Here is a 50,602-nt window from a genome sequence, read left to right as displayed (position 1 = left end):
AGTATCACAACACACGCATTATAGTAATCAAAGTACAAACAACCATTGTATTTAAAAAGTATAAATATTTACATGTGTTTTAACATTGTATACTGAAACTAAATAGTTGTACAAAAGAAGAAGATAAGACATAAATAGCTCCATATTCTCAAAAGCTCGGGGTATACCTGTCTACTGGTTCCCTGAGAATACAAGTAATTTGAAAAGAGAGTATCAACATAAGTTGAGTGAGTGCATAAGTATTTATGTTTTGAAAGAATGTCTTCTGTTTTCTTGAATATGTAAACTGATTCCAGAAAATCCTATATTTTCTGTTGTATATGAAAAGTAATTGTATTTGCATAAAATTGTTCTATTTGTAAACCAATGTTCTGTATTTGTAATTCTTTTGTAAACGAGTATCTGAGAGTATATCTGAATTCATCAATTGTTATTGTAAACTGTAATGTAATACTGTAAACTGTATCTTGTAAACTAGTACTTTGAAATAGTACATAAGTTTAATTAATTATACACTAACGTATTGTTAATATCTTTTAATGAGTTATTATAACCATACTGACTAGATGGCCTGACCCAATGTTATGAGTGCACTGAAAACATGTTGATAACAATGTGTCACTCACAGGCGTGTACGCCTGACTGTAGCTAGCAGTCCGAGTGCGGGGTTGTCAATCCCAATATAGATCTATACACACATTGTTTCGATCCCCGACTGGAGATTCTGGTTATAATGTCAGGACTTTACTATATTGTTTAAATGAATTAAACAACCTGTACTACTTGACTCATAAAAGCATATAAACATTACTTGTATAATAATTATGAAAACTCAATCATTCAGAAATAAATGATTGATAGTATGCTCTTGAATTAGTATTCTTAGTATAAATCTGAAAGGATGTATACCCTTGAATAGTTTTTGAATCAAACCTTTGTTCTTGTAAAATAATGTACTTTAGTATATTTGAATCATGAATTTATGTTCTGTGAATCATAAATTATACCTATTATAATTTATATGTACTTTTTGTATTGATAACGAGTATTTATGAATGTAACCCCTTGCTCAACATGTTACAAAGGGTAATTGTAACTAAATGAACAAACTTTTATACTTGCATACATATACAAATATATATAAGTAAAATTTAAATGACACTCGGACAAATAACTGATACTTGAAATCCCACATCCAAACAAGGAAAAGGAATCAAAGTGGGTTATCAGTCCTAAGCCTTTTAAATCTTATTTATATAAATATATGTATACTAGTATGATTTTTGGGGAAAAATATAAGTTTATAAAAATATTTAAAAGAAGTTTGATATTTTGAAATTCATTGAAAATCATTTGATTTGATGATAACTGAAATCCATTTTTATAAAATATTGAAACCACTTGTTTATAACACAAAAACTTTGTGTTAGACTTGTATCCCCCCCCCCCCTTAAAACAGTAAAAACTATGAAAATGTGGGGGTATGAACTCACCTGATGTGACATCCCCTAATTTCTCGGCCAGAAAAGACCGATTTAATTTATGTTTTTTAAAATAAAATCAGAGAAATTTTTTCAAAAGATATTGCGGAATAGGTCCCCAATATAAAACATGATAATGTTTATCAAAACCTTTCTTTAAGAAATATATAATTTCCTTTTATATTAAAACCTCGGGATGTCATGTTCCGATACAGATCAAAAGCATAAACAAGACATTATAAGCCTTACAACAGTTATTTATAACTACTGGCCTATAATCCATAAATCACTCATCATCATCATCCGACTATGCTCGGGGTCGACTACCTGTAATCATAAAAAGCTGAGTGGGTCAGGCTTGGAAGCCTGGTGAGCATATAGGGTTTTCAACCCACAATAAATAAATTTATTGTACTTAAACATCAATCAATCAACCAAATTACCCCAAACCCATTATCTTATTAATTTCTTAAGGGTTTACCCTAAGATTCAACTATCACTCCTTCCTAAGGATTCATCCTAAGGAATAGGCACAAGGCCACACCATCACCAGGGTTTATACAACAGGGGCTAAATTCATAGCTCTTATTTATTGACAGTATTCACCCCTGTCATACATGTCAATGGGTTTTTAGAGTACTCCAAATGAACATATAGTTCATTACACCTACGGGTTGCGGGCCTGCTAGTGTTCCATAGACCATCTAGAATAGTCCATGGTTGTCATCCCTACTCTTCTGAATGACGGGGGGAAACATTTTGGGTAAGTGATTCTCTCAGATTTCACCACTCACCCTCAACTCATGATCAATATTACTGATCATCTCCTTTATCCAACTCACCTATCATCACACACCCATTATTTCATCTACCCATGTTTTACCCAACATTTTTGTAGATAAAAATACATATACAGTTTGAATTATTTAAAAACATGTATAAATCACACCTTCAACATCCAACTCAAATAAACAAACAATAAATATTCACACAGCACGTATTTTATGTAAAATACTTCATATCTATGTGTAAGGTGAAAGTAACTACACACTCACCTGATTTAATGAAAATCGGGCAGCAATTCGTTTCCTAAAACGATCGTTTCTAATAAAACCGAGAGTTTTATTGAGAAACCGGGCTCTGCGAAGGGTCGGGCTTCGAAACCGAAAAGATAAATTTTCCGGGCTTCTCGGGCACTTCGTGGCGTATTCCGGGGGTTATAATTGATACCGGGGCTTCGAGGGAAGTTGAAATGAAAGAAATATTGAAAAAAGGGCTAAAAATGACAAGTTTTCAAAGTTTACCCGGGAGGTCTCGCACCCTCCTATTTATAGGGCCGAGCCTCCTGATCCAACGGCTGAGAAGAAGCCACGCATCGCAGATCCGAGGGCTCGTAGGGAAGGCTCGCACGTGGGCTCGCACATGGCTGCGCATGCGAGGGCCTCGCTGGAGGCTTTTGATTGGACCGCTTCGGACAGCTGGTGCGACACGCGTCGGGGCGAGGTAAGGCGGCTTCGGATGGAGGAGTCACCTGGCACGCGTCGGACTCTCGGCTGCACACGCGTCACTACTCGGATGCTTCCACGACTTCGGTGACTCATCAGAATTACGGACACGTGGCACCTGCGAGGCGAGGACACGTGGCCGAAGTCCACCTATGCGAAATTCCTCGGTTTTGGGGATTTTTTCTCGTTTTTCGTGCCAAAACTTCTAAAATCCATAACTTTCGCATACGAGCTCCGTTTTTTACGTTCTTTATATGCACGCGTAGGTAAAATTACGCTCTACAACTTCCGTTTAGACTTCGTCGGCTAATTTTGACTTTAATTTTTATATTATAATTTTTAACAGACCGGGACAGGAAATCCGTTAAAAATTCATAACTTCTTCATCCGACGTCCGTTTTCGTCAGACTTTTTACCGTTGTGCTACTAATGACGAGACCTTCGATTCTCGTTTAGGTCGTGTCGGCTAAAAATCACTCGATCTAAAATTCGAGTTTTTTAGCTGTCTACTGCTAAGCTGAAACTTCGAAAAATCATAACTTCCTCATACGAAGTCAGATTTGGGCGTTCTTTTTATCGAACTTCTCGGTTTAACGAATACTACGAGTTTTGTTTAGAGTACTAAGGCTAAAAAGTAGTTTATCAAAAACTCACTTTTTACGACATTCGGCACCGTGCCGGTTTGTTGCGAAACTTCGACAGGTCATAACTTCTTCGTTATAACTCGGATTTCGGCATTCTTTATATATCCGTAATCCTTGTCACGCCCACCACAAGTTTCTTAATAGATATCGGCTTTATCTAAAAATTAATTTTTGACGCTCATTTTTATTCTTAATTATTTAAACCCTAATAATTAAGCATAAAACACATAAAACACATAATATTCACATAATTCCTTTTCATTTCTCCAAAATGAGTCACAAAGGTTAACCTAGACCATTATGTCAATATTAATGCCTAGCCTAGAAACACGGGCGTTACACCTGATGTAAGTTTTTTTTATCAAATGTATAATCGGTGTAGGATGCTAAGTGTCAAGTGAAGTCTTGAACACAACGGATCCTGTTAAACATATAATGATACATATATGGATATAATTAGTGTATATAACAACTAATTATATAAGAAACCACTTTAGGGACTAGGAAACACTTGAATTTAAGTGTTACAATCACATGTGATTGCTCTAAAGGTGTTTACGGCCATGGAGTTTACGGCCAATGATGTTTACGGTCTAAGAAGATCTTGAGTTTACGGCCAAGGGAGATGCTCATGGCCGTAAACTCTTATGTTATTAGGAAATTGGTTGATTTCAAAGGTGTATGTTATGAGCTTCTATAGAATAACTAGTATTAGGATGTATACTTACGTTTTGAAGCTTGAATGAGGTGTTCATGGCCTAAAGAACTAGTATGTGTTCTTGGTGTTCTTGAAGATCTAGTCAAAAGAGATGATTTCATGGATGAAATCATAAGGTTTTACCAGATTAAGCATGGTATCAACAAATGAATGGAAGGAATCACTTACAAAGTTGATGAGAATTAGAAGTGTTTTTTATGATACTTGAGAGAATTTGAGAGTTCTTGACTGGAGGATATGAGAAATGAAGGAAAAATGAAGAATATATATATATATATATATATATATATATATATATATATATATATATATATATATATATATATATATATATGCGAGGGTTTACGGCCGAGGAGTTTGCGGTCCGAAGTCGGCGATGCGTTTACGGCCGAAGCCTCGTTTACGGCCTGCGAGGAGTTTACGGTCCGAAGGGTTTACGGTCGTAAACTCTTTGCGGCCCGAAGTGTTTGCAGTCCGAGGCAGGGAATAGTATGCGAAGTTTCTTGGTTTTTCAAACATTTTCCTTCCAATTTCAACTATGGATATTATAAGGATTTTAGCAATTAAAGGTATTTCATAACCTTAATTTAAAAACCCAAATAATAAAAAGGACTTTAGTTGACCTTTGTTTGACTTTGGTTGACCAGAATTGACTTTACAAACAGAAAATAACGGGATGTTTCATTCAATCACAATCCGCCATGCAACATCTTCTGGAACATTCTTGAGCATTATCATCTTCTAGGCATACTTGGATCAGCATGGCACAACAAAGGAATCAATATGGCGCATCATGTACCAAGATGGCCCATGATGGCGCAATAGCTTCTTCATGGCGCAACATCAAACCTAGTTGGCGCAACATGGGATCAAAATGGCGCAAGAGCATCAAGTATGGCGCACAACATCAATCTTGGAGCAACAGCATCACCATGAGCAATAGGCACATGCATGGCTCAACAAGAAAACAAGATGGATCAAGAGGAGAACAAGATGGCACAAGAGCATCCCTCTTGACCCATCTCTTCATCATGTGGCGCAACAAGGACCCCTTGTTGCTCCATATCCCTTCCAAGTGCTCTAAACCTCTTCCAAGTGATCCAAACTCCTTCTAGGTGCTCCAAACCCCCTTGTACACGATTCGTTCCTTTGGAACTTGATCAGTTCCTTTGTCTAATGATCCATTCCTCACTTAGAAGATCCGTTCCTTTGTCATATGTTGCATGAACCCCAAGTGCCCCATTGAGGTCCAAGTGCTCCAAATGATTCATGAACATGCTCCAAATGCTCCAAATGCTCGAGTCACATTTAACAATCTCCAACTTGACTTGAGCATCCTCTAAACTCCACCTCGAACAAGAACTTCCTCTCCCTTCATGTCATTCGTCCCCGAAGGGACCTACCTCCTGCGAACATCAACCATGTCCAAGCAAAGCTTGAACTTCTCTGTGGGCAACGACTTTGTCAACATATCTGCTAGGTTGACTTTGGTATCAATCTTCAGTCTTGAAAACTTGTCTCCTTCCAAAATATCCCGAATAAAATTCAGTCTGACATCAATGTGCTTCGTCTTCTCATGATACACAGGATTCTTTGCAAGACTCATAGCACTTTGATTGTTACAATACAAGACAGGTTTCTCCACCTTCAGACCAACACTCTGAATAAGCCATTGCAACCATATCTCCTCTTTATTCCTTCCGTTATGGACAAGTACTCTGATTCAGTTGTAGACAAAGCAACGGTATCTTGTAACGTTAACTTCCAACTGATGGCACATCCAAATAAAGTGAATATGTAGAACGTTTGCGACCTACGCTTCAACAAGTCACCACCATAATCAAAGTCAGCATATCCCACCAAGTCACTCTTCATATTTGCTTCATACACCAGGCAAACATCCGTCGTTCCCTTCAAGTATCGCAAGATCCACTTTACAGCTTCCCAATGAGTCTTCCCTGGATTACGCATAAACCTGCTAACCACACTAACTGCATGAGCCAAATCAGGGTTGGTACAAACCATAGCATACACGAGACTTCTAACAGCACTAGAGTATGGAACCGTGCTCATGTACTTCCTTTCTTCATTAGTAGTGGGTATAGTGCTTGGACCAAGTTTAAAGTGAGCCACCAAAGGAGTTCCAACTGGCTTGGACTGATAACAGTTGAAGGATTGCAGAACTTTCTCAATGTACTTCTGTTGAGAAATACACAACCTCCCTGCTTTTCTATGCCTTTGTATCTCCATCCCCAATATCTTCTTTGTTGATCCCAAATCATTCATCTCAAAATCATTCTTCAGGGTTGCCTTCAAGTCATTTATTCCAGCCATGTCTTTGGTTGTTGTATATGTATATTTTATATCTTGAGATCTATGATGGATGAAAGATTTAAACTTTTTTTTCAGATCTAAAATGTATATATATGTATTTTATATCTTGAGATCTATGATGGATGAAAGATTTAAACTTTTTTTTTCAGATCTAAATTGTATATGTATTTTATATCTTGAGATCTATGTTGGATGAAAGATTTAAATTTTTTTTTTCAGATCTAAACTGTATATGTATTTTATATCTTGAGATCTATGTTGGATGAAAGATTTAAACTTTTGTTTTTCAGGTCTAGACTGTATATGTATTTTATATCTTGAGATCTATGCTGGATGAAAGATTTAAACTTTTTTTTTTCAGATCTAAGCTAATATATGTATTTTATATCTCGAGATATATGCTGGATGAAAGATTTAAACTTTTTTTTTCAGATATAAACTGTATATGTATTTTATATCTACCAATATGTTGGGTAAGACATGGATAGATGAAATAGTTGATGTGTGATAAAATGATGAGAGGCCTCGATGTTGAAGATGATCCAATCATATATCGGAGTATGGATGACGACCACAGACTTTTCTAGACAGCCCAGTGGAACGCTAATAGGCTCGCAACCTGTAGTTGTTTATTTGAACTACGTGTTCACCAGGTGTACTTCATCCCCTTCATGGTTGCCTTAATTGACATGTATTTCTGAGGAATCCCCTAAGCAGTGTTGTCACCCCAATGAAAAATCCTTAGGCTAGGTCCCTTATAATAGATGTTTTAGGGACGTAAAGTGAGGATAACGGGAACGGGTAATCGGGTTGAATGATTGTTGAAAATAATAAACTTATTTATTGTGGGTTGAAAATCCTATGTGCTCACCAGACTCCCAAGCCTGACCCACTCAGTTTCTTGTATTACAGGTAGTGACACAAAAGTATAGATGCGAAGGTCTGATGAGAGATTATGGATTATAGGCCAGTAGAAATAAATAGAATATTTATAATGCCTATGTTGTTTTTGTTTATGCTTTTGATATGTATTGACAATGACATCCAGAGGTTTGTAATTTAATGAAAATACATCTCTTCGAAAATGCTTAAATAAATTCTTTATCATATTTTTGGGAACAAATTCCGCAACATATTTCTTTAAAGGTATATTCTTATTTTCGAATAAAGCATAAACAGATCGGTCTTTTATGGCCGTGAAATTTGGGGATGTCATAGTTGGTATCAGAGCATTAGTTTAAGCGAACTAGGAATTTGTAGAATTTCTAGACTTAAACTTAGAATGCTAAGCGATGATTGTGAGATGAGTGTCTACTATATTTTAGACACGATCACTAGCTTACTTTAGGAAAGATGCCTAAAATGCTTTTATGTGCTAAATGATTTAAGTTATAGCTATAAAGATGCCTTATATGCTATTATCTGATCGGATCTATGGTCTGTTGCCGGCCGGATATGGAAACCTTATGTGTTCAGGATTCTAAACGTTTGACTACGATATTAGAACTAGCATGTAACATTTCGAAGTGATAAGAAGAATTTAAACATCTATCGTAAACGAAGATCTAAATTCACCTACCTTGGTGTATAGATTGAAATGGCAATAACCCGAAGTGGAGTCGGAAACGCAAATGGAAACAGGAATTAGCAGCTTCACCAAGGGATTGAGCAAGTGTCGATAGTAGAAGTTGCATCTGAGCCAGTCACCATGGCTGGAGTACAAGCCATGATGGCCGAACAGGTGGAAGAGATGAGGAAAATGTTGCTGAATAATAGGGATGAACCTTCGGTGCCTGTTAAACAACCAGAACTGAATGACAGAAAGTCAGAAGAAGGAAGTTACAGTAGGACCGTTGGTCAAGCTGAACCGCCAGTGGTTAGGAGGAACAACCAGGATGAAGGTGTCGATAGGAACGAATGCAAGTATAAGGACTTCACAACTTCCAAGCCATTTAATTTCACTGGGAAAGAAGATCCAATTGGAGTTATTGACTGGATCTTGGAGATGAAGTTGACCTTCATAACATGTGGTTCCAAGGGCAAGCTACGAACCACATATGCAGTACGTCAGTTCATAGGTGGCGTTGTTCATTGGTGGAACACTCTAGGGAAGACCATAAGCCCCAACGAGCCAATAAAGCTGACATTGGCTGAGTTTTTGGTGCACTTTAAGCGCAAGTACTGCTCGACCCAAAATCTGCTTGAGTTGGAGAACCAATTCCTGACATTGAAGAAGGGAAGCATGTCCATTGATGAATACACCAATGCCTTCATAGAAAAAATGGAGTTTGCTTTGTATATCGTCCCAGACGAGCTGACAAAAATCGACAAGTACGCAAAGGGACTTCCATGGGAGTATGCAGTGTCGGTACGTCAGGCACCTACTCTGGAGGTAGCTATCTCGGCTGCCAAGTCTGTTGAAGAGATGATCAAGGGAAGAGCTGTGACATCCCCATTTTCACGGCCAGAAAAGACCGATTTTTTTGTTTATGATTTATAAAAATCAGAGTACCTCTTTTAATAAAAATGTTGTGGAATTTGTTCCCAGTAAAACATGATAAATACGTTATCAAAGCATTTCCTAAGAAAAGTATTTTTATTCATTTTAAAACATTTGGGATGTCATCGTCAATACAGAAACATAAGCATAAACAGAACTTACATTCATTTACACTAGTGATCTACATCTCTTTTAAATCTCTCAGTGTAAAGTAGCTTTATATCGACAACTGTCATACAAATAAGCTTGAGTGGGTCAGGTTGGGAAACCTGGTGAGTACATAGGGTTTTCAACCCACAGTAATATAATTATTATGTTTAATCATCAAACAATTAATCAACCCAATTACCTATTCACGTTATCTTCTTTACTCTTAAGGATTTACCCTAAGAATCATCTATTTCTCTTTCATTTATTCCTAAGGATCATCCTAAGGAATCGGCACGAAGTCCATCGTTACCATGGTTTACTCAATAGGCACTAAGTCTTATAGTCGCCAGGGTTATTCTCTTTTATCGACAGTATCGATTCCGAGACTCCTCTCACAACACATGTCAAGGGGTTTAGGCACTACGTTGCATAGTCGTCAGGGTTAATCTCGTCTATCGACAGTGTCGTTTTCAAGACTCCTCTCACAACACATGTCAAGGGGTTTTTAGAGTACAACTGGTGAGCACACAGTTCAAAACACCTACAGGTTGCGAGCCTGCTAGTGTCCACTGGACTGTTTAGAATAGTCCGTGGTTGTCATCCATACTCTGCTGAATGACGGGGCCAACACATGGGTAAAAGGCTTCTCTCATGGTTTACCTATCACCCTTATCTCACGGTTTATATCACCTCTCATTTCATCATCCAACTCATATTTCATCTACCTATGTTTTACCCAACATATTTTGTAGATAAAAAAATACATATACAGTTTAAATCATTTAAAACTTGTATAAAATCGTTCATCCAGCATAGATAGCAAGTATACAGATAATATGCACACATAGCACGTAGTTTATATAAAATACTTCATATCTATGTGTAAGATGAAAGTAACTATGCACTCACCTGATAAGGTGGTGACTCGGTACTCGGACAACACTTCGTTTACTTAAAACAACTTCCTTGGACAAAACCTAGTATCATTACCACTAGAGTTTAGTCTAATGTTAACCGAGACTAATTAATAGTCTTGCTATTATTACTATTATATAAGCGTTAAAACAATACTCTTCACCCACTATGTACAGACAGGGGCCAGACATGGAACACCGGAGGGCATGACCATTTTGGCATATAGCACTTCTGAAATCCAGCAACCCAAGCGGCCCTCCAAATCAGATTCCCCGTACCGCGAGTGGTTAAAAAGATATTATAACGACACTTATATAACTCATAATAATAGCCCAACTATTTATTATAAGGTCCTAATAACATTACTATATTGAAACCTAAGCTATACTAAAGATATATTAGGCGTAGCTCACTTACATCGGGTTTTTCTCAAAACTGGGCTCCACTGGAGCAGCGTTCCCGAGCCGAAAGGCTCTTCTTCTCCGAGCCGCCGGGCGCTCCGGGGCTTCCGCCTCGTGCTATGGAGGTTCCGTAGGCTTTTCGGGGGGGGGGGGGGGGGGGTTCGGGGATAGAGAGAAGTTCTAGAGAGAGAGGGAAGTTATGGGAGGTGTGAGGAAGAATGGAGGCTTCACCTCTTATTTATAGGGGACTGGAGGGTCACTCACGTCGTGAGTTTTATGATGCTCACATCGTGAGCCAACTTGGGCTCCGAGTCTGAGCCTGGTGCTGACACGTGGCATCGCACACAATGTGGAAATCAGTCGATTTTCAAAAATTCATAACTTTCGCATACGAGCTCCGTTTTTGACGTTCTTTATATCCACGCGTAGGAAAAAATAAGATCTACAACTTCATTTTGACTCCGTCGGCTAATTCTCGACCGATCTTAAATTTAACAGTAGGAGGAGATTAGACTGTTAAATGACCGCGGAGAATTCGTAACTCCTTCATACAGACTCCGTTTTCGTCTGTCTTTTTATCGTTGAGTTCCTATTAATGAGATATTCAACTCTCATTTAGGTCGCGTAGGCCAAAAACCGCTCGATCTAAAATTCGAGTTTCGGGATGTGCACTGCTATGCCAAATCTTAGAAAATTCAAGTCAGATTTTGGCGTTCTTTTTTTGTATGTTCTCGGTTTAATGTATACCACAACTTTTGTTTAGATTTCTAAGGCTAAAAAGTCCTCCATCATAAATTCACTATTTACGTCTCCCGGTGCAGTGCCGGTTTTGCCGAAAAACTTCGATGGGTCATAACTTCTTCGTTATAACTCGGATTTCAACGTTCTTTATATGTACGGAACCCTTGTAACATATGCTACAACTTGGTTAATATTAATCCTTATAAATAATCTTTCATCAAAAACTCATTTTTGATGCTCATTGTGTCTAAGTTGACCAGCTCGGATCTATGGGCGTTACAAGAGCCGCCGACAAGGTTGAGGTTGGTGAAAAGAGGAAGTTTGAGGGATCTGGAAGGTCCAACAAGAAGAGCAAGTCTGGTTCAAGGAAATTTGAATGAGAAGGAGGCGAAGCTAAATGGTGTGAGAAGTGTAGAAAGAAACACTTCGGGAAATGTAGCGAGGAGGTGACTTGCTACAAGTGTGGAATGACTGGGCATTACGCCAATGAGTGCACATCCAACAAGAGGGAGTGCCATGGATGTAACGAAGAAGGGTACATTTCGAAAGACTTCCCGAATAAGAAGGAGGCACAAAGGCCTAACGTTCCACCAAAGCCAAAGGAAAGAGCATTCCACATGATCCTCGACGAAGCAGGTGACAATGCAAGAGATTGGGAGTGAGGATCTATATATCCATAGACCGGGATATAGAGTAGCCATATAGATAGTATCACGTGGTATAGCCTATTATAAGAGGCCTAGTTTAGAGTGAATTTAAACACCTATGTAATCGTTTCAAGAAATAATATAAAGCTTGGTTATGTTATCCGATGTGTTAAATAACTATGTGAAATTCTTGTATGATGACTTGGAAAACTACGAGACAATACTTGGGATGAATATGAGTAGGTGTGAATGGTAGTAGAGGCCTACCGTAAGCACATGACTCGCACTTGGATCAGGGAAAGTCACAAGGTTACCAAGAAGCTAGTAACTGATTCCGTTTTGTTCAAGTATGTCATTACCATCGTTTCGGTAATGACTAAGAAGATGATTGTTATTCCGACCTTAGAGGTCATATCATATCGAGCCCGACTAGGATGAGTATGTTACGTGGTTCAGGGAACCAATATCGATGTAGCATATGACTTAAACCAGACGATTGAAGTAAGAGATAATCGAAACGATCAATAGAAGTATCGTGATCGTTGTTAAAGTAAGAAGCTTGTAGCTAGAAGTGTTGCATGCTAGAATGTGATTATATCATATTAGAACATGAAGGAAGGTATATTCTATTCTGGAATTTGACTCTAAGAGTGTAACGCCCCGTTCTAAAAGTAACTATTTATGGATCCCCGAGATCAATAGTAAGGGCATTTCGGTCTTTATGGGTAGTGGGTTTTATTCGAGAAGGTTTCAGGTCGGGGTGTGTTGCTAGAAGCGTAGGGCTTCTCGCCACCTTTTCGTGGATATAAAGTCCGTCGGAAACGGACTTAGAATAAAGGAGTTATGACACTTTGAAGATATTGACACTTATGGCACTTAATGGAAAAGTTGTCAAGGAAAGGCCATGCATGCGTTTGGGACACGCGTCGGTACGCCCAACGTAGGCTGGGTTACGCCCAGCGTAGTAGAATGAATGACCGCGGGTGCAAGGACGCGTACGCCCAACGTACGCTCAGAGTCTTAAAACCCTAATTTTAGGGCCAGCCACTATTTAAAGAACATAAGGGATCAACCCTAGCCTCCATATTTGTTCCCTTATCCTCAGAAAACCCTAGATAGCCATTTCATCTCCATTGTTGGGTGTGTTGGCCTTGTGGAGCTTAGTTTGGCAAAGAAAAGCTTAGAAGGAGAAAGAAGAGGTTGGCAAAGAAGGAAACTTGGTGGCTGGAGCTTGTAGATCCGTGATAGCATCACCCTTTGCAACCACTTGAAGGTATAAAGCTTCTTGCTTGACATCTATTTTGTGTAGATCTAAGTGTGGTGGAGTTTTGACACCATTTCTTGTCCCAAAAGCCCCATCTTGATGCATGATGTGTTTTGGTTAAGATGAGCTGTCCTTTCAGACCATTGGAGAGGTCTTGAGTAAGAAAAATGAGGTCCCAATGGCTTTGGTTGTCCCATGTATGAAGTAGGAAGGTCTTAATGGGTTAAGACCTTGAGTTAAGAGCTTTATGGTCGTCCAAAAGGATAAAGATTGAGACTTTATGAGTCCTAGGCCCTTTTTGTCACTGGATCTAGCATATGGGCTTAAGTGCTTAAGCCATTAAGCACATGGAAGGATCTTTGGTGCAGACGAGCGTACGCCCCGCGTACCAGAGGAGTACGCCCAGTGTACGCCCTCTGTTGGGTTTTCAATTTTGGGCCTTGAGTAGTTGGGTTGTTTATGGGCTAGCTGGGCTTGGGCCGTGACTGAACAGTAGGGATGGAGTAAATTGGACCCAATAATTATTATGGACCTTGGATCTAGGCCCGTTTGGAAAGGTGGGCCCAATTTAGTAAATTGGGCCAATATTGGGCTTTGCATGAGGATTTGGTTTTGGGTCTTGGCCCAATAAGAGGATAATGGACTTAATGAGTGTGGTGGGCACTTGGACTAGAAAGACATGATGGATTCTAATGTGATGATTTGCATGTGATAGTTGGGATTTCCGGTGAGTCAGCAGTCAGAGATTTGCAGGATTTCGGCAGTTGCAAGGTGAGTTATCCTCACTGTACTCAAGGGTCTAAGGCACCAAGGTCGGCCCTTTAAATTGTTGTTTAGAGCTTGTTATGTTATGTGATGATATGCTTGCTAGTATCCTGGTAGACAGGATAGTGATATGAGGATATGCCTTGTTAGCTTAGTATCCTAGAGAAATGGATAGTTGTGTGATGGCTAGTTCTGTTGGATCAGCGCCCTGGTAGTTGGGTAGTGGTTATTTATAGACATGTAGTTGGTCTTGCCTTATGTACGCTGGTAGGAGGTTACCTGCGGGTTATGTATGTTGAGCAGTAGCAGAGGGTATTCCATCCCGGTAGGATGATAGGGCCCTAGTATATTGGTTTTGTAGAGTGTTATGTGGTTGCCTGTTATGTGTGCCTGTTTGCTAGTATAGATTGGCAATCCAACCCGATGGTTGTGGGCCAGGAGTATTCCATCCAGATAGGATGATTGGACTCATAGTAGTTTGGCATTCCAACCCGATGGTTGAGGGGCCTGGGGTATTCCATCCCGAGGGATGATTGGACCCATAGTGGTAGTAGTAGTTACTGTACGTATAGGAGGTGGGGCATTCCAACCCAATGGTTGTGGGCCAGGAGTATTCCATCCCGGTAGGATGATTGGACTCATAGTACGTTGGTATTCCAACCCGATGGTTGAGGGGCCTGGGGTATTCCATCCCGAGGGATGATTGGACCCATAGTAGTTATTGTTGTATGGATAGGTGTATGGGCATTCCAACCCGATGGTTGTGGGCCGAGAGTATTCCATCCCGGTAGGATGATTGGGCTCGTAGTACGTAGGCATTCCAACCCGATGGTTGAGGGCCAGGGGTATTCCAATCGGAAGGTTGATTGGACCCATAGTATGTTGTTCTTTGTTGTATGCGTATGTTTATGTGTGTATGGGTACTTTGGGGGAACTCACTAAGCTTTCGGGCTTACAGTTGTGGTTTATTGTTTCAGGTGTTTCAGGAGATCGTGCAAGGCGAAGGCGTGATCGTACCGCTCCTCATGTCTTATGATTTATGTGATATGGTTCTAGGGGATACTCTGATATTTAAACTATTTTGAAAACAAGATGTATGAGTGTAATGGTTTTTGAATGAAATAAAATGTTTTAAATTGGTTGAAATTTTTGGTCGTTACAAAGAGATTTGAGTCTAAGCATTGCATCATACGATGAGAGGTTATCAGAATATGACCCATCGGTCTATTATGGTAATCGAAGGAAATAACTTATCTTAAGTTTGTTAAAAAGAAGAAGGAGTCTCCAATAGGGATCGAGATTGTCACTAAAAAGGTCATGATTGAAAGTCTAACATGAGATAGAGAGCGGGTGCAAGATCGAGCACCGCCTGCAGTCAAGAAGTCCAAGAGTTAGATACTCATTCGAAGGAACATAGAAGTTACTGTTATTACCTAAGATGAAGATATAACGTATGGAGTCATTTTGCAAGACCTGTTTTGTTGATGATTACGGGACATAATCATCCTAAGGGGGAGAGAATTGTAACACCCATGTTTCTAGGCTAAGCATTAGTATGACGATTTAATAGTTAGGGTCAACAAATGTAACTTATTTTGAAGTAATAAAGAGGAATTACTTGAATATTATGTGAATTATGTGATTTTATGTGCATTATACTTATTTATAAGATATAACAAATTAAGAAGGAAATAAGCATCAAAAACAAAAATATAGATAAACCCGATACTTATGAATAAAGTTGTAGTGGTCGTGACAAGGATTCTGGAGATATAAAGAACATCGAAATCCGAGTTACAAAGAAGAAGTTATGACCTGTCGAATTTTTATGGCTAAACCGGCACGGCACCACGTAACGTAAAAAGTGGATTTTTGAAAAATTACTTTTTTAGCCTTAGCGATCTAAACAAAAGTTGTAGTATACGTATTTTCAAAGATTTGGTATAGCAGTGTGCAGCCCGAAGTTCGAATTTTAGATCGAGCGATTTTTAGCCGACACAACCTAAACGAGAATCGAAGATCCGTCAATAGGAGCTCAACGATAAAAAGACAGACGGAAACAAAGTCTGTATGTAGAAGTTATGAATTTTACATGGTCGTTTAACAGTGTAATCTTCTCATACTGTTAAATTAAAATCAGTCGAGAATTAGCCGATGGAGTCAAAAGAAGAGTTGTAGATCTTGTCAATACCTACGCGTGAATATAAAGAACGTCGAAAACGAAGTTTGTATGCGAAAGTTACGGGGTTTAGAAGTCGGCAGGGTGCTGCTGCAAAAAGGGTGACGTGGCACAATATAGGCCACTACTTGTCCTCCACCGAAATGGTGACACTTGGCATCTACTCGACGAGTTGGAGTCCCAAAACTCGTCGAGTTGAGCCAAAATTCATCTATAAGTAGAGGTGTGAAGCTTGTTTCATTCTTTTTCTCTCTAAACTTCCCAAACACCCCCAAGCCTAGGAAACTTCCCTAGAACTAGAAGAAAGCCCCGGAGCGCCCGAAGGCTTCGAGAAAAAGAGTTTTTCGGCTCGGAACTCTGCCCCCGCAGAGCCCAGTTTTCAAGCAAACCTCCCGGTTTCGTCGAAGCGAAACACTGTCCAAGTTGGAATCACCACCTTATCAAGTGAGTGCATAGTTACTTTCATCTTACACATAGATATGAAATATTTTATATAAATTACGTGCTATGTGTGCATATTATCTGTTTATCTTGAGATCTATGTTGGATGAAAGATTTAAACTCTTTTTTTTTCAGATCTAAATTGTATATGTATTTTATATCTTGAGATCTATGCTAGATGAAAGATTTAAACTTTTTTTTTCAGATATAAACTGTATATGTATTTTATATCTTGAGATCTATGCTGGATGAAAGATTAATTTTTTTTTAGATCTAAACTGTATATGTATTTTATATCTTGAGATCTATGTTGGATGAAAGATTTAAACTTTTTTTTTCAGATCTAAACTGTATATATATTTTATATCTTGAGATCTATGATGGATGAAAGATTTAATTTTTTTTTCAGATCTAGATTGTATATATATTTTATATATTGAGATCTATGTTGGATGAAAGATTTTAATTTTTTTTTCAGATCTAAACTGTATATGTATTTTATATCTTGAGATCTATGTTGGATGAAAGATTTAAACTTTTTTTTCAGATCTAAACTGTATATGTATTTTATATCTACCAATATGTTAGGTAAAACATGGATAGATGAAATAGTTTATGTGTGATAAAATGATGAGAAACCTCGATGTTGACGATGATCCAGTCATCTAGCGGAGTGTGGATGACGACCACAGACTTTTCTAGACAGTCCAGTGGAACGCTAGCAGGCTCACAACCTGTAGGTGTTTATTTGAATTACGTGTTCACCAGGTATACTCCATCCCCCTCATGGTTGAACAAAGTTGTTATGCAGGTCCATTCATAACCTACCAAGCAATGCGGGGGGGGGGGGGGGGGGGCAGTGGTGTCACACCCTCCTTAATGATAAGCTAACATCGTGTTACAACCAACACCCCTCTTGTCGTCCATGTCGTGGAGAATTGGAACCAGGTACTGCATTAAAAGAGGTTTCTACATTGGACGACATTTATGAATATGGGTGTTCGTTTCGTATAGATGATATGGGTGTTCGTTTCATATAGATTAAACATCTATTTATAATAATAAAAAAAAGAGTTAACAAGGACTTGACAAGTGTAGTGGAATCTCTGTCTACTATAGTGAGTTATCATGTCAAATAATCATTTATGTGTAGTCATTTCCAAGTTTGACTACGATTTGCAGGTTACTACAAGGACTTGTCATGTCAAACAATCATCTATGAATTCCAACTCTGATTACGAAATGGTTGCCTTTGGAATATGATTTGCAGATTACTAGGATGTATAAATACGACATATACAATTGTTTTCTTATTAAAAATACTATATATAATCTCAACTTTATTATGAGTTCATCCTCAAAGTTCGAAATTTGCTCATGCGATGTGCTCCATTGTCAGACGCCCTTACAGAACAATAGTTTCTCGTGTGTCCTGCTTGACCGCATGTAGAACACTCTTTTTTAATTAGACCCTCGCCTTGGGATGGAATGTGTTCTGTGTTTCTTGGCCTGCCTGCCTGGCGTTTATCCATTATAGGAGGCCTAAAAATCACCAAATCATCGGGGATATCCCATTCGGATGACTTTGGCAAAGGGTAAATTGATTCCTTATATGTTTTCCTTAATGTTTCGTTATGGTAAGCATTTAATGCATACATCGAGTAGTCTTGGTAATTGTTGACTGTTAGCGCTCTTATGACATGAGCATAAGGTATGCCGTCAAGTTGCCAATGCCTACATGTACATGTCATTTGTTGGAAATCAACAATGACGTTTTGTGTCCCCTTTTTGACCTCACATTTCTTACTTGAGATCTTGCGAACATCCCAATTATTAAAAGTATTTTTATTTTGTTTTACAATATCATCGGCCCAATGGATGAGTGTTGTTGTTACATCCGCTAAAAAATAGAGAAAATTACACAGTTAAGATCAATAAAATTTAACACAAACATTAATATTACAACTTACTACCTGCAAAGTTATGTCTTTGAAACCACCACTGTTGCATTGTTACATGAAAAAAGTCGATCAACATCAGTACCGACGCCTTACGTGCAACATCCCAAAATCGAGACCCAAAAAAAAATTTGTTTTAAAGTGTATTACGTGTAAAAATAGTTAACGGAAAACAACATTGAATTTCTTTCAAACATAAAGTCACAAATCACAAGTCTCAAAACCATATTAGCAAATAGTATAATATCAGAGTACAATCCCAAGTTTCTCAAATGCGGAATATCATGTGTGAATGTGTGATGCGCTGCTACCCCGCCTGCCCACCGGTCTATCTCACCCGAGTCAGGTCATTCTGGGGTGCCTGCCTGCCCACCGGTCTATCTCACCCGGTCACGGGGACTATTTCACCCCTACTACTATCACAGATAACATATCATAATCATGCTGTGACCTACCCTTCGGTCCTAACGACCGAATCGGGGGACTATTCCCCTCCTACTACCACTAACACACATAACATATCATACTGGCACATAGGACACATCAGATAGTAGCAAACCATACAATTACCACAAAGACAATCATCTCAACTATAATTAACTACTAGTGGGTCGGCCTTGGTGCCTTAGACCCACTTCTACTGGAAGGTAACTCACCTCGATGTCGTGCAGTGTCTGAACTGTCCTCGGTACGAGAATCAACTCGTCTCAACTCCTGAATTCCTTCACAACAATCTTTCTTGATTACTATCTCATGTTCATAACCCTCTTATAAAGGTCAACTCAAGTCCAAGTCAAAGTCAACATCTGATTGACTCGACTCGCCGAGTTGGTCCACCAACTTGCCGAGTCCCCATGTCCACCTACTGCCATAATCCGTCCTTACTTGTCGAGTCTAGCAAGAGCTCGACGAGTTTGCCTTCAACAATACATCTGACTATCTTCAACCGACTTTCCGAGTTCGTCCTTGAACTCGTCAAGTTCATCTTCATCCATATGAAGATGTTCAATCTATGACTCCTTGAACTCGTCGAGTCCATCTTCATGTGGTTGGGACATTGCCTTGAACTCGCCGAGTCTGCTCACCCACTCGCCGAGTCCTATGATTTCCAGGTCCATAACAACCCCTAACAAGTTGAGTGTTCCTTCCACTCAGCCAAAGACCATTTCCAGAAGACGTTTGGGGGAAAATGCAACCCGACTCGCCGAGTCACCCAAGCGACTTGTCGAGTCCCTCCTTGTCCAAAACTATACAGTCGATTATAATGGGTCTTAATGCACCAAAACCATAGATCTGGCCTCCTAGGGTCCATTTTATACGTAAAGCTACAAACTTGATGTCCATGCATGGGGCCTTTGGCTCAAAAAGCCATAAAAAGGGGTCTACAAGATACATGGGGTGCTTATGGCAACAAAGTTGACACCTTTATGCCATAAGGACCCCTAATAGTTCCAGATCTGAAGTGCAACCCCAAGCACACCCATAAAATCTGATTTTAGCTTCACTATGCTCATAAAAAGGGGTAGAAATAGCCCCAAATCAAAATCTAAGAGATAGATGGTCAAGGTTCCAGCTTTTTACCTTGAATGAGCTGAGAATTGAGTAAAACCTCTGGATCTTCTTGCTTCTACTTGAACTCCCAAGCTTCCTTCCTCCTTTCCAACTTCAAAAACACACAAAGGGTACCAACAAACTCAAGAACACACAATAATGGCTAGGGTTTCGAGTTAGGGTTTTCTCTGGGTTGGGAGGGACAATGGAGGCTAGTTTGTGGTGTTATAAGTTGTTTAAATAGGGTGCAAACCCAAATATTAGGGTTTCATCCAGACAGTCCTACTCGCCGAGTCAGTCTTCCGACTCATCGAGTAGGTCACTTAACCCCTCGATCAAAAGTCGAGTCTACTCGACGAGTTGGACCTCCAACTCGCCGAGTCCCAGAGCAAAACATGGAGTTACTTGAATTTAAATACGTACCAGGAACCGGGTGTTACATTACGTGCATGCCTAGATAATGCATTTATAGACTCCGCACCGTTGGACGAAATAATATTGTATCGGTTGCCTCTAAAATGTACCCTAGACCAAGTTCCAGGATTTATACTTTGTAAGTATTCCGATACTGGTTCTTTTATCTTTTTCATAAGATCCATGGCAACATTAAAACCATCAACTGTATAGGCTCTACAAGCCTCCAAAAAAATCCTTTAACCGTCTTACTCTTCCGGTATCTAGCTACTATGTTGAAATACAAATGGACACCACATGTTTCGTGATGAGCGTGAGGAAAAATGTTGGCAACATATATCGCTATAGATGGAGACCTATCAGATATAACTGTAAGCTCCTCCATATTGCCTATGCAATCACGTAGTTTTTGAAAAAACCATGTCCAAGAATATGCACACGCATTTTTGCATATACTATATGCAACCGATAATATTTGGTTTTGTCCATCCTTAGTAATTGCAAGTAACATGGTACCTTTGAACTCGCCCTTTAGGTGGACTCCATCTGCTACAAGGGTCGACTTACAACAATTGACAAAAACGTGTACATACAATACATTGTATATTTATTTAAATACACTGATTATAGTTAGGTACACCAAAATAAAAAAAATAATAAAATATAGTAATACTAACCGAGCAACCAAGTGCGAAATACAAGAACTCAAACCGATCATCACCATCTGTTTGAATATGTGTCACCGTGGCCGAATTATGTTTGACCAAATTGTGAAAATAAGTCGGAAGTTTGGTAAAAGAATCCTCTTCCGTACCCCTTAACAACAACAGTGCATATTGCTTCGCATGCCAAACCTAATAGTATGAGATATTGATTTTCAATTGAGCATCATATCATTACTAATATCTTGTCCCCGATATACTCTACTATAATCTTCAGCCAAAACATCAGCAAGATATTCACCCAAAACATGTTTGTTTGTCTATCGGTGATTAGGTTGCAACTCTGTTGAAGAACATGTGTGTACGTCAACAAATTTATTCACTTGAAAAAGTCTGCCATAATTTTTAATTCCTTTTGCTCTTAGTAACCAAGAACAACTTTTCCCAACACACACAACCTCATACCTTGATTTGGTCGATCTACTTGTCCCCGTTTGAAAACAATCCTAAAGACATTTTTTCCCAATTGCCCGTTTTAGAAGGTCTTTGTTCTTAAATATACAGAGACATTCAATCTTTTGATGATTGATGTCTACCATCTATGATGGGATATCTTTATTAACATCAATTGGACATGTTGGTAGAGGGGCATACTGTGAAAAAAATTATCGGGAAACTTAGCTTTACGTTCATCACCCAACTCATCTCCATTAGAATTGCTTTCTAAGTCGGTTATATCTAAAGCTGCATCAACAACATCAACAAAATCCCCGTAACCATGTACATTTTCATATTTCTTAACCATAACTTTTTTTTCTTTTTACTATTATTTAGTACACCCCTATTCATGACTTTAACTTCTTGTTGGGGAGCATTAACATAACGATTACCCACGTCATCTGCAATTTTAGTCAGAGATGGGGGTATTTATACATAAAAAATAAAAAAATCTAAAAAAAACCACCTGCGAACGTATAAGTCGCTAAAGCACAGACGTGTTTTAGCGACTTGTACATTCGCAGATGGAATGCTAAAATCGCAAATGGGTTTAATCCATACGCGATTTTCATGGCTATATTTGTAATTTGGGTTCTTTTTGGCTATTTTCCATAAAGTAACGGATTAGCCTATATTTGTAATTTTTTTCTCTAAATTTAATAGTTTAAAAACTTAATTAGTATGATTAAAATTTGAGAAATTAAATATCATCTTACTTTTTGTTCCTACAAATCCTTATATCTATTTGAATGATGACATGTATCACATTAATATATTAAAATATCATTAAATTTTATTAAATGAATATTAAATATTACACATGTTATCATTTAATTGGTTAGGAAGATATATAGAACAAAAATTAGAAAATCTAAAAATTTTGGTGGCTAAAGTGTACAAAATACTTTTACCGTAAGAAAACAAAATGAATACTCCTTTAAACTATCGGGAAGAGTATAGACCCGTTTCAAGAAAACCCGTAAGATATATTCGGATCCATACTCTTTCTTCCCCCTTTTAATCTTCTGCTAATTCTTCCCCCACACGCATCCTCCATAGCCGTCTCAGTTCTCCATTAGAAACACAGGTATCTAAACTCTCATACATTAATGCACGACAAGCCTCTATATTTTGACTAATAATCTCTTTATTTTTACTTATAATATGTTAAGATTGATTTAAAAAAAAAAGTTCTATACAGATTTGCCGTATGTAAGCACAAAGACAGTAATCGCATCTAATTTGCGTTGTATGTATAAATAGGTTGCCCTAATTATCTAAATCTTACTACGCCATACTGAAGCTGGATTAATTCAATTAAGTTCAAATAGAAATCAATAATCTTGTTTCTAGGGTTTGTGTCCTTCATGTAACAATGTAATTTTGACGCGATTAAGGTCAGGTATCGTGGAAATTGTGTAATTAGTGGTTTGGCTTTATTTATGAAGTGGTAAATAGTAAACAACTTTTCGTTTAGCTTGTTTTTGCAGTTAAACGTAGAGTTGCATCTGGTAACTTTGTTTGCTTCTATTTATATGCTCCATGAGTTTTACAGTCTTTGTTACTTTTATTGGGCATACACATAACAATCAGAAGTAGAACTATAAGAAACTTTGATGCTATATCAGCTACTTAAACAAGTTAATTGATGATTTGTGTTTTCTGTAGCAGCAGATTCTATTTGACATCATGTCTTGGTGCACCATTGAGTCTGATCCTGGTATGTTGTTCTTTTGGATTCTTGTTCTCCATATAAACAAGGCATGTGCCTTTCAAGGTTAATGCAGGCTGTTTAATAGAATTGTTGTCACTAATCCTTGAAAACCTAGAGACATGTTTGAACCATATTAATCTAAACATTTTGCAAATAATGGACTGAACTTGTTTCATACTCAAAATTACGTATCTGTTCCATTAATTTAAGCTTTGAAATTTAGTTAGTTGTAATCGAAACCATCATCTTCTTTTATAGGTGTTTTTACCGAACTAATACAACAAATGCAAGTAAAAGGCGTGCAGGTAATATTTGCAGTTATAAATGTCTATAAATAAAAAAACACAAACCGAATTAAATGGATTGTGCATGCAGGTTGAAGAGTTATATTCTTTAGATCTTGATTCTCTAAACAGTCTTAGGTACATCTTTCAAATTCATCCTAGTTTTATTCTTTGAATCATATTCTTCAAAAATCTCATATTTCTATCATTTCTTGAATTCACAGGCCGGTTTACGGGTTGATATTCCTATTTAAATGGCGTGCTGGTGAAAAAGATGAACGCCTCGTCATCAAAGATCCAAACCCTAATTTGTTTTTTGCTAGCCAGGTCAATACCAACATACCTACATTTTACTTACACATAATAGCAAGATCCTTTCAATTTCTATTATTGATAAAAGAAATATAATAACAACATTTTCCAGGTCATCAACAACGCATGCGCCACGCAAGCCATCCTTTCAATTCTGATGAACTGTCCAGATGTCGACATCGGGCCCGAATTATCCGCATTAAAAGACTTTTCAAAAAACTTTCCTCCGGAGCTCAAAGGGCTCGCGATCAACAACAGCGACGCCATCCGAACCGCTCACAACAGTTTCGCGAGGCCCGAACCGTTTATCCCGGACGAACAAAAATCCGCAGGAAAAGACGATGACGTGTACCATTTCATCAGCTACATTCCCGTGGACGGGGTTCTATACGAGCTTGATGGGCTGAAAGAAGGCCCAATAAGTTTGGGCCAGTGTTCGGGTGGCCAAGGTGACATGGACTGGCTGAAACTGGTGCAGCCCGTGATCCAGGAAAGGATTGAGAGGTATTCTCAGAGTGAGATACGGTTTAATTTGATGGCGATTATTAAGAACAGGAAGGAGATGTATACGGTTGAGTTGAAGGAGTTGCAGAGGAGGAGGGAGCGGTTGTTGCAGCAGCTGGCGGCGTTGCAGGCGGAGAGGGTGGTGGATGGTGGTAATGTGGAGGCGTTGAATAAGTCGTTGTTGGAAGTGAATGTTGGGATTGAAAGTGCGACTGAGAAGATTTTGGTGGAGGAGGAGAAGTTTAAGAAATGGAGGACAGAGAATATAAGGAGGAAGCATAATTATATTCCGTTTTTGTTTAATTTTTTGAAGATTCTCGCGGAGAAGAAGCAGTTGAGACCTTTGATTGAAAAAGCCAAACAGAAAACCAGTGGGCCCAGGTAAGTTTTTTAATGTTTTGGTAATTGTGTTTGAAAAAGGATGTTTTAATTTTAGGGAACAAGTGCTGTTTGGATTATGGTATGGAGTTTGAGGATGATGTTGAATTATTAGTGGTTTATTTAACTTTTTTGTTTCATTTTGTTTTGCTATAATTGGATGTTTGTTTAGTTTGCATATTATCTAAAACGTGAAACGTGGAAACGCAAGTAGAAAATGTATGGAAGGGGCCACGAGTGCAAATTGTTAATAATGTTCTTTACGGGGCCAAAGTTGTTTATTTTAGATAAAATTTAACGATTGTCTTTGTGGTTTGTAAAATTTACCACGCTGGTCATCATGGTTTCATTTTTTGTTGCATGATTGGTACGTGTGTATGGTGCTTTTGATCTGCTATTTGGTATTTGGAAAAGTTAAAAAACTTCAAAAAACACAATAGAAAAGAAACTTGTATTTACTTATAAACTTGAGATCCTTTATATCTTCGGATAGAAAATATAGACATTATAAACTTACATAGGACAAATTACATACTATCGTTCTGCATTATACGACTATATACATTATACATTGAACGACTATATTATTGGTTGACAGACTACTATTCATACACTATATCACAAATACTCATTTTAACAACCTACTCACATCATCATACACTTTTAATGACATGTTTTACAAATGACTTGACATTTGATTGGCAAGATGTTTTTATTCGTTCCCTTTGGATTATCTACAACAAAATTGAAGGTCTTCTAGCCAGCACAACCTTCTTCTCCATCCTCCCACCTAGCCTTGGTCTTCATGAAATCACCGGCGAAGATGGAGATGAAGAAAAGGACAAAGATCTAACTTAACGTAAATCTAACATATTTTTAAAATTTGGGATCGATCTAGCAGTTTTGTTTGGGAAATGTCCGGTGGTTTTAGAAAAAGGTCTAACAAAAATGCTTTTGGATCAATAAATGGTCAAAGGATTAATTTAACAAAAGATCCATAACAAGAATGGTAAAAGTATCTTTTTACATACACTTAAGAGCTTAATAGTAACGGTGTTAAACAAAACGATCAACCATGCAATAAAATTAAACCATGAGAACCAACCATATATCATATTTAATAGTTGTCCTCAAAGTGATATCGTTCACAAACATGTACTAATCGTGAAATTGTCTTTATGTTATGACCTTACTAAGAACCCAACCTATCATGTATTTTTAAGTTTTGGCATCTTATTAAACACGTGTTATCTAACTCCTCTATTATTGTTGCATAAAGTTATTAACTTGATAAGATACTCATAAAGAAAATTCAATGTTGAACTTTGATGCTAAATATAGTGATCAAATATTGGAAAATTCAAAGATTTCTGTGTTATGTCCTATTATTATTATTATTATTATCATTATTATTATTATTATTAGAATTAGCATTTATTGTAAAATAAGCTAGAAAGGTTGATGTTTAACTTGTAAATATTTTGTAGGAAAAAAACTAAAGGGATATCATTGATGTGATGGGCCTCCATATTGAAAGGCCGAAAGGGTAAAGAAAAGGAGAGAAGGAAATTTTGAAAGGAATTTTTGCATCGGGGAGCAAGTGGGTAAAGACAACAAGGAAAGCATTTACATTATACACAAGTTTTTGGAAAGATTGGAGATTGAAAGATAAAAAGCAAAGAGGAAGATTCTCCGACAACTAGTTTAATTTCATCTCCCTTTTTGTTCTTTTTATCACTTCAATAATCATGTATTGGAATATTTTATGGATTAGGTGTCTTTCAAAAGATCATGAGTTAATTTTATATTGTTAAAATATTTTGAACTTTAAAAATAGTAGGTGAAGTTGTTATGAATATATGATGCATTTTGTATTGAATTATATGTTAGAAATAGAGTATATTAAAAAGAAAATTCAGAAACCAAATAAAAAAGGACGTGATGAAATCATTATCCTTAAAGAATATTAGCTCCCACTAGTTAGTTGATGGGCTTATAAATTGTAGGTGATGATCCTACACATTCTTCTCGTTTATATGGTTTTGAACATTTATGTGACAATATGAAGAATATAGAACTTTTTTCTCAAGTGAAATGAAGACAAGCATCATGTATTTTAGCATTAAATACCAAACAATTGCAACTTTTCATGAATAGACAATGATTAGAGAATAACCAACATAACTGCGAGTTCAATTTTCCTTTTAAAAATAACTGAATTAAGTGTTAACAATTAATTGTTAACAAGTTAGGAGAAAAGTTGTTGATGAACCGATGACTAAATTTCATTATAGAAAATAATTCATGAGCATCTTTAAAAAGTTATATTCTCTCCTAAAAGTAAAAATTAGAATTAAACTAAAAAAAAAAAATCAAAAGATATGCCACATAAAACTCTATAATCACATAAACTATTTTGAATCGAAATTCATATTTACAATAATTTGAAGTGAACGTTAAATAATACTAAACAATTTAATAAGAACTAAATAAAGAAAACAATATGGAAAAGAAATGAAAAAGTCATAAAATATTAAATACTTTTATCCAACCGCGGGTTTAGATGTCTTCCGGGCCACCACTTGATTTTTTGTCATAGTATAATTTTTTTTTTCTATGAAGGTGTATCCACTAAAAAAAATATACACCTACTAGTGTAAAGCGTTTTTTGTTTTTTTAAACAAAAATTTATGAAGTCTGTGGACCATCTCTGCAACCCTCTGCAGCAGAAGAGGTGGACCAAATAACTGCACACTGTAATAAGAAGCGTGTTTGTTTTTTTAACATCTGCATGCTGCTGTAAATATTTAAAAAATAAAATAAACTGATTTATATAACAAAAATAGTTTTTTAATACCAAAAAGTTAATAATGTATGACATTTCAGCAAGAATTTATGATATTTCAACAAAAAAATAATGTTATTTCAACAAAAAAAATAATGATATTTCAACAAGAAATTATCATTATTCAATATAAAAAAACGAAAAAGATCATTTAGCAAGAATAAACAAAAAAAAAGCAGAAACGAAAAAAAAGAAGGTAAAACATGAATTCAATAAGATTTCAACAACATATAATCAAGGTTTATCAAGATTTCAGCAAGAAAAAAAGAAAAAGAGGTTGGAAGAGACAATACAAGTGTTGCCCAAACAGAACCCGTACAAATGTTTTTTACTCCTAAGATGCAACTACAACAAAAATTCATGTGTCCGACCACACCTTTTACCAATACAAACTAAAAAAATCATATTTATACAATGACTCATAGTCATATACAATTATAATAACTTATAATCATATATAATTCAATTTATATCAATAATACACATAAAATATAGACGCTTTATAACTAAACTTTTAACATTAGATTTGGGGGGTTTAACATGATATTTTAATTATATGATATAATATTCTTTTAAATAGTTGATTTATTATATACTATTTAATAAAATATAGACTTATTTTATACAATAAAATACATCCAACACCCTCAAATTTTATATAGTCAAATAATTTGTTATCCACTAATAATCATTTTCTAGAACAAACATAAAACACGAAACTTTATTTTGAAACAAGCATGCAAAAAGAAGTTATAAAGCAAAAATTGAAAAGATACACATATCATGTTATCAGTTTTATTGATGTAAGAAAAGTTTGAATGTAATATAAGTCTAAAATCATATTATTAAAAACAATATAAATATTTCAATACTATATAAATATATAATTAAGTATTATAAATACAAAACCTCTTGAGTTGTAAGACCATCTCCAACCCACTTTCATTTTTTCTCCAAAAAATGAAATAAAAAATAGGGTAAATAGTTTTTCATCTCAAACCATACTCAATTTTTTACCCTTTTTTTACCCACAAAAAAAATATTCTATTCTTCCAACTTATATAAATTGTCAAACACACTCCTTCTATTTATTTGCTTTTAACAAATATATAATCTATATTTTTTCATTACAATAATATTAAATAAATAAGATTATATTTATAACATTTAATTATAAGCTTTTGTAAAATACGTTATCATGTTTTAAAATTTCAATATGTACTTAAAATTTAATATGAATTTGATAAACAAAAAAACAAACTTTATATTTATAATTAATTAATATAATTTAATATATAACACAATATTATAAGTATTAAATATTACACTTTACAAAACACGTGCGTCAGAAGAGCTGAAAAATGTGTGAGCTACGGTAGGAGGGATCTCAACGGTAGTAAATGGAGGGGTGAGTGTGTTTTTGCCGAGGATAAAAAGAGAAGACTGTGTTTTGTAATATTTTATTTTATTTTTTTAAAAAATGAACAAGTGAAATGGTGTTTTCTTTCTTTCTTTGGAATTATAGTGATCGGAAAAGATGACCAAAAATTTGATATTGGCTGGAAAAATGATCGGAAGGTTGTTTTTTAAACAACAAATGTTAGTTTAATAGTATTTCTTAAACAGGTAAACCGGCTAGACCTACAATAACAACAATTAAAATTATGTTAACAAATATAAGTTTAATAGTAAGTTGTCATAAAAAAAAAGTAACTAAATGTGTAATAGTAATAGAAAACCTTTGTTTTTCAAAATAAAACATAAAAGTAAAGATAAAAATGGTTGAAGCATCCAAAAGTTTTGTTATTATCAAGTCTCTCGAGCAACATAACATCGTCGATAACAGTACAAGAACCATAGAAAAAACGTTTTAAAAATATCTACAGACTCCTAAGATGTTATTAAAAAACACACACAAAAGGTGCAACCATCTGATCTGGTCAACTCCAGCAGCTTTTCTTATAAATGATGATATGCATTTTCTTTCTTAGTAGCCACCCTGTATGAATGCATTCAGACGGTTGAGCTCCTCCCTGTGTTCACTCACCACAGCACGCACCACATCCCCAATCGACACCATCCCCAGCATCTCCTTCTCACTAATCACCGGAATGTGTCTGATACGATTATCTGCCAAATACCCAAAACAAAAATCAATTAATTTTTCTTGACTTAATACATACACACATAACAGATATACCTGTCATTAGCTGCATTGCTTTCAGAACTTTGGTATCTGGAGTTACTGTGATAAGTTTGTTCTGCAACCATAAACATGTTTTAGTAAATCTGGATGAACCGATTAATTGGATATGTAGTGTGAAAAATAATTACTATCTACATATACCTCTTCAGTCATGATATCTCCGACCTTGGTTGACTTTGAAGATCTTCCCTGAACAATGATTTTCCTCAGATAATCTGAAAATAAAACCTGTTATTATTAAAACAAGAAAGAGATAATAAAGTTGTGAGCATAGTATTAATTGGGGTCACCTCTTTCTGTAATAATTCCAGCAATGGATGATTGCTCCCCAGGTTTCACCACAACCAACGCACCAACATTGTGTTGTGTCATCTGCAATTAATATATACATGTTTTCAATTCAACCATTGATATTTGTGTGTGTGTGTGTGTGTGTGTGTGAAATGAAAGAGTGGCATACCGATTTGACAGCATCATAAACAGAATCATCAGTGGTGCACCAGAGCCATGAGCCATCAGCACCTTTTCCTTTTCCTTTCAAGATGTCTGAAATGGTGGTGCTTTCAAAGCCATGTTCTTCCATACGAGGAGCAGCTGAAGTTGACTCATGGCGTGACAACATAAGTGATTGAAGGGGGTTCACCTTAACCACACGAACATGTTGGAGGACTGCTTGTTTCACAAGGCTTCCATGTGACACCAATGATCTGATTCCTCCTTGCATATCCTCTTTTTAACTATCATCACAAAAAACATAAAAAACAATCTTTTAGCTAAAAGTCAAATGTGATATTAAATGTTTTAGCTACAACATCTGTGATGTGTCACTATACCCATTAATATATAGACCAAGAAAACTAAAACAACTGAGCTCAGGTGCACTTCGAATGGTCATTTTGTTTTGAAAAGTCCGATGGTCAAATCACTTTCAATAGTCCTTCCACCCAATTTGAACACTAGTTAAATAATAACAAACAGTAGGATGATAGTAGCCTCAACGATAATCAAATTGTTTTGAATCTTTCTAATTAAAATGATTCCATGCCTGATGCCCATGAGTATTGCGATGTTTGACCAAACAGTTTTGACTATCAAAGTGATGTCGCAAATACCTTTCACGACAGAGTAAGAGGATTAGAGGAATATGTTTGACCAAAACTGACGCTATATCAACAAATCTATAATGATTATGAACAAAGAAGCAAGTTTAGCTTCAGATTTGACTATTTTAAGATACATACGGAATTTGTTGCGATTTTCATGGCACAAAAAGAAAGTGCTTATTAAGCATACTTTTCAGAACAAATAAATGAATGAAAAAATCGTACGACTTCCAAGGATTTATATTTACTCATTCTGTTGATGCTAGCTAATCATACATCCATACGTTTTTGTACAAATTTTCCAATTAGATTCAGCTTCTTCTAAACATATCTTCTTAATCTTCTTTAATCCAATCAAATAAAACCAGAGATACTTGAGTTTTAAATTAAGATAGATCCGTCTTCATCAGCTCTTGAAGATCTATGTTTCACAGATACTTGAATACAACCCTAAAATTAATGGACTACGTACATGCGAATCAGGAGATGCAGAAAATAAGATCGGTAAAGTAGTATGCATTTACAGAAGAAGATGAAGTGATATACCTGATTGGAGAAGATCACACACAGAGACACACAGTAGCACACAGACTTGAGTAGTGAAAGAAGAAGGTGGAGGCCACACTTTCACGGGCAGAAGCAGAAGGTGAGTTTTAGTTAAATGAATCTTTTCAGGCAGCCTGAGGTTTATCCATTTGGTAGTTTTTATAGAAAAGCCAAGGCTATGTTACCCTGCATCTTATCCGCACATATATTTCCATGCACCTGCACCTTCACCTTCAAATACACTTAGAATGAAAGGATGGCGCTTTATTATTTTTTAGACTATGTCCGATACAACGAACTTTTTAAAGTTTAATCGAGTGCCACATATATCTCATTAACTCTATTATTTTATCCGTTAAATTTTAAATTTCATTAAACTCTATTCAAATTTAATGAATTATTATATCAATATTTTTTTTATAAATTATATTAATATATAAAACAATAATATTGCCTTAATTAGAAATTAGAAATAAAAAATAAAAAATTGCAAGTTAAAAATTACAGTTAGAAATTAAAAATTACGAATAATATATTAAATAAAAAAAATATGATATCTAAAATATAAATTCTATTACATATTGTACTTTAAATAGAATATAAATAAAAAAATAGTGATATATAGTTTCTCCATGATAAAGAATTAGATGTTGTCTTCTTTATAACAAAAATACACGGTGGGTTATTTAGATTGGGTAAAAAAAAAAATATTCACTCGTTTCTCATTCATTCAACTCTATAATAATGGGTTTAATGCATTGATGATCTTAGGTAGAACTTTATTTTGGAAAATCCACTAAATTAACTATATGACAATTTTAAAAAATAATTATATATTTAATTCTTATTATTATTTTGTTAAATAACAATTATTTCCATAGGTATTTTGTAGTAGAGTTCAAAATCGGCATATACGGTTAATTCAACCTGTTATTATGGTCTCCATATAGCATTTTAGATTTATTTTGGAAAATCGACTAAATTAACTATATGTCTATGACAATTTTTAAAAATAATTATATATTTAATTCTTATTATTATTTTGTTAAATAAAAATTATTTCCATAGGTATTTTGTAGTAGAGTTCAAAATCAGCATATACGGTTAATTCAACCTGTTATTATGGTCTCCATATAGCATTTCAGAGAATCCGTCCATAATCACATTGGAGTCTCTATTTCTAACGTTTCAGACTACAATAACACATTTCGTACTTACGAAATTACAATTTTGTCAAGATTATCGTTTGATAGAGCCGAAGAGCTCAAAGTTTTGTGGGTATATGTCGTCACCTTAATCACATTATTTCGTTTTTATATTATTATTTGAACTGTTTAATGTTCGAAATGTAGTATATTGTTAGTGCTTTTTTAGTTAAAATATTTAGGTTTTATTTTTGTTAGTAATATTTGTATTGCAGACAGTTAGTACGAATAAAAAACCTAGAAAACAGCCTCTGGAACACTCCAAAGTGGGAAGAACTAGTTGAGAATATGTAAACTATTATGGAATACAAGGAACAAGTCTAAAACGATTTAAGAATATAGCTCGTTCTAGTTTGAAACAGTATGCAAATTTTAATATTTTTGCAGCATGACGATATATATAAAGTGTTTGTCACTATAACATGCAAACCTGAATTGGGTCGGAAAATTACGGCTAGGTTGTAGCCTAAGCCCACACGAGAAATGTTTTTCAGGGTGTTATGTTTTGGTCGGTGGGTTGAAGTGGCGATGAGTGCATAATACCACCCATTAATATGTTTATGTAAGGACGTAGTGACATATCCACGATCTGATGTTGAGAGGTTGTTATTTTCAATAGGCGACTATCGCCTCTCTTTTGATAATAGAGTTTTATGCCTTGTTATGAGCTTGCGGTTTGATGAGTGTTTTGCGGCTTGTTTATCGTCTAGACAGTTCAAAAATCTTGTGTTTCCATTAGTGTTGGTGTCAAAGTTGGTGAAAGTACCTTACATACAACATGATATTGTCCTTTTTTTTGTGTATTCATAGAAAAATAAACGATATTGTCTAGTTTTTTTTCTTTTTTTTTGTATATTCATAAAAAATAGTCGTTAGTTTCATACGTACATTTTAGTCATTATATTAATATTCTCTATTGAATTGATGTTGTCTATTTAAAAAAAATCAAACTCTTTTATCAATATTCTAAAATATTCTAAAATGAATTTATACTATTTACTTATTGTGAAATATGTGAATAATCATAAAATTGATACTTAATCAGAATTTTAAGATAACATTGCATAAGTATAATATTCATAATATAACTTTAAAATAATACCACACAAGTTTAATATTCATATAAAAATTTTAAAATTTGTATTTATTACACCATATTTTTATAAATCTGAATCTTTTTTAATTTTAAAATTTGAGAATGTTAATTAATTAATCCATGTTTGATTCTTATTAAAAAAAATACAACTGAATTACCACATTAACCAAAGGGCTTATTAACCAAATGACTTCTAGCCCAACGGTATTCAATGTCGTCCTTCCTTTTTTAGGTCGAGGGTTCAAGTCCCGTTGTGGACATAAATAGAATAATTTAGGGGTAATTTAGTATATTTTGTCGTTGTAGACATAGATAGAATAATTTAGGAGTAGTTTAGTTAAAAAAGTTACTCCATTGAGAAAATGCAAACAAAAATTTTAAAATTATACATTGGCAAAATGATCGTATATTTATATATATATTTAGTCACTTTCCCTATTTTTTTTACCATTCTTTTACATGGATTTTTTTGAACAATAAACACAAACACTCTTATACTACCCATAAACTACTTATTTTGTCTCCAACAAAACTTGAACCCTCAACATTTGACGAAATAGCATATTTCCACAAACACCTGGTACCGCTAGACTAAGCTCGTTTTACCAACACAATATACCATTAAAAGTTTTTTTTGTACATGATTTACAATTAAACAATGTCTCGATGATCTTCTATGTCCAACACCATCTACTCCCACTAACATCATCCACTTACAGCAACAAACATCACCTTCCATCACCATTATTTGTCACCATAACCACCTAACTCCACCATTTACCACCAACACCATGCAACTAATCTAAAATCCTTGAATGGGGGTGGGTACTAGTGTGATTTAAAAAGAAAGTAGCAAGAGATAACTATAGGTGTAGGTGGTTTTTGTAAAGTAGTAAGAGATGTAGGCAAGGAAAGTGCTAATGTATCAAACATTAGTGTGACATGATCATATAAGTGTCTATATATGATGGAGTCTCCCATTTCTTCATAAAAGATATTTTGTAGAGACAATCTTTCATTCCACATATATCTTACATAAAGGCGTGAACAATGACATGAGGGATGTCAACAATTATAAAGGGAGGGGTCGGGGGTTTTCATCAAAGAAGATAAGGAGATTATGCGTTTTGTAGTGTTTTTACAATATGAACATGTAAAATGGTGTTATCTTTATTCTTTGGAATTGTGTTGGTTGGAAAAGACGATTGAAAAATTAATGATGACCAGAAAAGATGAAAATGGTTAATATGTATAAAAGTTAGTTTCATGATAAATTGTGTACGAAAATATGAGTTTAATGATGTTTTTGAATTTTGAACATAAAAGATGAGTTTAATTATGTTCTTGAACCGCCGAACTAAACCTACAATAAAATGTCCATATGGTATTTTTATTTTTTTAAACAATAAATATGAATTTAGTAATATATTGTATCTCGGTTAGAGTTAAACTGGTAGAAAGGGGGGTGTAGTTAGATTCTTTGTTGTGTCGGCTGTGTCATAATTCACAAGAAAGTGTCAATCATTTGTTCTGTTGCAGTGCAGGTGGAGGCGGGTAGGCCATTGGCTAGATTTGGATATTCCGGATTTTTCTTCTATTAGTGTTATGTTGGAGTGGATGTATGCTAGACCTATTGCTCGTATGGAGCGGGTGATTGTTGAGTCGGTGTTTATGGTAGTTATATGGGTGCTTTGGACGTATCGTAATGATTTACTTTTTAGTAGTTCTAAACCTAAAAAAGATAGACTTTTTGACTCTATTGTAGAAATTTCTTTTCGTTGGTTTACCTCTCGGAATTCTAAGGCTAGGATCAGTTGGACGATGTGGATGCAAAATTCAATCCAGATGTAATTTGTAACTTCCTCTAGCTTCTTGCTAGAGGTTTTGTTTTTGTTTTATAAAATGTGTCGTTGTTCTAAAAAAAATAAAAAAATAAATATGTATAAAAATAATAGTTTATTACCCTTTCTCATATACATTTAACCCCTAAAATATTTGTATTTTCAGATTGATTTATTTGTTTTACTATATTTTTTTAATAAGATGTTAGTAAACATTGGTTATTAGTTTATTGCATATACGATTACTATAAGTTTCTTATATTAAAAGTCCCTATTTCTAAATAAGAAGGCAGGGACCACAATGATATTATTAAAACATGAAAATATAGGATGCTGAGTCATCACGCACCTGGAGCATATCCATAAGCCCCAAGGCTTTCACACAAAAAAGAATCTACTTTCTATATAAAATATTGACCTCACCCGGCCCAACAAGATCTAAATTTTAAACAAATTATTTAAAATATATTTTTGTTAGTAAGGGTTAAATTGCTGTTTTATTTTTAGGGAAATTGAGTAATCTAATCCTTATAAATGATCTTTTTCATACATAAATGACCAAATTTTTTTTTTTTAAAAATAATCACATTCTCCGGAACATCTTGTTCCGAAGAGATCTCCGGAATTCCGAAGCACGGTTCCGGACCATGGTTCCGGAATACAAATACCTAGGTTTTTTTACGTGTAATATGTGGTTTTTCTTTTAGCATAAGTTTGGTTTTATATAATGCATAAGTTTTGCTTTTATAAAATATTTGAGTTTTGCTTTTATAAGATGTATACCTTTTGGTTTTATCAAATATAAAATACAATTAAAATCAACAAACAACTAATAAACACATAAACTAAATAAAGGATGTGTCTGTAGGTGGTATTACAAATACGATGTTTAAATTATCTTTGTCCTTATATCCCAAAAAATTTCCGCTAGTCGTTTTCGATAACCCAAAGCCCATGGACCAATTTTACCCTCTATAGAAATCAATTTCCCGATGATCAACGCCTCCAGGAACCAACAAAAAAACACCTCACAAATTAAATTACATAAACAATACTACTCGATGGTTGTTTAGACTTCATCACTACAAGTTCATTAGTTTCAACTTTCAACATTCAAGTAATACACTTAATCTGATAATGATATAATCATATTTTTTTAAAAGCAAATATACAATTAACATAATCTAATAATATGATTTCAATTTCTGAAAATCTATTATAATCTGATGCAACATTCAATCAAATTTCAGAATTTCAACATTAACTAATAACAATAATATGATAAAGTGGTAATGAACCAATGATAAACAATTATACAATAAACATGATCCCATAATTTGATTTGATGGTTTCAGTTTCTAATAATCTATTTTAGAAAAATTGATAAAATTATTCATTCAATATTCTACTAATCTATTTCAGAAAATTTGATTAAGTGATTTGATGATTTCACTTTCTAATAAAAAATTATACAACAAACTGTTGATATGATAAAGTGATTCATTCAACATTCAAGATTTCAATTCAAGTATTCAATTAGACAATTATAAACTGTCAAAAACACTCAATCTGGTATACTATCAAACACTTAATCTGATAAAGTGATTCAATTATAGAATGTCAAACACTCAAACTGATAAAATCATGAAGACATAAAGTGATAATTCATAATCGTTTACCTAATTTGATTATTGATTAGATTAGCAAGACTGCACTGAGACTTGAGACTTGAGAGTCTACTGATTTTAATCGAGTAAATGAGTTCTTGTTGGTTGTTAGTTGTTGCTGTCGCAATGTCGTTGAACCCTGAAATTGCTTCTGGCTTCTACTTTTTTTAATGTGTTTACGTGATGTCGTGACTCGTGATCGTTGTTGGCCTGTTCTGCTGCCTTCCGACGCTGCTTTCTACCCTATGCTATCGATTCTAGACTCTCTTGATTGGGCTAAAACTGAACATGGTATTAAAAAAAAATGGCCCCTTAAAAAAGTGGGTCGTGTGCCAATGCCCTCCTTGCCCTTGCTTTAAACTGAGCCTGGATGCGGGCTCTCAGTCCTATAAACCAATCCTCATTTTCCGAACAGTAGCCATCCTTCCACCGACTATTGTATATACTATATAGTCATTTTGAATGTTTTCAAATCGAAAGAACCCAAAAACCAATGAGCATGTGATATGCTGATTGGGACGTAAAGCTACAAAAAGGTTAGACATAATTAATTAGTATATAAATACTCAGATAATGTAATCTAAACAAAATTATACCGTATCATACTCTGCCCAAGTTGGATAAACGGATCCTTCAACCATGTCACTCCAGTCATATGCATCGATGTTGAAAGTTGACAGCACCACCGTCCACCGAGCATCATTCGCTCTACGCTCTAGCAACAATGAGATCCACATCATGATGTGCTGTCAATTAATTTTGTTTGCAGTAAAGTAAGTATTATTATTAGAAGTGTAGTATGTAATAATCAAATAATTATAATACTTACATCACATGACAACCATCCTCCATGACTATCCGCATATAACCGTGTCCAAAACTCAAGCGTAGCAAAACCAGTCAAATAATTGTGAGCACACAACAGTGAACCATCCCGTTCTTTATATACAATGTGTACGGTAGGATCTACAAGATTGTCCAACGGTGCTGGTTGTTGTCGTGTAACACCTTTCCTATTCATTTGTATCCATGGCGACTTATACCATATGGACATAACTTTTTAGTGTTTAGAACGCCTAAGAGGTGATTGCGTCAGTGCTTTGTAATTATCCCCAAAACTAGCACATACCATACATATCATACATTAGGCCTTGCCCGCTACATCGGGCCCTGCTCGACATCGGATGCATCCGACATCGGGCCCCGCTCGACATCGAAATGGAATCCGGTATACATATAAACATATCAACAATGCATATAACATAAACATAACTTGGTCCTAGCCCACTACATCGGGCCCCGCCCGACATCGGACCGAAGTCTGGTATACATATATCATATCAACAAACATAAAACCTAAACACATATCATAAACACATAAACATTCCTCGGGCTTGCCCCGACATCGTACCGAGGTCCGAAACACATAACACATAACATATAAGCTAAACATTCCTCGGGCTTGCCCCGACATCGGACCGAAGCCCGGAACATATAAACATACACATGCAAGAAATCACGAAGACATCAAGCATACAAACATTCCTCGATCTTGCCCCAACATCGGACCGAGGTCCGGAAACATATATTCTACATCGGGCTAACCCCGACATCGGACCTAAGTCCAACATATACTAACATACATAAACGAGCCGAAATTGGAGCCTTAGACCTGTTCCTACAGGAGAAGACTCACCTCACACTGCTGAATTCCCGCTGACAAAACTCTAGCTGCTGGATGACAAATTCTCGAACTGTCAATCATCAAAATAACACCCAATTAATAATTGGGTTTCAACACATAACCATGAATCCATGCTTGGGGTAAAAGACTACTTTACCCCCAACTTAGCTTGATTCAAGCTCAAGGCCCAATCCAAATGCCCAAAAGTCTAATAATGAACCAAAGCCCAACATATGGCCCAATTTTTAAATTGGGCCCAAACCCCTACTTAGTCTTACCCTAAGGCCCAACTATTTATTCTTGGTCCAACACTTGGCATTCTAATGGTCCAATATCTCATAATCATCAAGGCCCAATTATGGCCCATCTATGGCCCAAATTTCCAAATTGGGCCCAAGACTTTCCAATGGGCCTTATCCCAAGCCCAATTCAATATTCTAGTCCATACTTGTTCTTGGATGGCCCATCAAGAGCCCAATCACTAAAACCCAACAGAAAGGCCCAACTCCAGGCCCAACCAAAATTAGGGTTTCTCACATGAAATGATGATTAGGGTTAAGTGTTTCTTACTTAACCCATTAAGGACTTAATCCATTATGTCCATAATCTACTAGGTCAATCATACAATGTGGTCAGGCTTAATTCATAATCCCAATCCAGTCATCCAAAATTGCGGTCCCGACAATCCAAAACTCAATTAGGGTTTCCAACCCAATCACAACCCAATTAGTCCAATAGTTAGATTTTTAGTTTAATTAATTATTAATTAAGTTGGGCACCACCCACTACCACCTCGGGTAGTGGTGGTCAGTGGCGGCTCACGGCGGAGGACACCCCCTCACGGTGTTGGTAATGATCCTAAACTAAAACCTGATCAAACATCCAAAATAGTAATCTAATCATACAAATGCACACCGCCACCCAACACGGCGGCTGGTGGAGGCAGAGGGCGGCAGCCACCACCTCACGGTGGTGGTGGGTTTTCTTCGGGTCTTCCGTCTAAATAATACATTATACATCATAATATCCCAAATAACACACACATACACCCATGCACAACCACCCTTGTGGTGGCCGACGGTGGTCGGAGGTGCTAGCCACCACCTCACGGTGGTGGTGGTGGCTCCCTTGAGATGTTCGGCCAAGCAACACCACACAACACTTCACTATAATAAACACACACATGTTTCAGATTGCAAAATGGACCCATCCACCTGCCTGGTGGCGTACGGCGGCGGCAGCCACCATGGCCGGCTGCCATGGTGGTTCTTCACGACTCCTACATGACAGAAAATCCCCACATATACGCATCCACATCGCGAGCCATGAATGTTGCCTTCATTCCTCGGTGATAACATAAAACACAACCCGCTCGGCAACCACAAGACGGCAGGCGGCGGCCGGAAGGCACCAACGTTACGGAGCGGCAACGTTCGACAGCCCCAGCGACACTGGCGACGTGGCTGAAGACGAAACAGAAGAAGGAGAATAGAGGGAACGTCCGAGAGCGACAACGACACTGCCCCGATGTTGGTCTTTAGTAATGTAACATCCGGATTCCCAGGTATCTTATTTTTAATTTTTATCTTGAGTTTTATGGAGGGACTCGGCGAGTAGACGCTCAGACTCGCCGAGTAGGATCGCGAGTTCTTGTCTGGATTAATGACCGGACTCGACGAGTCGATGAGTGGACTCGGCGAGTCCGAGCTGTAAAGTGAAACCCTAAATCTCAGGATCTGTGCCCTATTTAAAGGCCTTTATGGCCTTCATTTGCGGCCACTACTCCCTTGAGAAACCCTAGAGAGCAGAGAGAAGCTTGTAGTGCAAGAGGAAGTCTAATCCATCATTCTTGAGTGTGTTTTAGCAAAGGGAATGAAAGATTTCGAGCTAGGCTGACTTGTGGGACTCAAATCTTCCATCATTCCGTTCAGAGCTGCTGTGAGAGGTAAGGATTCATGTCCATTTTTCCTGGAGTAATAGATTTCATGAATCTAGGGCTTTTTCTCTTCTTTTTGGTAAAAGATCCAGTGAATGTGATGTCCCCTTGTGTAAATATCTTCAGATCTGGACCTTGAGAGGTCCAGAGAGTCCCTATTCTCCAGCTTTATGTAGTCCTTTATGAGTTTGGGGCTTAGGTTATCACATTAAGGGTTATTTTGGCATATAGAGGTGATAGTGAGATGCATGGTCCTAAAGTTCGAACCTTTACGTGATTATCGTGTTTGGGAAGGTCAGATATATAGGTTAGAGGAGCAGATCTGACCTCAGAAGGTCATTTCAGTGTTGCCATGGAAGGGACTCGCCGAGTCCATTAGTGTACTCGACGAGTCGAGTCGGGGTTGCCCCGCGATTCGTGACAGGTGTAACTCGTCGAGTGGAGGGATGACTCGACGAGCCAAGAGAGACTAGAAGGATTCAGAGGACCCACATGGACTCGCCGAGTCGCCCATGTGCACTCGACGAGTCGGGTCAAAGTTTGACCATTGACTTTCGTTGACTTTTAGGGTTTTGGTCAACATTTGGACTTTTGGGTCAAGGGGGGTAAAATGGTCTTTTACCCTTCTGAGGGATCGTAGAAGGGGATTTAATCTAGCCTTTGAGAGCCATTATTTATTTGAGGATATTGTGTATGTGATTAGGCGGGGGCTAGATCAGTATATTCATGTGCGAGATCATCCGAGATACCCGAGGTGAGTCTTCTCACTATACATTACCTATAGTGGTATTTATGTGTAGACCAGAGGGTCTTGTATGCTATGTGTATATATGAGATTATGTGCATTGTGTTATATGTATGCTATGTGTTGTATAGACCGGACCGGAGGGTCCAACGATATAGACCGGACCGGAGGGTCCAACGATACAGACCGGACCGAAGGGTCCAACGAGCTACGGGACTGGAGGGTTCCGCTGAGACACATCGACCGGAGGGTCGTACTGTAGCCTCGAGTGGCGTATGTGTTGTATGTGGTATTTTGGGGAACTCACTAAGCATTTATGCTTACCGTGTTGTGTGTTATGTGTTTCAGGTACCAGTGAGGATCGCGGGAAGGCGCCGACATGATCAGTACACACTCACAGAGATTATGTTGAGATTCTGGGAATTGTTTTGTGATTATGACATTGGATACATTATGTTTTGATATTGTTTTATGATTAAAAGTACGATTTAAAAAAATGAAAAATTGTTTTGGAAATTTACGTTGTTACAAGTTGGTATCAGAGCCTTGGTTTGAGGGATTCGGACGCACCTTCGGGCGTATCTGAACTCAAACTGAGGATTTGAGGAATTTTTCGCAATAAAACAATTTTTCTAAAAAGAGTAAAAGGTTTTGAGACGAGCAGAACAGAGCAGTGTGTACGGTCAGCCAGCGCCCGAACGGTGATTTCCCAAAATACCCTTACATTATGTGTTATGAGATATGATATGATATGTTATGCAAGCTAGAATAGGCTAGGTATTCATGTTAGGGCTAGAGTGGCCTGATCTGTGATGCCTTAGCCTAGGAGATTACTGCTACTATGAGATGCTTGAGAGTGAGTAGGTAGCAGCGAGTAGCTGATGAGGAGTCTACCGAAGGGTAGCCTATGCTAGCGAGATGTAGAGTACTTGTGACCTGGGATCCTAGGAGGAGGACTTGGGGTGAATACCGATGCGTTGTGGAAGGTAGTATAGGGCCCGTACTACTGGAAACACCGGGTCGGTGAGCAGTCCAAGTAAGAATCCTTAGGGTACTAAAGAACAAGTAGGGTTGAGTATCGAGTGCGAGTATACTCGAGCGAATCTCTGATTTCTTTTGTGTTGTATTTCAGAGACACCATGGTTGGGACGCGCCACCACCTAGGAGGCAGTGGTACCAGTGATGAGGAGATCCGTAGGTTGATTCACGAGGAGGTGGTTGCGGCCATTCGAGCTGAGATACCAGAGATGTTCGGGTCTATCAAGACCACGCTGATCGAGACTTTTGATGAGCGGCACGCTGCTCTTACTGATGCTGCTGTTGCTGCGGCGACCGCAGCCGTCGCTGCTGCCAGGCCGCAGGGGGTGACTCGTTGCTGTATCGAGAGTTCAGCAACACGAAGCCACCAGAGTTTGATGGGACGCAGGACCCGATTGCTGCGATGAGGTGGATTTCTGATATCGAGGGATGCTTCTACACCTGTTCGTGTCCGGAGCATCTGAGGGTTCGGTTTGCGCTGAACCAGCTTCGCTTGGGAGCGAAGGACTGGTGGAAGTTTGTGACGGCAGACTTCACTACGGCAGAGCTTACTGGGGTGACCTGGGAGAGGTTCACCATGATGTTTCGAGATGAGTATGTTCCCCCTGTGGAGAGGGAACGTCTAGCCCAGGAGTTCTTGTCCCTAAAGCAGGGAACTGAGTCTGTGACAGTGGTTACGAGGATGTTTCATGAGAGGGCATTGTTTTGCCCTGAGCACGTGTCGACTGATCAGGCACGTATGAGCCGGTACTTGAGCATACTGAGGAGGGATATCCGTGAGTTCGTGGTGAACTCGTCATACCAGACATTTGCTGAGCTCCATGCAAATGCCCGGAAGAGAGAGATTGAGCTGGAGACTCAGGTCAGGGAGGAGGCCGAGTCTCAGAGGAGGGACAGGCGACCGACACAGGTGCAGCCGGCAGCCAAGCGGGCAAAGCCCGCTGATTCGAGATTTGGGGGTCCGAAGGGCCGCACTTGTGGGAAGTGCGGCAAGAGCCACGAGGGAGTGTGCAGAGTTGGGGTGTGTTACAAGTGCGGAAAGGAGGGGCATTATGCGAGGGATTGCCCCAAGGGATTCACGGTTTGCTTTCATTGCAACCAGACCGGCCATCGGAAGGCCGAGTGCCCACAGCTACTGCAGGGATCAGCGCAAGGATCTGCACCTACTGCTCAAGCTACTGAGATCCGGCCAGCGAAGGCCGAGGCACCGAAGGCTCGCGGGAGAGCCTTCCAGTTGACAGCGGAGGAGGTCCGCGCAGCGCCCGATGTCGTGGCTGGTATGTATTCCTTCATTTATTTATGCTAAGTATGAGATATTGTGCTTATATTATGATATGCGTAGGTACTTTTCTTGTGAGTTCTGTACCTGCTTTGGTGTTATTTGACTCGGGTGCGAGTCGGTCATTTGTGTCATTAGCGTTTAGTCAGCACCTCAGTATCCAGCGGGAGGCGTTGAGTCGACCTCTACGAGTTTCCATAGCTGAAGAGCGAGCGGTGTATGCTACGGATGTGATTCGGGGATGTGTACTCGAGATCTTCGGTGTTGAGTTTCCGATTGATCTGGTCCCGATTGCGATGGGGGATGTGTGTGTCATAGTGGGCATGAATTGGTTGAGCCATTTTGGGGCTGTTATAGACTGCGAGCGACAGTTGGTGACGATACGAGACCCTAGTGGGGGAGTTCTTACGGTGTACGGCGAGGGTACCCGTTCAGGGTCAACATTCTGTTCGGCTGCTAGAGCGAGGCAGAGTCTACAGCAGGGCTGTAGTGGGTTTGTGGCCTACGTGATGGACACACGAGTAGCAGCGGAGAGGCCTAGTTCTGTTGATGATGTGTCGATAGTGCGAGAGTTCCCGGACGTTTTCCCCGAGGAGTTGCCGGGTGTGCCTCCTGAGAGGCAGGTGGAGTTTCGCATCGACTTGGTTCCGAGAGCGGCACCTATCGCCAAGGCGCCCTATCGCCTTGCGCCACCAGAGATGCAGGAGTTATCCTCACAGCTTCAGGAGCTGTTGGGAAAGGATTCATCTGGCCGAGTAGCTCACCTTAGGGAGCGCCGATCCTTTTTGTCAAGAAAAAGGATGGTTCACACCGGATGTGCATTGATTACCGGGAGTTGAACAAGTTAACGGTCAAGAACCGTTACCCACTACCCAGGATCGATGATTTGTTCGATCAGTTGCAGGGAGCGTCTTGGTTTTCCAAGATTGATCTGAGGTCGGGATATCATCAGATGAGAGTGTGTGATGAGGATATCCAGAAGACGGCGTTCAGGACTCGTTATGGGCATTACGAGTTCGTGGTGATGCCTTTTGGGCTCACCAATGCACCGGCGGCGTTCATGGATCTCATGAACAGGGTGTACAGACCGATGTTGGATCATTCGGTGATCGTGTTCATTGATGATATATTGGTGTATTCGAGGTCAAGAGAGCAGCATGAGGAGCATTTAAGGGAGGTCCTCGGAGTTCTGAGATCGGAGAGGCTTTACGCCAAATTCTCCAAGTGTGATTTCTGGTTACGAGAGGTCCAGTTCCTGGGACATCTCGTTAACCAGAATGGGATATTGGTCGATCCGGCCAAGATTGAGGCGGTGATGAGTTGGGAGGTGCCGAGATCCCCCACCGAGATCAGGAGTTTTCTGGGGTTGGCCGGCTATTATAGGAGATTTATTAAAGATTTCTCCAAGATTGCTGTTCCTTTCACCAGGTTGACCCGAAAGGGCGTGGCTTTCAGTTGGGGCCCGGAGCAGCAGACCTCATTCGAGACACTTCGCCAGAGATTATACGAAGCCCCAGTGTTAGCCCTTCCGGAGGGGATGGAGGATTTTGTGGTGTATTGCGACGCGTCGATATCGGGATTGGGTACGGTGCTGATGCAGAGAGGGCACGTGTTAACGTACGCATCGAGGCAGCTGAAGCCTCATGAGACGAGGTATCCTACTCACGATCTGGAGTTGGGGGCCATGGTGTTCGCTCTCAAGATCTGGCGTCACTATCTGTATGGGGTTCGGTGTATCATATACACGGACCACAAGAGCTTGAAGTATTTGATGGATCAGCCCAACCTGAATATGCGCCAGAGGAGATGGTTGGATGTGGTAAAGGATTACGATTGTAAGATCTTGTACCACCCGGGCAAAGCTAATGTTGTAGCTGATTCCCTGAGCCGTAGGGCAGAGAGTGCCCCGATTCGAGACATTTGTATGCGGTTGATGGTGATGACTCCGGTGTTGGACACCATTCGGGAGGCCCAGGCAGAAGCTGTGAGACCGGAGAACCGCAAGAGAGAGCGGGTGATCGGGCAGGTATCTGAGTTTGTTACCAATAGCCGAGGGCTTATGACCTTTCAGGGTCGGATTTGGGTGCCATATGCAGGCGGGACACGTACCACCTTGATGGAGGAGGCGCATAGATCGAGATTCTCGATCCATCCCGGGGCCACTAAGATGTATTTGGATCTGAAGAAAGATTATTGGTGGCCTTGTATGAAGAGGGATGTAGCATGGTTTGTTGAGAGGTGCTTGACTTGTCGCAGGGTTAAGGCCGAGCACCAGCGTCCGCATGGCAAGTTGCAGCCACTTGAGGTTCCCCAATGGAAGTAGGAACAAATTTCTATGGATTTCATCACCAAATTGCCGAGGACCGCGAGGGGTGTCGATGCAATTTGGGTGATCGTCGACCGGCTGACGAAGAGCGCATATTTTCTTGCTATTAGTGAGAGATCTTCTGCTGAGAGGCTGGCAGAGTTGTATGTGAGGGAGGTGGTATCGCGGCATGGAGTGCCGATCTCGATTGTGTCAGATCGGGATGTACGTTTCACTTCCAGGTTCTGGAAGAAGTTCCACGAGGAGTTGGGCACGAGGCTGCATTTCAGTACCGCTTACCACCCACAGACGGACGGACAAAGTGAGCGGACGATTCAGACACTCGAGGACATGCTTCGAGCATGTGTGTTGGACTTCGGAGGAAGCTGGGACACATACCTACCATTGGCTGAGTTTTCCTATAACAACAACCACCATTCGAGTATTGGTATGCCTCCCTTCGAGTTGTTGTATGGGAGGAGGCGTCGGACTCCCATTTGCTGGGGAGAGGTAGGACAGCGCGTGATGAGCAGCACTGAGATAGTGCTTCAGACGACCGAGCAGATACAGCAGGTTAGACAGAGGTTGTTGATAACTGAGAGCCGCCAGAAAAGTTATGCAGATAGGCGACGATCCGAGCTGGAGTTCCAGGTGGGAGACTTCGTACTCCTGAAGGTGTCTCCTTGGAAGGGAGTGATTCGATTCAGGAAGAGGGGCAAGCTGGGGCCCCGGTACATTGGGTCGTTCAGGGTGACCGCGAGGGTGGGCAGGGTAGCGTATCGGTTGGATCTACCTGCGGAGTTGAGCCAGATTCATGATACCTTCCACGTGTCTCAGTTGAGGAAGTGTATAGCCGACGAGTCGGCGGTGGTGCCGCTGGAGGATATTCAGGTGGATGCGAGCCTGAATTATGCTGAGAGGCCAATCGCGATCCGGGATCGGAAGATCAAGGTTCTGAGGAACAAGGAGGTGTCCCTGGTTCAGGTCCAGTGGCAACATCGGAGAGGGTCCGAGCTGACTTGGGAGCCGGAGGCGGAGATGCGGAAGCTACACCCAGAGCTATTTGTAGAATGAGACTTCGTGGGCGAAGTCTGATTCTAGTGGGGGAGAATTGTAACATCCGGATTCCCAGGTATCTTATTTTTAATTTTTATCTTGAGTTTTATGGAGGGACTCGGCGAGTAGACGCTCAGACTCGCCGAGTAGGATCGCGAGTTCTTGTCTGGATTAATGACCGGACTCGACGAGTCGATGAGTGGACTCGACGAGTCCGCGCTGTAAAGTGAAACCCTAAATCTCAGGGTCTGTGCCCTATTTAAAGGCCTTTATGGCCTTCATTTGTGGCCACTACTCCCTTGAGAAACCCTAGAGAGCAGAGAGAAGCTTGTAGTGCAAGAGGAAGTCTAATCCATCATTCTTGAGTGTGTTTTAGCAAAGGGAAGGAAAGATTTCGAGCTAGGCTGACTTGTGGGACTCAAATCTTCCATCATTCCGTTCAGAGCTGCTGTGAGAGGTAAGGATTCATGTCCATTTTTCCTGGAGTAATAGATTTCATGAATCTAGGGCTTTTTCTCTTCTTTTTGGTAAAAGATCCAGTGAATGTGATGTCCCCTTGTGTCAATATCTTCAGATCTGGACCTTGAGAGGTCCAGAGAGTCCCTATTCTCCAGCTTTATGTAGTCCTTTATGAGTTTGGGGCTTAGGTTATCACATTAAGGGTTATTTTGGCATATAGAGGTGATAGTGAGATGCATGGTCCTAAAGTTCGAACCTTTACGTGATTATCGTGTTTGGGAAGGTCAGATATATAGGTTAGAGGAGCAGATCTGACCTCAGAAGGTCATTTCAGTGTTGCCATGGAAGGGACTCGCCGAGTCCATTAGTGTACTCGACGAGTCGAGTCGGGGTTGCCCCGCGATTCGTGACAGGTGTAACTCGTCGAGTGGAGGGATGACTCGACGAGCCAAGAGAGACTAGAAGGATTCAGAGGACCCACATGGACTCGCCGAGTCGCCCATGTGCACTCGACGAGTCGGGTCAAAGTTTGACCATTGACTTTCGTTGACTTTTAGGGTTTTGGTCAACATTTGGACTTTTGGGTCAAGGGGGTAAAATGGTCTTTTACCCTTCTGAGGGATCGTAGAAGGGGATACCTGAGGTGAGTCTTCTCACTATACATTACCTAGAGTGGTTTTTATGTGTAGACTAGAGGGTCTTGTAGCTATGTGTATATATGAGATTATGTGCATTGTGTTATATGTATGCTATGTGTTATATAGACCGGACCGGAGGGTCCAACGATATAGACCGGACCGGAGGGTCCAACGATATAGACCGGACCGAAGGGTCCAACGATACAGACCGGACCGAAGGGTCCAACGAGCTACGGGACTGGAGGGTTCCGCTGAGACACATCGACCGGAGGGTCGTACTGTAGCCTCGAGTGGCGTATGTGTTGTATGTGGTATTTTGGGGAACTCAGTAAGCATTTATGCTTACCGTGTTGTGTGTTATGTGTTTCAGGTACCAGTGAGGATCGCGGGAAAGCGCCGGCATGATCAGTACACACTCACAGAGATTATGTTGAGATTCTGGGAATTGTTTTGTGATTATGACATTGGATACATTATGTTTTGATATTGTTTTATGATTAAAAGTACGATTTAAAAAAATGAAAAATTGTTTTGGAAATTTACGTTGTTACAAGTAAACCCGTTGTCGTCGGCAGCCGCTGCGGTGGTATCGGCCTGGTGGTTTGTGACCTCGACTTCGCCGGTGACCGGAGCAGCGGTGGCTCAAGCTTTGACGTGGAGATGGAGGCTGAGAAGGCCCAAAGAAGATGGTGGTGGCTGGGAAGGGATGTGCCTGGGTTTGGCAATGTACCAGGAGGGTAAAGAGGTTACCGGGTTTAAGTCCCGCTCCCATACAACTTTTGCATATTACACAAGTCTAGTCCCTCCCCATAGGATCCTTTTCAACTTTAATCCAACATTTGCCCTTTAGCCCCTGATCCCCACATATACGCATCCACATCAACAATGCTTTGCTTATTCTGGCGACAGTGAGGCTGAGACTTCAAGGGCAAGACGAAGATTAAGGACTCCGTTAATCACCACCGCCATTGATGGCCTTAAGCGTCATCACCGATGGCATTGCTCACCAGAACCAGACTCGATCTAAACCATTACCAGAACTCGAATCCTTTCTGAACATTACTATCTCAACTCCAACCATCGATTAGACATGAAAAGAATGGAATGGCCACTGCTTCCAATCACTCTCCTTCTAGCTGACAGATGGATAAGCAAACTGCATTTGCATGCCCACACCTCCTTCAACAGCATCGCCGAAAAATTGGTCCGGGAAACTCATCTGTTTATCACTATCACCTTATCAAATTCTCTCTTTCTCACGTTGTAACTAAAAGCAGACCCTTCCACACACACACACAAAACTTTCATTGTTAGGGTTGGTTTTGCTTAATGGATAAAAATGAGACCCGGTGTGATTCTTATATCAATTTCCAGGTAGGTTCAAATGAAATCGTGGTACTCCCTCACGGTGTGTCTGGAGGAAGGGAACAAGACAATTTGGTTTCTAAATTTAGCAGAACCCCCCCCCCCCCTCCGACTTTCCAGCCTTATACGCAAATACCCCAAACTTTTAGTTCTGTTAAAATCAAGTTTCTAACGAACCAACAGACCCTTAAAATTCATTTTTCCTTCAATAAGGTCATAATAATAATAATAATAATAATGATAATAATAATAATAATAATAATAATAATATTATTATTATTATTATTATTATTATTATTATTATTATTATTATTATTATTATTATTATCCCTTACTTATTTATTTAGATAATAACTTGACTATTAGATGACAAAATCTTGAAATTACCTTCTTAAAATTAAAACCTTAATGATCCTCCCATTAATATTTGATTATTCCGCATAAAATTTCAGTTAAACGAAACAGAGTGTTACATTGATGGACCTCATTTTTCAATTGACCGACCTCGTTCTGCATGTCACTAATAATTTGGTCCTTGTCAATTGATGAGTCAGCGGGCGGCGGCGGTGGTGGTGGCGAGTGAGATAGATTATCTATCCGTGCCTTCTATTCTCGATGCTCATGGGTA

General features: G+C 38.5%; 3 protein-coding genes across 4 annotated transcripts; 1 reads left to right on the top strand and 2 right to left on the bottom strand.

The window, feature by feature from the left end:
- Positions 1-18,028: 18,028 nt before the first annotated feature.
- LOC145139063 (uncharacterized) lies at positions 18,029-22,340 on the bottom strand. The gene is made up of 5 exons (XM_079073018.1): positions 22,235-22,340; positions 22,108-22,169; positions 21,286-21,462; positions 20,861-21,170; positions 18,029-18,585 (listed from the first exon to the last, which is right to left on the bottom strand). The coding sequence occupies exons 1-5, from the start codon at positions 22,338-22,340 to the stop codon at positions 18,029-18,031; spliced, it is 1,212 nt and encodes a 403-aa protein (XP_078929144.1).
- Positions 22,341-22,726: 386 nt separating this feature from the next.
- Positions 22,727-25,100, top strand: UCH2 (Peptidase C12, ubiquitin carboxyl-terminal hydrolase 1). 2 transcript variants are annotated; one of them, XM_079074434.1, is made up of 6 exons: positions 22,727-22,855; positions 23,440-23,488; positions 23,741-23,787; positions 23,858-23,904; positions 23,991-24,093; positions 24,191-25,100. In XM_079074434.1, the coding sequence occupies exons 2-6, from the start codon at positions 23,458-23,460 to the stop codon at positions 24,965-24,967; spliced, it is 1,005 nt and encodes a 334-aa protein (XP_078930560.1). In that variant the 5' UTR covers positions 22,727-22,855; positions 23,440-23,457; the 3' UTR covers positions 24,968-25,100. The 2 variants fall into 2 exon arrangements, with proteins under 2 accessions (XP_078930560.1, XP_078930561.1); XM_079074435.1 differs by having other exon boundaries at positions 23,437-23,488.
- Positions 25,101-29,584: 4,484 nt separating this feature from the next.
- CBSX3 (Cystathionine beta-synthase (CBS) family protein) lies at positions 29,585-31,799 on the bottom strand. Its single transcript, XM_079074436.1, has 6 exons — positions 31,661-31,799; positions 30,472-30,748; positions 30,302-30,383; positions 30,153-30,226; positions 30,006-30,066; positions 29,585-29,935 (listed from the first exon to the last, which is right to left on the bottom strand). Exons 2-6 carry the CDS (start codon positions 30,733-30,735, stop codon positions 29,793-29,795), a joined length of 624 nt encoding a protein of 207 aa, XP_078930562.1. The 5' UTR covers positions 30,736-30,748; positions 31,661-31,799; the 3' UTR covers positions 29,585-29,792.
- Positions 31,800-50,602: the final 18,803 nt, after the last annotated feature.

This window comes from Lactuca virosa, chromosome 9, assembly GCF_052849685.1.
Source record: "Lactuca virosa cultivar CGN04683 chromosome 9, Lactuca_virosa_CGN04683_v6, whole genome shotgun sequence".
NCBI lineage: Eukaryota > Viridiplantae > Streptophyta > Magnoliopsida > Asterales > Asteraceae > Lactuca > Lactuca virosa.
The sequence above is the reverse complement of the archived record's forward strand: the minus strand, read 5'-3'. Positions and strand labels throughout refer to the sequence as shown.

What these genes read in the sequence shown, in the direction of transcription:
- CBSX3 (XM_079074436.1), bottom strand. Translation starts at nt 30,735, where the DNA reads ATGCAAGGAGGAATCAGATCATTGGTGTCACATGGAAGCCTTGTGAAA. An exon ending in TTTATGATGCTGTCAAATCG is followed by an intron (nt 30,384 to 30,471) that starts GTATGCCACTCT and finishes TATTAATTGCAG; the next exon opens with ATGACACAACACAATGTTGG. An exon ending in AGCAATGCAGCTAATGACAG is followed by an intron (nt 29,936 to 30,005) that starts GTATATCTGTTA and finishes GGTATTTGGCAG; the next exon opens with ATAATCGTATCAGACACATT.
- LOC145139063 (XM_079073018.1), bottom strand. Translation starts at nt 22,340, where the DNA reads ATGAAAATCGCGTATGGATTAAACCCATTTGCGATTTTAGCATTCCAT. An exon ending in AGCGACTTATACGTTCGCAG is followed by an intron (nt 22,170 to 22,234) that starts GTGGTTTTTTTT and finishes CTAAAATTGCAG; the next exon opens with ATGACGTGGGTAATCGTTAT. An exon ending in AGTAGCTAGATACCGGAAGA is followed by an intron (nt 18,586 to 20,860) that starts GTAAGACGGTTA and finishes TCTATTTTTTAG; the next exon opens with CGGATGTAACAACAACACTC.
- UCH2 (XM_079074434.1), top strand. Translation starts at nt 23,458, where the DNA reads ATGTCTTGGTGCACCATTGAGTCTGATCCTG. An exon ending in CACCATTGAGTCTGATCCTG is followed by an intron (nt 23,489 to 23,740) that starts GTATGTTGTTCT and finishes CTTCTTTTATAG; the next exon opens with GTGTTTTTACCGAACTAATA. An exon ending in GATTCTCTAAACAGTCTTAG is followed by an intron (nt 23,905 to 23,990) that starts GTACATCTTTCA and finishes TTGAATTCACAG; the next exon opens with GCCGGTTTACGGGTTGATAT.